General features: G+C 36.1%; 3 protein-coding genes across 8 annotated transcripts; 2 read left to right on the forward strand and 1 right to left on the reverse strand.

Moving 5' to 3' along the window:
* Window positions 1–26271: 26271 nt before the first annotated feature.
* Window positions 26272–30211, forward strand: LOC110735116. The gene is made up of 2 exons (XM_021915264.1): window positions 26272–26762; window positions 30012–30211. Exon 1 carries the CDS (start codon window positions 26376–26378, stop codon window positions 26760–26762), a length of 387 nt encoding a protein of 128 aa, XP_021770956.1. The 5' UTR covers window positions 26272–26375; the 3' UTR covers window positions 30012–30211.
* Window positions 30212–31146: 935 nt separating this feature from the next.
* LOC110735117 (AUGMIN subunit 4-like) lies at window positions 31147–40275 on the reverse strand. Its single transcript, XM_021915265.1, has 13 exons — window positions 40019–40275; window positions 39876–39923; window positions 39642–39767; window positions 38993–39334; window positions 38804–38903; window positions 33424–33469; window positions 33192–33285; window positions 32989–33060; window positions 32828–32886; window positions 31930–31998; window positions 31800–31851; window positions 31589–31666; window positions 31147–31481 (listed from the first exon to the last, which is right to left on the reverse strand). The coding sequence occupies exons 1-13, from the start codon at window positions 40145–40147 to the stop codon at window positions 31404–31406; spliced, it is 1293 nt and encodes a 430-aa protein (XP_021770957.1). The 5' UTR covers window positions 40148–40275; the 3' UTR covers window positions 31147–31403.
* Window positions 40276–41158: 883 nt separating this feature from the next.
* LOC110735118 lies at window positions 41159–47452 on the forward strand. Of its 6 annotated transcripts, none has more exons than XM_021915268.1 (6): window positions 41159–41525; window positions 42226–42355; window positions 42800–42940; window positions 43240–43294; window positions 43955–44089; window positions 46822–47452. In XM_021915268.1, the coding sequence occupies exons 3-6, from the start codon at window positions 42867–42869 to the stop codon at window positions 46948–46950; spliced, it is 393 nt and encodes a 130-aa protein (XP_021770960.1). In that variant the 5' UTR covers window positions 41159–41525; window positions 42226–42355; window positions 42800–42866; the 3' UTR covers window positions 46951–47452. The 6 variants fall into 6 exon arrangements, 5 of the variants coding, with proteins under 5 accessions (XP_021770960.1, XP_021770959.1, XP_021770958.1 ...); XM_021915267.1 differs by having other exon boundaries at window positions 41161–41507; window positions 42789–42940; XM_021915266.1 differs by having other exon boundaries at window positions 41163–41525; window positions 42789–42940.
* Window positions 47453–72089: the final 24637 nt, after the last annotated feature.

Genomic DNA, 72089 nt, shown 5'->3' on the forward strand with positions numbered 1-72089 from the left:
GTCTTCAATGATATAACGTATGAAGTTATAGTGCTTGATTTCGGTGGCTGAAAGTGAATGATATGCTTTCCATAATTATTGCTCAAAATACATAGGTAATATATATATATGTAATATATGGTGATTATGGTGGTCCGTGAGAAAAAGAAACAAAGAAGTTAATATTGTTTTCTCTTTCTCTAAATACTGTATTGCAAGTTCTCTATTTTTTTTGTCATCACAAATACAAATATTAGAATACATTGTGATTACAATTTGCCTACAGCAAATTGTAATTGTCCCGTTTTATCTCCTAAGTGAATTTTCGTGAAACCCGGTTGTAGTATTAGGGTCGAAATTACACTTTTGGAAAAGTGATTCTGTTCACGACTCGGTTAAATTTCTCTGTTTCATTTCCAACTTTCTTTGTAATTTCCTTAATTTTAATATAATCCCCAACAATCCAAAAGTGTAATTTGTTTACAAAGATGTCTTTGGTGAAGGAAATGATGACCAATTTTCAGAAATTGGAGAAATTTGAAGGTGTGGACTTTAGGAGATGGCAAAAGAAGATGCATTTCTTGTTGACTTCCCTTGGTGTGGCTTACGTTCTTTCAACTCCGAAACCGGTCGAGGAGGAAAATGAGACGATGGATGCCGTTTGTAAGAGGAACAAATGGGAAAATGATGATTACATATGCCGTGGTCATATACTTAACGGTATGTCTAATGTCTTGTTTGATGTTTATCAATTTAGTGAATCTGCTAAAATACTTTGGGATGATCTAGAGGCCAAGTATATGGCCGAAGATGCTTCAAGTAAAAAATTTCTTGTTAGCAAGTTTAATAATTTTAAAATTGTTGATGATAGATCAATTATGGAACAATACCATGAAATTCAACGTATTTTGGGTAGTTTTAGACAACACAACATTGATTTAGATGAGACTTTTATTGTCTCTTCTATCATTGAAAAACTACCGAACTCTTGGAAGACTTTTAGGAATGACCTAAAACATAAGAAGGAATCTATTAGTCTTGAGGATTTAGGAGCCCACATTCGAATTGAAGAGGGAATCCGAATCCAAGATGGTCAAAAGGATGGTAATCCTAATTCATCTACTATAAATATGGTTAGTGATGGTAAGACTAATAATAAGAAGAGGGGAAGTAATTTAAACACAAACAAGGGCAAGAAGCTCAAAGCAGATAGTGATGATAAAAAATCACGAGCTTGTTGGTGTTGCGGTAAACCTGGACACTTTAAGAAAGATTGTACCATATGGAAGAAAAAAGTGAGCAAGAAGCAAGCTCAAGATGGGAAAGGCGGGCCAAGCCAATCCCATGAGAAACAAGGTAATTCTTGTACACAAGTTTCACTTAATTCTTTTATAGATTATGTGTGTATGATTTCTGAAATCAATTGTGTGCAGGTTGATTGTTCGTGGTACATCGATTCGGGAGCGTTGAGGCATGTTTGCAAGGACAAATCATTGTTCAAGACCTTTACGGAGGTTGATGATGGAGAGATACTCTACATGGGCAATGACTCTACCGCCAAGGTGCTAGGCAAGGGACAAATTGAGCTAATATTTAATTCCAGAAAATCTCTTATTTTAAGAGATGTGTTGTATGCTCCCGAGCTTAAGAGAAATCTTGTCTCCGGTGCTATCTTGAATCGTTTAGGTTTTAAATTAGTGTTTGAATCAGACAAGTTTGTATTATCTAAAGGTGGTTTGTTTGTAGGACTTGGCTACTTGTGTGATGGAATGTTTAAACTTAGTAATTCTAATACTTTGAAAAATAAAGTGTATGTTGTTAATGATTGCTCTTCTCTATGGAATTTGAGACTTGGTCATGTTAATTATAAAAAAATTGCAATTTATGTCTAAACATGCTTTAATTCCAGCTTTTGATCCAAGTATAGAGAAGTGTAGAACATGCATGTTGACAAAAATCACAAGGAACCCTTTTCCTAATGTTGTTGAAAAGAACAATGCATTGCTTGAATTAGTGCATAGTGACTTATGTGATTTTCATAGCACTCCTTCTTTAGGGAATAAGAAATATGTGGTAACATTTATTGATGACTATTCAAGGTTTTGTTATGTTTATTTATTATTCTCTAAAGATGAAGCCCTTGACAAATTTAAAATCTACAAAAATGAAGTAGAATTGCAAACTAACGGTAAAATAAAAAGGCTAAGAACTGATAAAGGTGGAGAGTACTATAATCCAAGTTATTTCCAATCAATAGGATTAATACATGAAACAACCGCGGCATATACACCACAGCAAAATGGTGTAGCGGAAAGGAAGAATAGGAAATTGCAAGAAATGGTTAATTCCATGTTGTCCTATTCGGATTTAAGTGATGGATTTTGGGGGGAAGCCGTTTTAACGGCTTGTTACATTTTAAATCGAGTTCCTATGAAAGGGAATGAGGTAACCCCATATGAGCTATGGCACAAAAGGAAACCAAACTTGAGTTATCTCAAAGTTTGGGGTTGTAGAACAATAGTAAAAGTGCCGGAACCTAAACGTAAAAAGTTAGGTGAAAGAGGAGTGGAATGCATTTTTATAGGATATGCATAACATAGCAAATCCTATAGGTTCTATGTGATAGAACAAAATGATTATTGGTCGGTTCATACCACCATTGAATCTAGGGATGCATTGTTTGATGAAAAAAGATATTCATCAATTCCTAGACAAAAAGATGTCACTACAAGTACGGAAGCTCAAAATTTTGATCAAATTAATTTTGATCAAGAAGTAGATGACCAAACTCAGATGAGCCATCTACATCATCACAACCTAGGAGGAGTAAGAGGGCAAGGAAAGAAAAATCCTTTGGCCCGGATTTTCATGTGTATTTAGTTGTAGGATCAAGGCAATCGATTTCAACTAAATTTCCATACATTTTTAATGTAGAAGATGATCCTATGACATATAGTGAGTCTATGAGGTCTCGCGATGCTCCATTTTAAAAGGAGGCAATTAATGATGAGATGGACTTCATCATGGGAAACAACACTTGGGTATTAGCTACTTTACCTCCTAAATGCAAACCTATTGGGTGCAAATGGATCTTCAAAAATAAATTGAAGGTTGATGGAACTATAGATAAGTTCAAGGCACGGTTGGTTGCACAAGGCTATACTCAAAAACCGGGTATCGATTATTTTGATACATATGCACCGGTTGCAAGAATCTCATCAATTAGGTTTTTAATGGCTCTTGCGGCAATTAAAAATCTTGTGATCCATCAAATGGATGTCAAGACTGCATTCTTGAATGGAGATTTGGAAGAAGAGGTTTACATGCGACAACCGGAAGAGTTTGTTGTGGAAGGTCAAGAGGATAAAGTTTGCAAGTTGATTAAATCTTTGTATGGGTTTAAGCAAGAACCCAAGCAATGGCATCAAAAATTTGATGAGGTTGTGTTGTCTAATGGATTTAAATTGAACAATTAAGACAAGTGTATAAATAGCAAATTCGATGACAACGGTGAAGGTGTCATAATTTGTCTATATGTAGATGACATGTTGATCTTTGGAACTAGTTTGTCACAAGTTGAGTTGACAAAGGCTTTCTTTAGCTCAAAATTTTCCATGAAAGATATGGGAGAAGCGGATGTCATCTTGGGAATAAGAATAAAGAGAGAACAAGGCAAGTTAATTTTGACACAATCTCATTACATTGAGAAGGTGCTCAAAAAGTTTAATGTTGAGGACCATTCAACATCCCTTTATTCAACTCCTATGGATCCTAGTATTAAATTATTTCCTAATGAAGGTAATGCAATTTCACAATTGGAGTATGCTAGAGTTATAGGATGTTTGATGTATGACATGACAAGTACAAGACTGAATATTGCATTTGCGGTAGGTCAATTGAGTAGATATACTAGTAATCCTAGTATGCAACATTGGCAAGGAATTCGCCGATTGTTGAAGTACTTAATGAAAACTATAAATTATGGTTTGTGTTATAGCGGGTTTCCTTCGGTTGTAGAAGGATACTCGGATGCAAGTTGGATCTCTAGTAAATATCATTCATGCACAAGTGGATGGGTATTCCTATATGGGGGAGGTGCCATTTCATGGGAATCCAAGAAACAAACTTGCATAGCGGACTCCACAATAACATCGGAGTTCATTGCATTGCATTCAGCTGGTAAAGAAGCTGAATGGTTGAGGGATCTAATGCATGAGATACCCTTGTTGCCAAAACTGATATCACCAATAGTGATACATTGTGATAACAATGCAACTTTGGCTAAGGCATATAGCCAAGTTTACAATGGTAAGTCAAGGCACATTGGAGTTCGTCATAGCTTCATACAAGGACTTATCAAGGATAGTGTCATTACTATTGATTATGTTCGAACAAATATTAATCTCGTCGATTGCTTTACTAAGGCGTTGGCTAGAGATGTAAATAAAAGGATGGAAGTCGGTTTAGGATTAGAGCCTTAAATAATTAAAAATGGGGGAATCTCAACTTGACGCCCAATAAGACGTTGGGTCTCAAGTTCAACGAGATCAATTTCCTTATTTGATAATTGGGAACTTGTTTTTTTTTCATCCTAGGTAAGTTCCAGTTTTCAGTGATGTGTAAGAGGTTGCTTAGCTTAATAGATTTCCCGATATAGTGCTTTGTCACAGGAGCATGTTTTTGGAAGTCTACCTATGTAAGTACGAGGTGTAGCCGCTTCAAGAAACTAATTTGGGCATAGCTTTGATGTACTTATGAATAGATATGGACACACGGCTTAAAGTGTCAAGTATAAAATGTATTCAAGTAATAGACTTTGTGTGTGTAGTATCTTCAGGTCTCTAATAAGTGTTGAATTTGGTTCAATTGTTTACTTGGAATGTGTACTACACTAAGTGGGAGTTCAAGTCTGAGTACACTCTCATTTATGCATAAAGTTGTTTTGTGATTATGATGTTTTGCAATGAGACTTGTATAATACTCTAAATGGGGGAGGATTGTAGAATTATTTAGAGTATTAAGACTATTTTCATGTTAATACTCTCAATTTGCTTAGGTAATGGTGTTGCATTTTGGGTTTATTAAGTATTAGAGCAAGTGACACAATTTATACATTCTAAGGTTTTAATCTAAAAGCAAGAAATTAAAGTGACCGTTGTTTTCGTGATCGGTTACATTATCTGCTTTGGGTATAAGTGAGTAATCTTGAGTTTATGATTATGCCGAAAGTCATGGCTTCCGTTACCAATTTTATACTCCCTAATAATAGTAGTATCTTACGTTATATTATACTCCCTAATAATAGTAGTATCTTACGTTATCAATTCTTAATGTCGTTATGCAAGTTATAATATTGCACCATGCAATATTGTAAAGTCTTCAATGATATAACGTATGAAGTTATAGTGCTTGATTTCGGTGGCTGAAAGTGAATGATATGCTTTCCATAATTATTGCTCAAAATACATAGGTAATATATATATATATATATATATATATATATATATATATATATATATATATATATATATATATATATATATATATATATATATATGTAATATATGGTGATTATGGTGGTTCGTGAGAAAAAGAAACAAAGAAGTTAATATTGTTTTCTCTTTCTCTAAACACTGTATTGCAAGTTCTCTATTTTTTTTTTATCATCACAAATACAAATATTAGAATACATTGTGATTACAATTTGCCTACAACAAATTGTAATTGTCCCGTTTTATCTCCTAAGTGAATTTTCGTGAAACCCGGTTGTAGTATTAGGGTCGAAATTACACTTTTGGGAAAGTGATTCCTTTCACGACTCGGTTAATTTTCTCTGTTTCATTTCCAACTTTGTAATTTCCTAAATTTTAATATAATCCCCAACAAAATATACAAAAAAAAACTCCCAAAAACGGATTGAACAGTCTTGATTTTTTAACATGCAAAAAATTTTCATGCTTCAATTAACTCTTATACGAAAGAAAAATGTAACCCTCAATATTCAACTAAAATATAAAAATTCTAAAATAATATCCACAAATTGAAAATTTACCATTTACTACAAAATTGCGTATCTTTTACAATTGTTCAATAAAAAGGAAGAAATGTTCAAATGAGTTCAAGGAAACTAACCTTCGTTGTTTGATTGATTGGTTCACTTTGAGAGTAAAAATCCAAATTCAAATGGAGAATGAGATGAATTCACCTGACACTAATTCAATGGTAATTGAACTGAGATATATGATGACTTTGAATTGAAAGGGTAACGTTCATGTGTTTTGTGACTTTGATTGATATTGGAAGAATTTAGTGTTGGATTAAATGCTTTAAAATTTGTCGTGTTCATTACCCCTTCGTTTTTTAAGGTGTTTCGTAATAATTGCAACACTAATCTTTTTCATTTCATAATAATTGCAACAGTTTCTTCTATAATAAGGTTCCACTACTATTTTGTTATTTATCTCTCTTACCAATTTCACTTACACTACTCTTGATTTAGGTAAAAATACCCATGCCACGTAGCCCAATCAGAATAGGACACGTGTCATCTCAAGACAGGCCCAATAAAGGCCACTTATCAGTTGACACGTGTCACCCACATTCAGCAAAGGAAAATGACGGCTTTCAAAGCCCAATTCTCGAGACAGCCCATCAATCCTAGGTTTCCGTAACCTAGGATAATGGCACTAATTCCAAGACCCTATAAAATAGGGAGATATTCCCATCAAAGGGGACATTCAGAAATATTCACAGAAAAACTGAGCAATCGTTAATTATAGTTATTTAATTCTCCACTAAGAGACTACTCCTGATCTTGGAATCCGAGAAGATACTTTACTTTCCGCACTTTTTACATCATCCGAACACGTTCTAACTTTATCGTCAGAGGCGGAACTCCACCCAACCGGAGTCTCCGTTATTTTGCAGGTACAGGCGCCCGGAATCCAATCTTGGAAAAGTAACTCTACCGAGGGACACTTAAAACCCCAAAACATTTGGCGCCGTCTGTGGGGAGAGTACTTCTAAGATGGCTTCACACGAGTCTGTACCGCCTGCTAACTAGAAACGGTCTACGGTCGAGGTTGAGGTCTATTCAAACCAAGACAGTGGTGATGACTTTGATGTCGAAACCCATGTGGCCCCAGACGGGTCACTCGGAACCAAGCGCACCCGTCCCATGGAAACAAGGGAACAGTCCAAAGAGCAAGTTGGTCCAAGTGAGACAGCCGGACAGCCGTCTGGACAACCCCAAGCGGCAAAAGGCGCAGCCCTAGTTACTAGAGACGAACTCATGAAATTCATGACAAATTTCAAAGGGGAAATCAAGGACCTAATCAATAAGAAGACGACTGGCTCTAGCAGGGGTCAGTCGGCCAAAAAACCTTCTCCCTCAGGGAAGAAAAAGCCGGTTAAGGACCGTGTGCCTACTCCGCATCCTAAACCAAAGGAGGGGAACCGGCCCGTGATTGATCTGTCCAAGATTCGATTCCCTGAAATTGGGAAAAGGAAGGTCATCCGGCATGTTCAGCCGGATGGATCAAAGAAGACTTATTTTGATGCCCGAATGTTAATCCAGCAAAAGAAATGTCAACAACTATCTAAGTCGGCTTCAACGTCGACTTACCCAGACAGCTTTTAGAATACCTCAATGAGGTATTTGCAATAAAACCGAGAGTGTCAGTCAGGCGGCTTATCCGTTCACACTGGCCCTCAGATAATCCATTCCGCCCCGTATGTGCCTCTCCATCCATAAATGTCGTATGGGCAACCATATATGCAACCGGCTCTCTTTGGGGGTCGGGCAGAGCAGAATATCCAACCTTTGGACTAGCAGCTTCGTTTGTTCAAACTTGAGAAACAACCTTTTGCGTTCTCCAAGATGATAACCGAGGCGGCACCGCCGGCCAAGGTTAAGAATGTGTTGGTGGGTACTTATGATGGTACCACCAACCCTGAAGATCACCTGATGGCCTACACCAACCTCATGTACTTACAGGGGTTGGATGATGCCACCTGGTGCCGCTGCTTCCCGGCTACATTGAAGGGCATTGCCTAACGATGGTTTGGCAACCTGCCAGCTAGCTATATTATTTCTTCAAGACGCTTGCGTACTTGTTTTCTTCTAAATTCTCTATGAACATCCTTGCTAAGAAAAAAAGTCTTGACTTAGGTGCCATACAACAAGGAGATAGAGAAGGGCTTAGGTCCTATGTTAGGCGGTTCAATCTGATGAGAATTCAAATTCAAGGGCTATCTGACGAAATGGCTTACAAAGACTTCTGTAAAGGTCTGAAGGACGAGTCAGCCTTTAAGTTCGACCTCGTTAGAAAGAGGGTTGCTACCCTCCAAGAAGCTTTGATGAAGGCGGAAGCCTATATACAAGCGACTGAACTTTGCGCCATCAGTAAGCAGTCGGAACCTAAGAAGTTCGACAAAAAAGAGAGTCGGCTTGCTCAGCCGGCTAAAAAAGAAGAGAGCAAGAAGAGAAAAGAAGTGTGGGTGGCAGATGACTCTAAATAGCCATCCCAGAAAAAGAAGAAAGAAAAAGAGTTTAAACCGTATGTTCCCAAGTATCAGTTTAACAAGGACTGCTACTCCATCCTCATGGAGATCAAAGACCGGGTGACTATTGAGAAACCGGCTGCAATGAAAGGTTCCGTCAAAAAAATCGGAACAAGAACAAATACTGTCATTTTCACGAGGACATAGGCCATGACACCAACGATTGTTATAGCCTGAAACAGTTGTTGGACCGTCTGGCAGATAAAGGGGTGTTGAAGTCCCTTTGAAGTCCAAGGTGACCCTGAGGACAAATAATGGACAGCCGTCCAAAAAGGCAGCCTAACCTGCCAATAGTGCGGACACTGATGAAGAGATGATCTATACAATAACAGGCGATTTTGCTGGAGGGGGTCCAACCATCTAGGGCACCAAAGACTATATCAGGCGGTTGGATGTCAACTCAATTGATGAGGGTCAGGCGTCAAAAGACAACTTTCTTGAGGTTATCATCACTGAGAAGGACAGGGGCAAGGTCAGGCGGCCGTATGATGATCCCATAGTCATTGAATGCAAAGTGGCCAACCAGAAGGTAGGTCGGATCCTTATTGACACCGGGAGCTTGTCTAACCTGATCAGCCATATATGATTGGCATAGCTCAAGTACAAGCCCAGCAGTATACACAAAGTAACTCACCCCTTAGTTGGTTTTGGGGGTGGAGTAGTGCCTCCGATAGGGTGGATTGACCTACTCATCCGGTTAGGGAGAAGGGAAAAGGACACCACATGGTAGTCCAGTTCTTGGTTGTTGAGGAGTTGACCGCCTATAATCTGATATTGGGTCGTCCAACACTAAATGAATCCAAGGTCGTCATCATTCCATCCCTTATGCTCCTAAAATTTGAAAAGGATGACGGGTCTGTAGGTTCCTTGAATGGTCAAAAGACGGCAAGAGAGTGTTACCTCTCAGACGTCAAGCCTACTGTGGCCGCATCTGGCCAAGGTGAAGAGCCTATAGACCTTGATGATTTGAAGGAAGTCGCGCCTGCTCCAATAGAAGCCGGCAAAAAGAGAAAGGCTGACCAGTTGGTGGTCGTAAATAAAGAGAAGCAATAGCAATCACTGACTAGGGAACGGTCAGACAAACTCCGTCCCCACCCGACTAGTGAACAGATTGATATTGTTCTGGATAACACACGTCCGGATCGAACTGTTAAGGTCAGGACGGTTGCTTTTGCAAGGTTGGGTGCAGACTTGCACAACCTACTGAAAGAATTCAAAGACATCTTTGCCTTTGAAGTAAAAGAGATGTCAGGCGTCAGCCCGGATCTAGTTGTGCATAAACTTGCCGTGGATCCCAAGAAGAAGCCGGTTAGGCAAAAGAAAAGGAACCACGGTGAGGAAAGAAGTCAGGCAACAGCCGCCGAAGTAAAGAAGTTGTTAGATGTTGGGTTCATTCGGCAATGTTACTTCCCGGATTGGGTTTCAAATATTGTTCTTGTAAAAAAGCTGAATGGTACCTGGCGCATGTGTGTCGACTACACAGATCTAAACTGGGTATGTTTGAAGGATAGTTATCCCCTTCCAAAGATCGACAGTCTGGTCGACTCTACAACCGGTCATGCCTTGATGAACTTTGTGGACGCCTACTCGGGCTTTCAACAGATACCCTTGTGGAAAAAGGATCAAGAGAAGATGGTATTCGTCACTAATCAAGGGTTTTCTGTTATATTGTGATGCCGTTTGAGTTGAAAAATGCACATGCTACTTTTCTACGAACGATTAATACAGTCTTCATTAATCAAATTGGGAGAAATTTAGAGGCGTACATTTATGACATGATAGTCAAATCCAAGCTACAGACTGATCACCATGCTGACCTCCGAGAAACATTCACCACCCTCAGGCGGCACAAGGTCATGCTTAATCCCAAGAAGTGTATCTTTGGTGTTGAGTCTGGAATGTTTTCTTGGATTTCTGATTAATCAAAGGGGGATAGAGGCAAATCCAGAAAAAATACAGGCGGTAATTGACATGAAGACATCCTACACTGTCAAGGAAGTTCAAAAATTAACCGGTTGTCTGGCGGCATTAGGGAGATTCCTCAGCCGTTCGGGTGACAAGCGCCTCTATTTTTTCTAAGCAATAAAAAAGAAGACTAGATTTGAATGGGGGGAGGATGCTAAGGCCTTTCAAAAGTTGAAAGAACACTTGCACTCATTGCCAAGGCTTGTCAACCCTCTGTCACAAGAGATGCTTTACATGTACTTGACCGTCTCAGACCATGCCCTCAGTGTTGTTCTCCTTACTGAGAGAGACGACGTTCAGCTCCTGGTCTATTTCATTAGTTATGTTCTTCGAAATGCTGAACTACAGTACCCTATGGTTGAAAATTTTGGCCTTGCTCTTTTTATGGCAGTCAAGAAGTTGAAACCTTACTTCTTGGCACACCCGGTTGTGATCTACACAGATCAACCCCTCAAGCGGCCAATGACAACTTTGGAGTCATCCGGCAGAATGCTCAAATGGGCCATTGAAATGCAAAGTCTTGAAATCTCTTTCGAACCAAGGAAGGCAGTGAAGGGTCAGGCGTTTGCCGACTTCATTGTCGAAATGACAAGGCCGGCTGAGCTGGAGAATCTTGACCAGGTTTGGAAAGTATACGTAGACGGGACCTCTTCTATGAACGGTTGTGGTGCATGCGTTATTTGTCAGTCTCTTGAAGGGGACAAGTATGAATATGCACTACGGTTCAAGTTTCAAGCCTCAAATAATGAGCCGGAATATGAAACCCTACTAGCCAGTATGCGCATGTGTAAGGCGGCAGGGGCAAGAAAAGTTGACGCCTGCTCTGATTCACAACTGATCGTTAGCCAATACCATGGTGACTATGAGGCCACCCATCCGGCTATGATCAAATATTTGTAGGCGGTCAAAGACAAGGCTAGGTCACTTGATGAATTTCATCTAAGTCAAGTGCCCAGATCATAAAACAATCAGGCGGATGCTCTCTCTAAACTGGCATCACGTGCCTCCTGTGATACTCCTAGGTCAGTTTTTTGGGAAGTTATGGGAAAAAGGAGTATTGAACAAGATCCCATTGGAATCCTGGACCGAAGCTCAACCTGGATAGATGGCATCCGAGCTTATCTAGCAGACGACACTCTGTCGGATGTATCCTCAGAAGCGGCTGTAATGAAAAAAACGTGTCGCAAGCTTTGAGATTCATAAGGGAGAACTTTTTAAGAAGGGTTATTTGCAGCCGTTATTGAAATGTGTCACCCCAAAAAGGGGGAAAGAAGTTCTAGAGGATCTGCACTCGGGTTTTTGTGCATCACACATAGGTGGCAGGTCTATAGCAAAAAAGGCCAGGCGACAAGGTTATTTTTGGCCCACTCTTGAGGTAGACGCCATGTAAATGGTGAAGAAGTGGGACAAGTGTTAAAGATTTGGCAAGCTCATACACCGTCCGGCTACTGATCTGACGGCTATTCACAGCCTAGTGCCATTTGCCAAATGGGACATGGACATTTTAGGCTGGTATACGCCTGCTTCAGGCGGACAGCGATATGTTCTAGTTGTTGTTGACTACTTCATCAAATGGGTAAAAGCGGAGGCGGTCAAAGGCATAAAGATAAAGGATGTTATCTCCTTCATTTGGAGGAATATTATCACTCGGTTTGGGGTACCTTTGTCTATGGTCTTTGACAATGGCCCTCAGTTTGAGACGCCTACCCTTAAGAATTGGTTGGGAGATCAAGGGATCTCATATTGCTTTGCAAAAGTCAGCCGTCCCCAAGCAAACGGCCAGGTTGAAGCCTTCAACAAGCTTATCTCAAACGACATTAAGAAGAAAATTGAAAGGGCTGGCGATATATGGGCAGATGAGTTGCCTCATGTCCTTTGGGCCATCAGAACTACTGAAAAAGGGGCAACCGGTGAAACCTCGTTTCTTATGACATACGGCGCAGAAGCCGTCTTGCCTATTGAGCATGCTTTATGATGAAGAGGCTAACTAGGAGGCCATGCGGCTAGCATTGGACGCACTCTCGGAGCGCAAGGGCAATGCCGCCTTACGTCATGAGATTTACCGTTTGAGAATGGCAAGAGCCTACAACAAAAGAGTACACAAACGAACCTTGAAAGCAGGGGACTTTATGTTACAGAAAACATAGGCAACCGGTAAGGAAAATGAGCAAGAAAAGTTAACTCCCAATTGGGAAGGCCCCTACCAGATCTATGAAGAAGTACGAGGCGGCACTGACGGGCGTTAGAACGGTCGCACATTCCACACTCAATCAAATAAATTTATAAATCCTAAAACTAACCCCTAAACAAGTCTAGTGGTAAGTTCGGAGTCGAACCACAAGGAACGGTAATGCTAGATTGTTCTTAATCTAATGCCTAAGCTATGCCGAAGTCGATTTACGGATAAAGGACACTACAACTACACTAAAACACATATAAAGAACAAGGTATGATAAAGTCTACTAGGGGAAAAGATCCACTTTGAACAATTAACAAGTTAATGGGAATCGATTTGATAATCAATCATGCAAAGAAAGAATTAAAATGGGAATTAATTACCATCAAGAGCAATCTCTCAAATTCCTAGCCTAGATCCCTCATTGACTAGGTGCATAGAAGAAATTTACCCAAAATGCAATCAAATATATAAATTCTAATTCACAATCCCTTGTCAAACTAGAACTAACATGCAATTAAGTTTGCTATCTTGGGAGATCAATCCAATCTAAAACAAACAACATGCCATCATCAATTCAATCAATTTAATCACACAATTATCATCAAATTTATCTCAAATAACTCAATTAACCATAACAAAGCTTCACTCAACACCTAGTAGAAGGAAATCTACTCAAACATGATTAACAAAGCAATTAATAAAGCATAAAGAGAGAAGAGAGTAAGAAATGCTCATTGATATAAAATGGAGATCTTCAAATCATCAAATTCCTCCTTTGATTATCCAAAATCCATGAAAACCATTGTGCTCCTCACTTTCTCTCTCCGAAATTTGAGAGTTTCTCTCTCTAAAAACTTAAAACTAACCTAAAAACTATTCTAAACTGAAAAATCCTTTTTTTTAATGAGCAAAAAAAAAAACTATTTATACCCCTTACAAAATTGATTAGGAAGCTCCGCAAAAAGTCAGCTGAAACGGGAAAAGGTCCGAGCGAACTCTGGGTAGGTTCGGTCGGACTCAGGGTAGGTTCGGCCGAACTCAGGGTAGGTTCGGTCAAACCTCCTTGATCCTTGTTTGGTCGAACTTTCCTGGTTCGACCCCTCCTGTAAACATGCTGAAAACTTGGTTGAAACTGCCTTGGAGGTTCGGTCGAACTTTTCAAAAGTTTGACCACACCTTGGTTCGACCGAACCTCTTAAAGGTTCGGCCACACCTCCTCTTCAACTTCCTCTTCTTGCTTCCTCTTCTTCCCTTTTGCTCCTCTTGTCTTTGTCCATGCCTCCATACTTGGCCAAGGGGCCTCCTACCGTGCTTAGGACCGTCATGGAACCTGCAAAAGATAGCAAAGATCACGAGAGCATGGGGATGATAAAATTATGCATAAAGATTATCAAAACAAGCGCAAATAAGCATACTTTTCATCCATAAAAGAAAAGGAAGCCATAAGAGGAGAAAAGAGGTAGAAAACCTAAGAAAAACAGGAGAAAAGAGACCAATACACTACCCCTAAGGGTAACATAAATGTCACTCATCAAACACCCCCAAGCTTAACTTTTGCTCATCCTCGAGCAAAACAAAACAAACACAACGGAAAACGATGTATATTTTTTTTTTTTAAAAAAAAAACAATAAAATAAAATCAAACTAGAAGAGAAAGAATATACACTAACTCACTTTCGTAGGAATCACGAATGCATTTAGCGCATGCATCAAGCACTTTAAACCCCATAGATCGCCCTAGAGGACGAGTAAGCTCTCGTAAGGGTGTCCTAAGAGTTTAACCCATTACTCTTGACAAAAATCAAGGCAAGGCAATAAATAAATAAAATAAAATAAATCGAAGTAAGAGAAAAGTTACAAGCGTTCTAGAGTGGACTTTTATGATGGAACAAACACTAATGAATGTCAATCTTTCTAAAATAATAAAGGTATGCACGTTCTAAGATGTCCAAGGTTGATTGAAACATAACATATGCTAAGCATAGAGAACTAAAGGAAACACATTCCACCTTACCAATCAAACCATGTTCTCTCTACTAGTTTCAAATCCACTTTCAAGTTAGCTTCTCATGATTCCACGAAGAAACCGGAAAATAAATAAGAAATTAAAAACATTGAGAAGGTTACCCGACATCTTTGCTATGCAAACTCGCTCTATAGGCTTGATTCCTATTTCCCGCCATCATTGAATGACTTAACCCTCTAGGATCAAAAGGACTTTCAAGGTATTAACATATAAGCTAGGAGAGTAAAGGTGTGGAGAACTCTTGAAATTGGTGGTAAACCTATGTGAAGCACGGGTGGAACTTCTTCCACAAGATCCAAACGATTCCAAAACAAAAGTGCCAAGTATGCTTATTAAATAACTTTCCCCCAAGCTTATTTAACACAAAATAACAAAAACAGGGAGAACAACAATAACAAAACCCCTTTTTTTTGTGCTTTACATTCTTCTTTACTTTTTTTTTTTTTCAAAAATTCCTTTTTCCAAGCTTTTTTTTTTTTTTTTTTTTTTTTTTTGAAATGTCCTTGCCTCTTTTAACTTTGGACGGCTTTTTCTCAAAATGTATTTGGTTGTATGCAAAAAATTATATACAACACATACTTGCTTTGCAAATGAACTTATAATTCTAAACTTGCACCATAAACAATAAAACAAGCTCCAAAACAAAATTGCTTCACAAACTAAAGGTAGGATTTAAAGTGAAACTAAGGCTGGAAGGCTTGTATTAAGGTTAGAGAAAAGAATGTATATGGCTCAAATGGGCTAGTAATAGGGGCAATTGCAAACCAAATCCAAAATTGAAAATTAATCCTATAAAAAGAGAAATGTCTTTGTCATCCCCTAAAGTGGCTCAGTCGCGATCTTGGGAGCTAAAAGTCAAGTTCTAGATATGAGAATGCAATAGCCAAGGATCCAAATATGCCGCTCAACAAAGTATGATGAAGGCTAGAACAATTATACATCACTAGGGATAGCAATAACTAACTCTTGATTTCATATCCACTATAGAGAGCAACTCCATCTTACCACAAGCAAGTGAACTAGAGCTTCATGGTCCCAAAGTTCTTAGCCAACTACCTTAGCATACCATATCCTAGAGTCAACCTAACACATTCTCAAACCGTGCACACCTCTAAAATTTAGGAAGAAAGACATTCAAGAATACAAGTCCAAAAGTATTATGTCCAAAGCAAGAACAAAAGAAAATACATTGCAAATTTGCCTTGATAGAAACAAAAATCTTTTTGTGATTTTCAAGACGTAGAAAATGGAAAAGCATATACAAATGTGCATGGCATATATGAATCAAAATTCCACCAAACATGATAGAATACCCTCCCCCAAGCTTGAATGAGGCAACATGCTCAAACTTTAAACCAAAGAATCCATGGGAGGAGAAAAGAAAGAAAGTCATCCAACCAACCAACATATGTCCAACAAGTCACAAATCATTAGAGGAAGAGCAAGGAAAGATATTACCGGATATTAGGTGGGTATAGTACTCGCAAATGACCCAATTAAACCTTCTTGAAGCCGACTACCTCTAAAATTGAATCTTGTTTTCCATGTGCTAGCAAAAGTGGAGTCAAACTTCCTTGATTCTTGATCCAAACCAATGCATAAGAGTATATTAAGTTATGTACCTAGCACCAAGCACACAAACATTTCCATGAGGCCAAAAACTATTCTAAAAATAAAAGAAAATGAAAGCAATAAAACACGGGTTACTTCCCGAGAAAGGCTTGCTTAAGGTCCAAGCTTGACCGCTCTAGTAAATAATATTGCAACGATCGCAAGAGCTTGTCAAATGCACTACTACACATCTCATAAGATAACAAGTAAGCAAATGATATAAGAAGGGCATGCACCAAGATTAGTGCACGCAAAAGAAGGTGAAGAGGGAGTTTCCAAGAAGAAGAAGAATCAAAAGAAAATTCAAGAAAATCAGAAAAAGAATAGAAAGGCAAACTCTCTTCACAAAAATCTTTTTGGGTGGCAAAATCACCCTTTTCCTCAATTGAAGACGAATGAGGGACATAAAAATCTTCATAGGCAAGGGGGTCCCCAATAGGCTCATTAACAAAGGAAGGAAGGGATATAGGAGTGTAGGGGAAATGGTTGAAATTCCTTGAAAAAGGGACATGAGAGAAGGGGATAGGAGCAATGGTCTTACAAATGGTCTCTTCTTCACCACCATTCCTCAAATCACCAATTTGAGCATGAAAATCAATCATAGAATCCTCAAAAGAAGAACACTCATGATCATGATCTCCCTCAAACATCCAACTTCCAAGAGGAACTACATAATCCCCTTCACTACAATCATGAACAACAACTCCCTCAACTTCCTTAAAGCCTAAAATCTCAAAGCCATGCATGAATGGATGCAAATTCATTTCAAAATCATCTCTCTCCCATAAAGCATTCTTAATGAACTCACTCAAAAGGCTATGGGTTTTCATTTGACACTCAATAAACACATTAGACATAACCTTAAATGAATCCAAATACTCATGGATAAAAGGATCACAATCATGCACTTGAGACTCATCAAGATGGGAAAAAGGGTTAGGATTTTCAAAATCAACACTCTCTTCATTCTCAACTCCTTCACCATCACTCATATGCTCACCAAAGGGATCCTCACACTCTCTTGGTTGCTCAAAATCATCATCATCATCCTCAACACACACATTAAATTGGGATTTTTCACAAACAAGCATCAAGGGTGACAATTGGCTTTCTAACTCTTCTTTTCTTCTCCTTCCCTCCTCAAGACGCTCCTCATTCTTTTTCATTATCTCTAATTGACCTCTCATAGAATTAAGAATCATTTCCTTACTAGGCCAAAGCTCATTATCAAGCTCAATGCACCTAATTTGAGATTTCAAAAGTAGCAATAAGGGATTCAAAAGGTGTTGAAGGTTGAGGCTCAACAAGAGAAGAAGAAGTACAACCAAGATTGGAAAAATCAACATTAAGATCATGAGCATCTACATCACATTGGGGAGTGGGGGCACAATCAAACACATGAGATTCATCATTAAGGGAACGAAGCACATCACAAGAAGGCATGGTAAATAATGAAGAATATTGAAACACACCATTAGCATCAACTTGAGCATGTACCTCATCATCATGAACAAAAGAGGAAATAGAGTTGAAATCATGTGTTTTAGGTTCACTTAATGGATCATGTAACAAATCATGGGAATTCATGCTAATATTAGAAGTATCAACACATTGCATATCAATAATAGAATCATGATTACCCTTATTATAGACATCCCAAGCAAACCAAACATAAAAATCCCAAGCATCATCAATTGATAATGCTCTAAATTCACCATTATGCATGCATTCAACTTCATCCCTAGTTTGCTCATTCAAACCAAAATAACAAATCACACAAGCCTCCCAAAGACTACAACAATCAAAATCCAAATATCCCTCAAGTCTATTGAAATATTCACAAAAAGGCTCATCGTCATATTGAGGAAACGAGTTACTTGCCATTTTTTTTACAAAAACAAGCAAAAATTAAAAAAAAATAAAATAAAAAGAAAAGTATACACAAAGACCTAGACTCAAGCAATCAAAAACAATCAAGCATTGACACCGTTCCCCGGCAACGGCGCCATTTTGACGGGCGTTAGAACGGTCGCACATTCCACACTCAATCAAATAAATTTATAAATCCTAAAACTAACCCCTAAACAAGTCTAGTGGTAAGTTCGGAGTCGAACCACAAGGAACGGTAATGCTAGATTGTTCTTAATCTAATGCCTAAGCTATGCCGAAGTCGATTTACGGATAAAGGACACTACAACTACACTAAAACACATATAAAGAACAAGGTATGATAAAGTCTACTAGGGGAAAAGATCCACTTTGAACAATTAACAAGTTAATGGGAATCGATTTGATAATCAATCATGCAAAGAAAGAATTAAAATGGGAATTAATTACCATCAAGAGCAATCTCTCAAATTCCTAGCCTAGATCCCTCATTGACTAGGTGCATAGAAGAAATTTACCCAAAATGCAATCAAATATATAAATTCTAATTCACAATCCCTTGTCAAACTAGAACTAACATGCAATTAAGTTTGCTATCTTGGGAGATCAATCCAATCTAAAACAAACAACATGCCATCATCAATTCAATCAATTTAATCACACAATTATCATCAAATTTATCTCAAATAACTCAATTAACCATAACAAAGCTTCACTCAACACCTAGTAGAAGGAAATCTACTCAAACATGATTAACAAAGCAATTAATAAAGCATAAAGAGAGAAGAGAGTAAGAAATGCTCATTGATATAAAATGGAGATCTTCAAATCATCAAATTCCTCCTTTGATTATCCAAAATCCATGAAAACCATTGTGCTCCTCACTTTCTCTCTCCGAAATTTGAGAGTTTCTCTCTCTAAAAACTTAAAACTAACCTAAAAACTATTCTAAACTGAAAAATCCTTTTTTTTAATGAGCAAAAAAAAAAAAACTATTTATACCCCTTACAAAATTGATTAGGAAGCTCCGCAAAAAGTCAGCTGAAACGGGAAAAGGTCCGAGCGAACTCTGGGTAGGTTCGGTCGGACTCAGGGTAGGTTCGGCCGAACTCAGGGTAGGTTCGGTCAAACCTCCCTGATCCTTGTTTGGTCGAACTTTCCTGGTTCGACCCCTCCTGTAAACATGCTGAAAACTTGGTTGAAACTGCCTTGGAGGTTCGGTCGAACTTTTTCAAAAGTTTGACCACACCTTGGTTCGACCGAACCTCTTAAAGGTTCGGCCACACCTCCTCTTGAACTTCCACTTCTTGCTTCCTCTTCTTCCCTTTTGCTCCTCTTGTCTTTGTCCATGCCTCCATACTTGGCCAAGGGGCCTCCTACCGTGCTTAGGACCGTCATGGAACCTGCAAAAGATAGCAAAGATCACGAGAGAATGGGGATGATAAAATTATGCATAAAGATTATCAAAACAAGCGCAAATAAGCATACTTTTCATCCATAAAAGAAAAGGAAGCCATAAGAGGAGAAAAGAGGTAGAAAACCTAAGAAAAACAGGAGAAAAGAGACCAATACACTACCCCTAAGGGTAACATAAATGTCACTCATCAGGCACCTACTGTCTGGAAACCCTAGACGGTAGACGGCTAGCTAGAATTTGGAATGTAGACAACTTTAAAAAGTACTACTTCTAAGACTTGTAAATTTTTTATAAATGAAAAGTCTATCAACGAAAAGTTGCTTTATATTCTCAACACTATTTATTGCTTTCTATATGAATACAGTCTGTGCAAGGTACAAACGGACTTGTTAAAATTTTACGTCTACTCCAACATGAGTAGATATAAGCTAAGTCTAAAAACTTAGCAGTTATGTGTTGTTCCTTATAGAACACCCTGATGAGGCCAATGGCCAGATGATATTAGAAAATCGTCTGCTCCAACATGAGTAGGCAACCGGCGACGCCCATCCGGGTGAATTCGTTGCAGAGAGCATCTCCTATTCGGGTGGCACATTGCTCTATAAACTTAAAAACTAACGGCCCTACCGAATTTCTGGATAAGGATAATTCACAGCCGTTCGAATGATCAAGTGAGACCTAGTTACCATAGGTCACCGCCTGTAAGGTAACAAACGGTGACCAGTTACCATCTTGGTTGGATATAACCTGTTGTTGCTCAAAAGCACTACAAACGGGTAAATTGGAAGATCTAAGCTAAGTCAGAACCTTAGCAGCTAAAACAATGCTCGTTTAAGGCAACTACACACAGCCAATGGTTGTCTGCTACTAAACGTTAATTCGTCTGCTCTAAGAACAAGACCTCCGGCAAAGCCCATCCGGGTGAATTTGTCGTAGGAAACAACCAGGGAAGACTGATAAATCCCAGGACTAAATCACAGTCGGTTGACCTGAATAACCTAAGATGGAACCTAGACGCCATAGAAAAAATCGCCTGTCATTCCAACTTAGAATTAAATTCTGAAAATTGATTCAGATACGGTCAATGACCGTGTGACGTTCAGACCGGATGCTCAATGGACGACTGTCCGCTTGGGTTGGGGCAATCACCTTGGTGATTGATTAACCCGAAACATTAGTCATACCCTTTTTTAAACCAAGCGCACATTCGTCCATGGGCAACAACATCCGGTGCATCCGGTAAATCGCATGTATTAGACTACTTAGCAAAATATGTGCGTATTGAAAAAATTGCAGATTGAAAAATTAATGAAAATTGCAAAGATTGACAAAACCGACTCATTCGGCTAATTCATTAAAAGCCCCCGGTGTAAAAAAAACCGGGAGCTGAAGATTGTCACACCGGATCCACATCCGGAAAAATAATAGATTGTTGATTGAAGTTACATAGAAATACTCGGCATGCAGGCCGGAAACAAAGAAGTTTATTTTTGTTGTTGCTGAGGAGGAGGCACCGCCTGGTCCTGACCGAATAGGAGCGCACTTTCAGGTTGCCTTGGTTGATCAGTGTCAACCGGCACCTGCTCTTCTTACTCCTCATGCTCCTCATCATACGCCTCATTGCCGACCCATTCTTCAAAAGGAGCTGACTCTTCAAGACCAAGGGAGTGGGCATCATATACCTTAGAGACATACTTGTACCTCAAGTTGAAAAACTCCTGGTCATAGTCCGGGTGGACCAGATTCCATGCCATTTTCATGCGAGCTTCACAATCTCGCTCATTCTCATCCACTAGCCATTCTTGTTCAGCAGCCAGCTCCGCCTTGTGGTTAATTTGCACCTTGGGCCAGCTCGTCCTTCAACCGGGATTCGTCTACCCTAAGCTGGGTATTCTCCTTATCAGCATCCTCCAGTGCCTTTAGATCTGACTGAAGGTTTTTTATTTGAAGCTCAAGGTCAGACGTCTTATTATTGGCCGTCTCCACAGCATTTGTGAGCAACTTGATCAGCTCCTCCTGTTTCATCTCTCGGGCTTTAGTCCTTATTTCATTCATAATACATTTGTATTGAGCAACATCAAGGGTATCAGCCGCCCGTCTATTGGCGTTTCTTACCTCCTCTTGCTTCTTTTTAAAGGGACTTTGAGCCCTTCCACTCTCAGCAATACCTGCAAAACTCAGCCGGAAAATTGTTAATTTACCTCTATTAACTCATCCGGAAAAAAGTTAATCTACCTCAAATATCTCAGCTAGTATAGAGCTAATTTAGCTTAGTTAACACAGCCGGAAAATTACCTCAGCAAGCAAGGCATTGATGCGGTCCATGTTGACCTAATGCACCCCCAGACCGACTCCTTTTCAGACCGGGTGAGACACCTCAGCATCCATCTTGAGTATTGTTGGAAATCAAGCCATCTTAGAGAGGCATCTGCACCAATAGAGTGATATGGTGAGATGGCAGCATAGGCGGCACCTATACTTTGCCGGCTGCTAGAGGAATCCCTCGATTGGGTAGCTTGGGACTTGACTCGCAAAGGCCCAAGTGACCATGGTGTAAGCCATACCTTGAGGTTCAGATTGAGGGGTCACCCCACCCCCAGCCGCTGTAGAACCGGATGCAGCATTGAGTAGCAGCCACTCTTCGGCGTCTCAAGGACGCCCGACTCTTTGTCAGCCGGCTCAGAACTCAGACCAAGATCCTTCAGGCTTTTGCCTTCGGAAGTTGGTCTGCCTGTATAGGCGACCTTTATGATGCCGATTAGGCAGGCGGGGCTTTCCTGGCCTTAGCGGGAGCTTTGGAAGGTTCCTCAGCCTTCCGTTTGAGCAACATTTTGGAGATGGAGCGTGGAACGTTCTTACTTCCACCCTGAAAAGTCAAACACAAGGGTCACAGTCGGTTAAAAGTCGTCTGATGACAATAAAAGATAAGTTAAAACACACATCCAGAGCTTGCCCCATCATCCTTGGACTCCAGTTGGGCCCTTTTCTTTTCAATTTGAACCTTCCGGATCTGGGCTGCTGACCTGGCAAACGTCTTTGCAGCGTCAACCATTTCTAGACCGTTTTCTGCAAAAGGAAAATCGGTTGGTTAAATGCGAAACAAATCAGAATTATAGAGGCGGCACTAAAGCGTCGGATAAGTGTTCAATGTAAGTCTATCAAAAAAGGGTACTAAGACCGCAGGCGGAGAGGAAAGCCTCATTCTTGAGCCAGTCCGGATAGGGTACCCAATTCTTGGGTACAATTATTTCAGTGCCTTCATCTAGAGGCATAGTGGTCCTCTTGAAAAATTTCGGCTCTATTATTTGTGCTCAAGCCTCCTCAGGGACATGCGGAAGGGCACATTTTTTCCCCAGGACAGCCGGCTCCTTATTGTACTGGCGGAGCTGATAGTTTAGAAGTTTAGAGGGGGAGGAAACCAAGTAGAAATTGCTTTTCCAGTTACTCCACTTAGACGGCTTGTCTAGTGTCATCATGTACTCCGGATGCGTGGTTAAAAAGTACCACGCCTTCTAGCCGCCTAGGGCACGGCTCAAGTAATGCATATGTGCAAACGCCTCCCAGCTGGGCGTTATGTCTTGCATTTCGCGAGCGGCGATATAACTTATAATATTCACCCAAGAATTGGGTGTTAATTGCCAAATGGCAAGATCATAGCCCCTTAAAATGGCTTTGATCGCATTATGAAGGGGGAACCGGAGGCCGGCTTTGAATGCCGCCTCATAGTAGCCGAAATAATTGTCGGCATGTTCGATGTCGTCCTCCTAGACGATTGTTGCCTTAGCAGGCGGCACAATAATTTCCCACCTATCCCCCATTGGGCGTTTCTCTATAAAGGCGGGAAAGGTGGCTGTTAGGGTGGTTATATCCCTGGCGGACATGTGCGCTTCAGTCGGGTTGGATATAGACGGCCACTTGTATGCCTCATCCTCCTCACTGACGGCATCTGCCTGCAGTAAGGTTGACCCTTCTGAGTCAGATCGTTGGACGGTCTCAATGTCGTCTCTTTGATCAGAATCCTCCAAAATGCTGTCATTTGGAGTGCTGGGTGCACCCGGAGGATCATCATACTCTCTGTCAGCCGGCACTCCTGATCTATAATCTAGGTCAAGTGTCGTCCGCTTTGTCCGAGCCATATTGTCCTGCACATGCACAGAGACGGTCGGATTCGAGGAAAAGCAAGGGTGGTCCAAACACCCCCAGGCGGCACCCCCAGTCCTAGACTCAGCCGTACCAGGAGACCAGCTGACTACTATCTTAGAATGTGTCGTGTGTGTGGTGGGTGAATCCATTATTCAATGCAATACATACATACGGTAAAAAGCTCGAAAGAGTTGCGAATGGGAGAGACGGTACCTCAAAGATATTTTTGAAAGTGAGGTAAAGCGTTGACCGGCTGTACAGGCAGGTGGAAATCAATCAGTTGCTTGAAAGATACACATACGGTTTATCGAATGTACCCACTTGGAAAGCAAGAGAAATTGCTAGAAATATGCCCAGACGGTTCCCAGAGGCTTTGTTTGTTGAGTGCACAAGCGGATGACCGACTGTAGCTACTTTGAAAGCAAGTGAATTAGATGGAAGGTGCCTAGACAGTAGTCCGGCTGTACCTAGCTGAAAAAGGAGGTAGCTGTCTGGAAGGCACCCAAGCGGTTTTGATGTATCTTGTTTGAGAGCTACATAGACGGTATAACGGTTGTGTCAAGCGGAAGTAGCAGAAAAATTTTATGAAAACAAGCGCATGCGGTATTACAGCTTTTCCTAAGTTTTCTCCTTCCTTCTCTCTAAAATTTTTTCAGAATACAAAAATGAAGGAGGGGGGGGAGAAAGTCTTACTTATAGGGGGATGGAACTAGGGTTACCCCTATGACTTCCCTAGGAGACGAACCGTCATTCAAAAAAAAAAAAAACGTCAGCATGTGACACCAGTCACAGGCGTCACGTGGCACGCCACGTCACCCTTTGTGAGGGGGCAAATAATTTGGGTAAAAATACCCATGCCATGTGGCCCAATTAGAATGGGACACGTGTCATCTCAAGACAGGCCCAATAAAGGCCACTTATCAGTTGACACATGTCACCCACATTCAACAAGGGAAAATGACGGCCTTCAAAGCCTAATTCCCGAGATAGCCCATTAATCCTAGGTTTCCGTAACCTAGGATAGTGGCGTTGATTCCAAGACCCTATAAATAGGGAGATATTCCCATCAAGGGGGACATTCAAAAATATTCATAGAAAAACAGAGCAATCGTTAATTGCAGATATTTAATCCTCCACTGAGAGAATACTTTTGATCTTGGAATCCGAGAAAATACTTTACTTTTCGCACTTTTTACATCATTCGAACACGTTCTAACTTGATCGTCGGAGGCGAAACTCCACCTAACTGGAGTCTCCGTTGTTTTGCAGGTACAGGCGCTTAGAATCCAGTCTTGAAATTGTAACACTCCGGAGGGGAGGGACACAGAAAACCCCGAAACAACTCTTTTTTTTTTTTTTTTTGTGTGGATGTTATTTTAGAATTCAACAAAAATAATTCCAACTCAATAAAAATAATTTTTAATTCAACAAAATTAAGATTAAGTGAACAAAGTCTAACACTTTAAAAAAAATCGATCGCATTTAACAGGTATAACACTTAAAAAAAAAAAAAAAAAAAAGGCGAATCACAACTTTCGTAACCCCTAATTGATCAATGGTGCATTATGAAGGTTTGGCAATAAATGCTTTACTAGTAACTACTTTCATCACCTCGTCACTCTAACATCAAACACAACACCTTTTTTTTTTAAATAAATAAATAAATAAAGAAAAAAAAACTGAATTTAACAAGTGTAACACTTAAGAAAACCGCCGGATCACAACTTTTGTAACCTCCTAATTGAATGATGGTGCATTATATAGGTTTGGCAATAAATGCTTTACTAGTAACCACTTTCACCTTGATCATTCTACCGTCAAACACAACACTTAAAAAAATAAATAAATAAATAAATAAATAAAATAAAAAAACCTATTTAACAAGTGTAGCACTTAAAAAAACCACCGGATCATGACTTTTGTAACCTCCTAATTGATCGATGGTGCATTATGAAGGTTTGGAAATAAAGGTGTTAATTGGTATGTTCGGATCGGGTATGATGATATCAAATCGGGTCAATTTTTAAAGTTGAGTCATACCAATTTATTGTATCAATGCGGGTCAAAATCTAAATTGGATATTTTCAGATCGGTTTTGAATTGAAACAGGTCTAGTTTACTTTTAACACCTCCATTTGAAAATAAATGCTTTACAAGTAACTCCTTTCAACTTGGTCATTCTAATGTCAAACACAACACTTTTAAAAAAATAAAAATAAATAAATAAATAAATAAATTTAACAAGTGTAACACTTAAAAAAACCACCGAGTCACGACTTTTGTAACCTCCTAATTGATTGAAGGTGCATTATGAAGATTTGGAAATAAAGGTGTTAATTGGGATGTTCGGATCAGGTTTGATGAGATCGGATCGAGTCAATTTTTAAAGTTGAGTCATACCAATTTATTGTATCAACGCGAGTCAAAATCTAAATCGGATATTTTCAGATCGATTTTGAATTGAATCGGGTCGAGTTTGCTTTTAACATCTCTATTTGGAAATAAATGCTTTACCAGTAACTCCTTTCAACTTGGTCATTCTAACGTCAAACACAACCAAGTGCATCCACCACCACCACCACTAGTCCACCACCACCACCGCAAAAATGTCATCAACAAACGCCGCAAAATCATGGCTATCATCCCTTCGACGCTACATTAAGGCACCATGGCAGATCACAGGACCTTGCGCATCACCCGAGTATAAATCCGCCGTCCCAAAAGCGTCGGAGTATCGTCTCTTCTGCCCCGCCACCATCCCTCAACAAGCCATCGTTCCTTCCTCCAACCCCGAAACCGTCTTCGACATCAAGTACTTTCCTCGAGACCAGCGTCGCAATCGCCCCGCCATTCGTTGCACTGTCCTCAAGAAGGCTGATGTTCAGAAAACAATGGCGGAAAAGAGTTTCCAGCCTTCTGATTTTCCTATTCCTTATTTGACTAAAACTATTGAAGAAGATATGGATACTCATGGTGGTGGTTACCAGAAATAGGTTTTTTTTTTCTTTTTCTCTCTCTTTTTGCTGTTTTGTGAATTTTGGATTTAGGGTTTTTTGAATTGAATTTTTTGGTGTTGTGGGTTGATTGAAAGTTCAATCTTTGGTTTGTTTATGAATACGCAAGTAATTGATTGTTTGGTACTAAACTGCATTGTCATTCTGCATATACTTGTTCTGATAGCGCGATTTGAGGTTGACCACTAGAATCTAATCTTTTGCCTCTTTTGTGAATTTTGGATTAGGATTTTTTGAATTGATTTGTTTGGTGTTATGGGTTGATTGAAAGTTTAATCTTTGGTTTGTTTATGAATAAGCAAGTGATTGATTGTTTGGTACTATACTGCATTGTAATTCTGCATATACTTGTTCTGATAGCGTGATTTGAGGTTGACTACTAGAATCTAATCTTTGGTATATGAATGAGCAAGTAATTGATTGATAGTGGATAGGATTCTGCCTACACTTGTTCCAATAGCGCGATTTGAGGTTGATTGCTAAGTTTTTTAGTTTTTAGTCTTACAATTGTATTTTGAGTGGTTTCGATGAAGCAATTTGAGGTTCAATACTTGTTTTTTACCGTAAGATTCCTCGTATAATTGTTTGGGGAGAATCATTTGAGGTTCAATTTTATCATGAATTTTGCCTTTACTTCTTTAGATAGTGTGATTTGAGGTTTCATACTTGTTTTTTACTGTAGGGCTCCTCCTATACTTATATTTCGATAGGATTGACGTTCAAATTTTATCTTAAATTTTGCCAAGACTTGTTTAGATTGTGTGGTTTAAGGTTTAATACTTGTTTTTGCAATAGGTTTCCTCCTATACTTGTTCAAGTAGTGTCATTTGAGGTTCAATACTTAATTTTTGATAGGATTCTGCCTATATTTGTTCAGGTAGCATGATTTGAGGTTTGATGATTGTATTTACGGTGATAAATTTTGCAGTGTTCCCTAACTGAGAATAATTTCTTTAGTTGGTGATTTATGAACATAGATTGCCAGTGCTAGGCTCTATTAGAAGATTCTCTTTGAGCATTGCCTAACCAATCACTTAATTAACGGAAGCTTAAGGATGTGCTGATTCTTTTAGTTGTTGGTCATACCTATCAAGTTTTTATTAGCCATGAGGATATTTGTGAAGGCTTAATCTTGGGGTTTTACTTTAGCTTGAATGGGGAGATTGATAATATCTCTTCAAAGGATCTTTTTTTTTTTTTTTTTTTTTTTTTTTTAAAGTGTTGTGTTTGACGTTAGAATGATAATATCTCTACAACTTTGGCAATCCTCCTTTGTCTCTAAAGTTTTTGACGTTTAGCTTTCATCATTTGAGCTTTGCTTCCCCTCTTTCCCCTCCCAAAGTTATAGGCGGTTTGTTGTGAAATTGTTTCACCATTCTTTTCCTTAGCATACCATGTCAAGATTGCTGTGTAGTATACTCTATATGCTGTCATGGGCAATGATGTTGACATTTTCTATAACTATAACAAAGCCAAGGAAATGCAACGACTTGCTTTAAAATCCCAAAGTAGCTTGCATTTTGCATTGCTGCTATAGTTACGTGGAGGGGTGTGTGTTTATGCCATGTTGTGCAAATTTTTTTGTGAGTCTTAAACTCTTAATACCCAATATCAGCTAATCAGCTGAGTAAATTGTTCTGATTGGGTTTAGGACTTTAGGATCCATGTACTTAAGCTTCCCCTTCAGTTTGTTCGTTCTTTGGATAATTTTTATTTGTATTAGTGAAGCATTTTGAGTTTTCAATTGGGAAATAGAATCTGTCTTTGGACTAATCTTGGATTATTGAAACTGGAGGATTAAATTGGACGAGGAGATTTTTTTTTTTTTTCTTTCAATTAGAATCATCTAATAGCCAACGGATTATTCCTCCAAGAGTGGGTGTGAGACTCTCCACTCTCCAACTGATTAAACCCTATTCTGTTATTGAATAATAGTGGGTGTGAGACTCTCCACTTTTCAACTTTTAGTAATGGGAAGATAAAGGTAATACGTAGTAAAAATTATGGGCCATTGGCATTTTCAGAAATGGGCAAACTAATATGGGATGATGAATAAAGATAATGAGCCTACTACTTTGTGATGAACGGAGTAGTTTTTAACATGTCTGAAATTGAAAATAGTTGAACTATTTCGGCCCATTCTGATGCAGAGGCTAGAAATTGTTTCCAATTGTGCCTTATGCTAATATACATCAAAGTTGAAACTGATTCAAAATCTAATTCCCATAAAATATCAAAGAAAACAGTATCCTAAACACACAAGCATTCCTTACTTGGAGAGCAATCCCGAATTTATTGAAGCATGAGGGGCTACCTTGTTTAAAATAGTTTATTTACCTTCTACTTTGTTGCTACTCTAGGTTCTCTTTGGCCTTGTTTGGATCGGGATTAGTGAATATAGAGAGGGGGAGGGTTATGGGGGGGAATTATTACTAGGGGACTAGTATAGGAAGTAAAATCCTTAAAACTAGGTTTGGCTTAGCGCCCTGTGTGAAAGATAGTATAAGCTTTATTGTGCAACTCTCAAGGCAAATCTGGATAACTAATAGCGGAGTCAATATGTAGCCATTGAGTCTTTTTTTTCCCTTGTGTTTGGACAAGGTAATAATCTTTTTGTTTTTTTTTTTTTTAAAAAGATTATTCATTTATAATTTTTAAAATGAATATTTTCTATGATAATAATAATTATCCGACATCAAAGAAAATAACCCAAGCAAGAACTGGAATATTTGGAAAATCAAACAAAAAATCTAATGCCCATAAAAAATTGAAAATAAAAATCTAAAGCACAAACCATATCTGATTACATCAGTGTGTACATGAAGGATTGTAGTTTCATACATTCATGGAAGGAAGAGGGAGAAAGATAAAGTAAAGACGAGGAGAGAACAATGGAGGTTCCAATTGATAACAGAGATTTCGTGAAAGAAACAGAGAGAAGAGGAGAGTGAAATTGAACAGTTAACCTGACTGTTACTCTAGAAAGGGGCCTTGATAATGTAAAATTGGCAAAGATTAAAAGCCCACAACTGTCAAAAGGATCTACATTCATTCTCCCCAATGCATTAATTTTTTTATTTTCTTGACAACTTCAGACAAATAACCTTTTTTGATGTGAGGGTTGAGGGAGAACAAGAAGCAGGATATATTTAAGTTCTTTTACAAATTTCTGAAATGGCTTCTTGTTTATTTGCTTTTTCTTACATATTTTGTGCTGCTTTTTTTCAGGACTCTCTGAATTAGGCGGACAGCTCTATCCTTCTTTTCGTGGCAATTTGAGCTTGCTGAGAAGCAGCTAAGCTTCTGGACAATTTTCTGTAATAATTTTGTTAAACTGGCAATGATTATCGTTGTACTCTATTTTGTAGCGGAGAGATTGTGAATCCGTTACTGTTTGGTGATTATATTATGCCTAAATAATCCTGTTATCTGGCTTTTTTAGTTAAACAACACTCCCCCTCTCCCCCAACCTTACACAAGGAAATAAAAAAGGAATACGTATTATCCTCTACACTCTGACCTCATGTCTTTACCTTCACACAGGAATAGTCAGTCCAGAGGTTTAGTTAAAGGAATTGTAGACGTTTTCAGGGAGGCTTTTAGTCTCTCTCTCTCTCTCTCTCTCTCTCTCTCACACACACACACACACACACACACACACACACACACAACGAAACTTCCAAGCTCTTGTAAAATTGAGGATATCTCGTTTACATCTCATGATTCCTGCTGTAATCCTGGATGATTTCTTGGCAGTCTATATTTCCTATAATTTAAACATCCCTTTTGGTTCATTAGCTTCTGCTTGTGTTGGTGAATTAGCTATGATCCTTTTGCTGCCTTGCTTAATTGTACCATTTAGTCCAACAATGTCCAACCTGTTATTGCTTTCTGGCTTTGACCATTTCTGCGCGTCATTCTCATCCAGGTATCATCAACCTATAATAATGGTGTCTTGTTTTAACATCAAGATCTTAAGATTAATATACATAGGTGCGTCACACAAAACCTATAACTAGATTATTACTATATTCATCCTTTAACCACGACAGTATAGCATACAAGATTAATATACTTGGATGCAAAAACCTATAACTAGATGATTACTTTGTAAGATGAACGATTATCTTACATATTGTTCTTAGTAGTTTATGATGAGGTGCAACGTACTCTATTTTACTCTCTTTTGCTCATTCTAGGTCCAGTTTAGGTCTGATTTCAGGTCCGGGCCAATTTGTGTACACCCCTAATTCCACCAATTTACATTTGTTAGGGATTTTAGAGTGCAGGTTGTGATCTTTATATAAATAGTGGTCACAGATTTCCTGCATTCAACATTCAGCTTTCTCGATATTCTTGCTTGTTTCATCCATCAATCATCAGTTATCTCTTCAGCATAAATTTGACATGAAGAATAAAAATCGCTACATTCTTTGCTTTGTCAGGTACTTGCATGATGTGAATGAATGAATTTATCTGCTGGGTTTCTTTACAATCGTACTGGTTTACAATCTACAAAAAAAAGATGAAATACCAGATTTTCACTACAGCATAGTACATACTGACATATACATAGTACATATGTGATATGTTCACACTAAATTCATTTAAACAACTGTACTATGTGCTCGAGTGATCAGGCAAATACTTCAAATCCATTTCAACCTGGTGAATTGTCCATTGCATATTTTCCAGTTTCTGCACAAAGGTTTGGTCTTAGAAATCAAGTTATCAAAGAGATAGCACAAGAAATTCCACGAAAATAAATATAAATAAATAACAAATTATTTTAAAAAAAAAATAACCTTAACAATGTCATGGTACTGCCTTGCTATGGTGTCAAAGTGTGGATCAACTCCTTGGTACTCACGAAGCCGTGTCACCTGATACAATTTACTCGTCATTAAAAACATTAGTCTAGAAAATCCTTGTGCTCTCAATTTTATACAAAGATTTGCAACTGTAGAGCACAGAAAAATAGATAAATCAACAGGGAATGTAAAACTGAAAACATACTGCTTTGTTGTATGCAGTTGAAGCCTCTTCTGTTGCCTCAACAAGGTAATTCCTGAGTAAAGGAGATCAATTTTATTATTTCAAGTCCAAATAGCGAATTTCATATGGACATTTGTTACTGACATATCACCTGATCTTGTGGAGAGCTGGTATTGTTTCTTGAGTATAGGTCGCAACAAGAAGAATGTGCTCCAATACCCTAGCAAATGTGAGTCATTAGTTAGCAATTATATGGATATTACTCCTTGTAACAGCTCTAGTATAGTTCCCATTCTTTCTTCAGATACATTAGGAATCCCCCTCGCAAGGAGGGTTTCTTAATGTCTTCTCCTTTACCTCTACAATAATAGTATTAAAAAAGAGGCACATTAAGCAAACGAGAACTTATCTCATTAACCTCGTACAATTCTTTCCTACCATGTGTTTACATAGCAACAAAGTCTAAGGCTTCGTTGATGACAAAAAAATAGAGCTCATAGTTGAAAATGACACCCTTTTTATGAGTCACAAGCCCTATTTGCATTGTAGGGCCAGCACTCGTATTTTGGAATTCAAATCCGTGTATGTAAACAAATTCACTTGTAAAACTCATGAAGGAGTTCCAGAAATATCATCCATAATAAGATTGATAAATGATTCAATGATAAAAAGAACAAAAAAAAATTAAATTTTTTTTTAAAAACTTTGAACTTCCAAATACAATTAAAACAAACATATGCAATGGTTGCAATCTGCAATACACTGCTGATTTATGTATTGTATTTTATAGAATTAATCCTTACACAAATGTATACATTCCACTCCAAGAATCAAGAGCCTTAATTGTCAGAAAGAGCTTGGCTTCTTCAAATTCAACTCTATAACATAAAGTCATTCAAGTTATAAAAAAACTAACGCATGCCACAAGATACATTTCGGTCATATATGTGATTTTATTCACTTTCATCATTTGAGTCAGTCAAAGCTGTACCAAGTTACGTAAAGAAAGAAGTATGCAACAATGGTTGCACTCTTGACAGTTGGCTTACCTCAGTTTAGCACCCATTGCCTCATGCCTCTTGATTTGCCAAGTTTTCTGCAGTTCATCCTACATAAAAATCAGCATCATTAACTGCCTCACTGTCTATATAAAATATAGGGCTTAGTCACATGAAAAGTACCCATCAGCCATAGCAACATGGAAACTCACGTATTTATGTTGATTTAGCAACTTCAAATCTTTGACAAGCTTAATAAGCACTCCAAGTATTTGCTCTAAAACCTGAGAGGAGTAGAATATATTTAATTACGTATCTAATTTTATGTCAGGGAATTTGAAAAAGATTTTTAAAAAAAGTATAATGATATTTGGTTAGATAATTAATACCAATGTACACATTACTGCTTACACACATTGTAGTATTCTGCAAATTTTCTATCAGCAGAGTAGAGATCCTCTTTCAAAGCTTCTTCGTCTTTTTCTATCTCTTCAATAATAATCTTTACCCTGATAAAAAGTAAATAGTCTAAGACTCTGGGTGCAGTAAAAAATTTAGATAGGGAACAGGGGGGGTAGTATAAATGGTGCACTTTAACGGTTTAACCTCTTTTGACGTAGGTGAGAGAGAGAGAGAGAGAGAGAGACCTTTCTGGAAGTCGTGAACTCAGATTCTGATGTCCTGATGAACCATCTGCAAAAATGACATACAAGGAGTATACTATAAAATGTATGCTTTTTTCATGCTTACATTGATCTTTATAAATTTCTGCTGTAGTTTACTCGCTGCACATCTAGTCCACTTTAGTGATGTTAACATTGTAAGATCATTGAGCATCAATAATTATGGTAATAATTTCTAATTTAGTTGTAGTTTTTTAAGTGTCAAGACTTAAAAGATTGAGAAAGGAGAATTTCACAAGATTGCCTTGAATGACTACTAGTACCAAATTTTCTAAACTGTCTAAAGCATGTGAAATTCTCAGAAAATTTTGTTCCTTAAATAAAAAAAAAAAAAAAAAAAAAAAAAAAAAAAAAAAACATCCAAGGAGATATATACGGTACCCAGTGATTTGGAAAATTAAAAAAATAATAATAACAAAATAAATACACTGTTCAACAAACTAGCGATGCAACTTTAAATACTCCATTAAAGGTTGATAGGCTACAGGATCTTCATATTAGACAACGCACCATCAACTGGTTACACAGGTTGACCGAACATAAGTTCACATAATCAAATAAAGCCGGTCTTATTCAGCATAAAATAGCAGCACTACCCTAATCCATTTTATAAAATGGACCAAATGCGGGAGCCCATTAATTAAGGGCTCAAATGTCAGATATTTCAATTTAAGTAGATGGTTGCCTCTAAAAGTGTCAATTCAGATGTCCAAATCGGGTTCGATGAGGTTGGCCAGGTCGGGTCTTATTTCAAACTTGAGTCAGGTTAAATTATTGTGTCCATGCGAGTCGAAATCTAAATCGGATAATTTTTGGGTCGGTTTCAGATTAGGTCGATCGGGTCAGGTTTTGACAACTCTAGTTGCCTCTACATGTTCAGCTTTTATCAAATCTACATGTATGAAGAAGAAAATAATCCCTTGTTCTTTTTTGTATCTTTCTAACTAGGTTAGAACCCGTGCGATCAGTTTTAATAAAATCTATTTTTATAATTTGTACTTTTTTAAAAAAATGGACAAATATAAATAAGAATTACGCACTTTGTACAAAAATATTTGTAATTTTATAGTTTTAGATTTTCATCAAAATTAGGATATTTTAGATTTTAACACCTGACACAAACCCGAAAATGGTTTTTAACACCCCCAAAAAAAACCTTTTATTTTAACACCTGACAAAAAATATAAAAATGGTTTTTACCACCATTTAACTGATTCCGTTTAGGAATCCGTTAAGTGGGTTAATGAGCCACGTGTCGCTATATTATTGGCCAAAAAATAAAAACAAAAATTAAAAAAAAAAAACCAAAAACTACCCGGCCACCCTAGCCCCACCACCGCCCCACCACTGCCACCTTCTTCTTCAGCTTGACCCACAGCCGGCGACGCAATAACCGGCGCACCACCTCCCCCTCCCTCACCGGCCGACCTTAACCCATCCCCACCCTTTTCCCGCAGCCCTAAACCACCCTAGCCCGACCACCGCCATCACCAGCCACGAATTTTTGGCCGTTGATTCAGCCACGAATTCGGCCATTGATGACCGAAATCGGTCGGTTAAGGCCACTCAGCCCCAAAACCGGTCAATTTCAGCCATTAATGGCCAAATTCGCCGGCGTTTTTGGGGAAGGAAGATTGCTCAACCGCAAAACCACCACCCCTGAAATTCGTCGCCGTTTTTTGGGCACGATTTTCGGTGGGGGTTCTCGAATTTTGGCTACGGGAAGCGAGGGTACGACGATTTCAGGTGATAAGGAAGGTTCGGTGGCGAAACTCGGTGACAGGGGGCTAGGAGAGGGTGGTTTGGGAGTTGGCAGGGGAGAAGGGCCACCGTTGGTGGCTACCTTGTGGTTGTTTGAGTTTTTAAAAAAAAAAAAAATTTTTTTCTTGTTTTTTACTTATTTATTTTTTTATTTTTTGAAAACAAGTAAAATGGTGACACGTGTCACTGTGGGCCCCACTTAACGGAATTTTTGGACGAAAACCGTTAAGTGGTGGTAAAAACTATTTTTATAGTTTTTGTCTGGTGTTAAAATAAAAGTTTTTTTTTTTGGGGTGTTAAAAACCATTTTCGGGTTTTTGTCAGGTGTTAAAATCTAAAATATCCTCAAAATTATGATATAATACCTGTTCAATGTCGCCTAAAACATATTTCAATATAGGAGTCCATTTATTAGTGTGTTAATTACAATTGTTTCATTTTTTAAAGATAAATTGAGAGGTTTTAGTTGTAATGTAGAAGTTTCTAATATTCAAATTTCAAACTTGTTAAATATGGTGGCTCTACAAAAAAAAAAAAAAAACAGATGACATCATTCTTGCATTTAGGCGGGAAAAAATTTATTATGTGAGTGACATTATTAATAGTTAATAGATTACAGTAGCAAGAAAAAGAGGGGGTTAGTGGAAAGTGGGTAAATTTTTTTACTTTTTGGGTAGAGAAAGTTATAGTAATTGAATATTATAATTATAAAATATTACAAAGTGGACCATGTGGTGGGGTAAGGAGAGATAAAGTGAGAGTTTTCTTATCCATAAAAGGAAATAAGCAAAAGTAAGATGATAAAAAAAGACCATATCTAAATGGAAAGTGGGAATACAAAAAAGAACCGGGGGAATACAATAAATTCAATTTTAAAAGCCTGGCAAAATAAGAACCATTCATTGCTAATAGGATACAAGAGTCATTTTGCACACTTATACCAAATGAATAAATGATGGTGCAAACATGCAGTAGCCAGTAGGTAAAATCCAGTTTTAGAGCATGGAGATGTAAATTGATGATGCCAACTAGGGATGGCAATTCTATCCAATCTGAATAGAGTCTAACCCTATTCAAGGAAGAAAGTCCAATTTGATTCCAAAAAAAAACAAGTCAAAGTCAAATTTTATCAAAATAAGAGTCAGATCAGACACTCAGAACTTGTGTAACATTTAATTAGTGCATTCTTCCAGGTATGTTTTCTCCAATTTTGTTTATGATACATAGAAATTCACCCCAATATCTCTCTTTCCTCCACCACTTTTCTCACACTATTTTTCCATCTTTCTACTTCCTCTCTTTTTTCCATCCTATGCCAAAATCTTTTTTCCAATTCTATGGAATTACATAATTTTTTTGACAACTTAATACCTTCAGCCATTTTTCCTCTTAAATCTCTCTTGGGCATATTACATAAATTCAAATAACATTTTATGTATTACCTTTATTGTTTTTTTTTTTTTGGTTATTATATTCGAACAGTAGATATGTAGTTTAAGAAAACTTTGAAAAAGATGAGCGTAGTAGAAACGTAAGAGAGTGTGTAAACAAGTGGATGGGCGTAAGACAACGTCGAAAAGGGTAAGACAGTGAGTGGAAAGTGTAAATATTGTGGGGGTAAGAAGAGGGGTATAATGGTATAGGGAGTATGCAGAAATGGAATAGGGGAGAAAAAAAAAAAAAAAAAGTGAGTTATTAAAAAAAAAAATCAAAGCCAATATAGGGTTGGTTACATGAGCCAAGATTACTTGTCAATGTAATATGTGCTTGCAAACCCAAATTATTCATGTCCTTTATTCTTTCCATCCAAATCATCTTTGCTCTTCCCCCACCTCTTTTGAAACCACCTTAACCCAACTCTCTACTTTCCTTAGTGTGTCTTTCGAGCTCCATAAGATATGCACAAACTATCACAATTGGTCCTCCTTTATCTTATCCTCAATGTCCACACTCCAATTTTCCTCCTAATATCTCTATATCTAATTCTTTACGGTATTCCCACTCATCAATCTCTACACACACACTCCATCTTTGCTACTCTCATCTTCCTAATATGATCGTTCTTGAATGGTAACTGACCAATGCAACAACACTAGTGTGATAGCCGCCAAAAAAAAAAAGTTCCCTTTAACTTTAAAGGTATGCTACGATCACACAATACTCTAGTTGTTGCTCTCCATTTGAACCGATTGGATTTAATCCTAAATTTTTTATCAATTTCTCCATTCTTCCGCAAAATTGATACAAGGCACTTAAAACAATCGCTCATGGGCACCTCATTGCCATTTAATATTAGTAATGAACATTTTTACACCCAAGTCCGCTGTTTTTGACCAATGTGACATGAAGAGAATACTTAGACAATCAAATAATATCCCAAAATCAAAAACAGGGGATATAATACAATAAGGGGGTGTTAAGTACATGGGACTTGAGGATAAGATTGGGAGTTTTAATCCCAATTGAATTAAATCCCTTGTTTGTTTGATGAGATTGGGAATTAAAAAAAAAAGGGACAGGAATTGGGAATAGAAGGGTTCAATTTCCACCATTTTATTACCTAAGGAGGGCATGTAATAGATGGATAGGAAATGGAATAGACATAAAATGACATTTTTGCAATTAATGAAAAGAAAGGAGGAGGAATGTTAGTAAGGGTATTTTTGTAAATATGCTACTTATTCCCTACAAATTCCCATCTACTACTTAAACAAGGTATTGGTACCTTTTTTTAAAAAAAAAAAGAAGGTATTGGCATAGTTTTCATATCTTCACAACCATCATTTTTCAATCTTTATCCCAACCTTTAATCCCTAAACTCCCAATCCCAACTTCCCAAATGCCAAATTTAGCTCAAATAAATCATCACGATCTTGATAAGAAATCAAGAAATTGAGCCGTGATATTTCACAAAATCGGATACTAAATTTCTAAATACATTAGAGAAGGGATAATTAAAGTAGAGGGGACAAGGCCTCCCAAATTCCATACTACAACAATGGTGGTGTTAGTGAGAGTGACAGGTGGCCCCGAAGGTAGTAGACCTATTAGTAGGGCATAACCACGTGGTGGCTAGGGAGATAATAGCAATCCCAACACCCTCCTCCCCCTCATTTACCACAGCCCCCTCCTCATACTTTCTTTTGATTTTTTCCTAGTTTAGGGTATTTAGACCAAATGCTTCAACAGCTAGGGCACATATGGAGTAATTTGGAAGCAATTTGATAGAGCTTGAGTATAGGGTTTGATTGTTAAGTGGGTTTAAAGTTGAGAAAATTATTGGTAATGCTGGAAACTTGAATTTTAGGACTTAGGAAATGAAGTCATAAAGGTTAAATGGAGCTTTGTAGCTGCCATGGGAGGAGAGAGGGAGAAGGTATTGAACCCCCCCCCCCTCCCTTACTGTTTTTTAAATTACTTAAACAGATGTTTGATTATCAGTCACCAAAGTATGTTCAATAATATAACTAAGGGTCACTGCAGAAAATTTTCCATCATATAGAATTTACAAAATAGAGAAACATGTGAAATATGAATATCCCCAAAGTAAATCTCAAGTAGACTCAAGTAATCAGAAACTCACCAACATTTTCCATTACAATAGCATCAGCAACTTGATCGCATTTGACTGTCAAACGAGCCTCGATCTCACGAAAGAGTGACATCTGATACTCTGCCATACCCTACAATTGCAACAAGAGTAGAAGACAACAATAAAACACACGTATATAAGCATTTGAGAAGTCAATCAAAGAAATAATGTCCAACATACCACGGATAAAGGAACCTGATGTAACTGAGTCTGCCATAAATAATTCGAAGTGATTCCCAAATAACGATTTGGAACTCCACCAATACCAGGATCACTCGTATCAGTCGCATTAGAAGGTGCAACAATTGCAATTGTACTGGGGGTACTAGTAGCATAATTAGTTGAAGTAGTGCTTGAGCTCATTGTCAAATTTGTGCTATTACTATCAAGAGAGCTTCTCGACATGATACTCCATTTCTCAATATCCTCTTCATGAATCTCACCATCTTTGGAGATATGTGGAAGTCTCAACTTTTGAGCTGCCTCAGCAACAACAAGCCGATGCTCCAGAGTCTCATAAACCTGTCATTTAACCAAACATCTCAATATCTATACATTTTAAGTACTTAACAGAACAAAAACTATACATAATTCTCAATTAACCACAAACACGACACAAATTGCCCTCACACTCGCTGAATACTCCGTAAAATTTAAAAGAGAGTACCCAATGTACCCTTCTCAGTTCTCACATTATCATCCTCATGGCAAATAACTAAAATAAGCCCCTCATAAGAAAAATTGCACAGAACATAAAATTGGCATGACAAAATGAAAATGCAATCATATATGTGATCACATATTAAAACCGAAAAAATTGAAAATTGACCTGAGGAGAGTTTTTCAGACCAAGCTGCGGGTAAAGACCCTGCACATCACGAATCCCACCTGGATTTGCAACAGATAAAGCTTGCTGATATTCTTCAACCATAGTAATTGCTTCACAATAAATTGCCTATAAAATTAACAAAAACCCATCAAAATAAACATCAAGTTCAACCACATTCTTCGTTCAAAAACCCTAATTTATTAGAAATCAACAAATAAAAAAAAAAAATTGTACCATCGCTTCCAAATACCGCAATCTTTCCCTACACATCTCCTCTCTAGCCTGCAAAAATTACAATAAATCAACAATCCCACAAAACATTTAGCGAAATCAACTGAAATTAATTGAAATGATGAATTTAAATGGGGAAAATTTACGAGTTGAAGATCGTAATAAGCAGATTTAGACACAAGGGAGCCATCAGAAGCTAAGCAATGTCTCTCCAATTGATCGACGAGTTGGGTTACATCAGCAGGTAGATTTTGTTGTTGTAAACCCTTCACCATTTTTGTTTAACTGTTGAATTCAAGCAGCAATTAGTGGGTCACTTTTTTGGGTTTGGTTTTGATTTCAAAAACTGGTCTGTTTTTCTGCATTTTGAATTTAGAAGGTAATTCATAGGTTAGCAGAAGTGCTTTCACTAAACTTAGCTGTTTTTTTTTTTTTATAAAAAAGCTTTAGTTTGGGTGGTGGGTCGGTTTGGATCGGTTCTAAGAATTAGTCGGGTTCAATTTTGAAAAGTGGTCAATTGGTTCGGTTCGATTATTTCCTATATCATTTGTATGGCTTTAAATCGGGTCGAGTCATAATTTGATTGGGTTAAAATCGGTCAGGTTGAAAGCGAGTTTAGCCAGACCAAAAGTAAGTTCAAGTTCATGTTGGTCATATCATATCTGTACTAGGTCTTTATCGGTTAGGTTAATAGGATAACAGATTAAGATGGCCAGGTTTAAACAAGTTCACATGGTTTGCGAGTCAATTTAAGCCGAGTTAGGTAATTGGTGGCTCTGTACAATTCAATCGAATTTTAGTCATGTTGTAAGCGAGTCATATTCGGGATATAATTGGGTTGATAACGCGAATTAATCGAATTATAGTAGATTTAATTTCATATCAAGTCGGGTCGTTTTAAGTTTAATTATTTCACATATTGACTTATACACGAATAATCATTGACTTATTATTAGTTTATGTTCCAAATTTTATTAAATTCATCTTAATCTAGTAGACTATATAGATTTATAAGTCATTACTCAATATTACTTCATTATCAAGTAATTAACAGCTTCTTTAGGGCTTGTTTGGCATTATTTTTTGTTTTCAATTTTCTTTTTTTAAAACAAAAAATAGGAAATAAGAAAAAGGTATTTTTACTTTTATGTTGTCAGTTTTCAAAATTATACTAATTTTTGTTTCATTATATCGCATATCATATCCCACAATCCTAAAACACTGTTGAAAATTGAAATGCTTCTACTGTAGCTTATGAATAGTATTTTCCCGGCATTACCCTCCCTTAGCTTTGTTTGTTAATAGTATTTTCTCGGTTTTACCCTTACTCAACTTTGTTCCTTGAGCTGTTTGTGTGGTGCCAGCTGTATGGTGTTCTCGCCTCCTTTTATTTTCTTTTCTCTTTTCTACATCCTGGTTTTCCTCCTTCCCTTTCATTTTGCTTTTCAGAGATTCCTCTTCTTTTGTCTTCTTAGCTCATGGAGAGGAAGAAAGGAGAGAGGGAAAGGTTTAGACTGGATTCTACAGTCGGAGGCTTAGATTTGGAGAGAGACTTGGCTGCCACCAACGCCGACGTCGACAGGTCCACCACCGACGACGATGACGCGATATCTAAACCAGAGGAGATAGGATGCGGTGAGTGAGAGATTCGAGGTCTGTATTGGGTGTCCTTTTTTGTTGTTTTCTTTGATGATATGAGCTTTGTCGGTGCTAAATTATGGTTTTGATTTCTGGGTTGGATTTTAGTGTTGAGTTTAGGAATTAGGGCTTTGATTTTGTTTCAAAAAGAGAAATGGGGATTTCTGGGTTTTAGTTTTATGTGATTGTTTGACCGTTTGTGGGTGCTAAATTATGATTCTTGATGTGATTTCTGGGATGAGATTTTGGTTTATGGGCTTATTTTTCTATGTTTCTTTAATGCTTTATTCTCTGGGTTTTGTTTAATTTTTACTGGTTATTACTCTGAAAAATTTCAGTTTTCATTAATTGATTTCCTTATGTTATATATGTGGGGTATATACTTGGCTTTACCCAGGATTCTTAATGCATCAAGTAGACTCAACCCCCTCACATATTAACTTAATTCTGTATTTGTGGTTTCTTTTCTCATATGGATATTTATGAAGAGCTCAACCTCTATAGGCTGCACTTAAAGATGAAAACAATCAAAAGATTTTTTTTTTTTTTTTCAATAAAGTTTTGTTAATGGAGCATAGAACAATTTCTTCGTTCTTTATTGATTGTAAGTATTTTCGGTTTTTTGAGTTGAATTTGTGACTTTTACCGTAATTACAATTGTGGTTTATTCGTCGGTAATTTTGTGGATTTTAATTGATTCTTGTTCAATTTTCAGGTTTCAATTCAATTTTACAATATCAATTATTCGGGATTTTCTCTGTTAGATTTATTGATGATGATGGAACCTCCACCTGCTATTATTGCTCATCTTCCTCTTGCAATTTCCCCCTTTCGAGGTCTTCAAGGTATACATATATTTCTCATTTCCCATATTTTGGGTTTTTCATTTCTAATTCTTGTTGTTGCTTTTAATCCAGACTTGATCTACGTAATAATAACCAAGAAAATTTTGTGTCAAGTAATAATGAACTCATTAGAAAATTGATCTAAGCAAGGAGGAAGAATAAAATTATCTATTCGTTAATTATCAGAAGTTGATTTTGTAGCTTAAAGAGAATGTTATATTGTTAGACATTATTGATCTCTTCTAGGCAGAAGCCATTGGGTTTTATTCAATTGACTTAACATGAAAATGCACATATGCTCATTCCTAATCATTCATTTATTCTCTTTTTTTTTATTATATTTAATAATTATGCAAATAATAACTATATTCAGTACTTGGGATGGAAATTGTTGCAGCATAAAAATCAATGCTGACCTCCTTACTAATTTCAGTGTTTGATTAGCTGTGATCGAGAGGGGCTTCCAAAGATATGTTAACAAAACAAGTGACATAAAGATTATGCTCGGGAGATGCAAAGTTTTTATCAGCATTACTACAAGAAATATATTCAAGCATTGCAAAATGTTGCCGATAAGGCTGATCGGTGAGTTGCATATGTCGGGGTAAAATAATTTCAAATTGTTTTGTCAGCTATGTTGCTGCTTTATTACCACCTTATCAAACAATTGTGTGTTCAGTGCTCAGCTCACCTAATTTAACATTTGAATTTTAAAATGATGTGAATTACGAATTAGGCTTTAGTTTTAAGCGTCAATTAGGACTAGAAACTCTAATAGTATCTAGAGATTAGAGTAACAGATGGAGAATTTGGTCTCTTCTTCTCATGGTTTTGTGTCATTCGACTTGCTTTCCCATTTGTTTTCAATTTTACGCGATTTTCAGTCAGAGATTAGAGATTAGAGTAACAGATGGAGAATTTGGTCTCTTCTTCTATGAGGTATGATCATCTTTGATTTAATTTTTGAATTTTAATGTTTTTATCTTGATTTAGCGTTTTTTGATGAATTATGTTGGATCTTGACGATCTGAGTTGATCTGATGATTTTTTTTGGAATCTGATTTTTGTTGAATTTGGGATATTGGGTGTTATTTTTTGTTTTTTTTCTTTGATGATATGCGCTTTGTCGGTGCTAAATTATGGTTTTAAATGTGATTTCTAGGTTGGATTTTTGTGTTGAGTTTTGGACTTAGGGTTTTATTTTATTTTATTTTTAAATCAAAAATGGGGATTTTTGGGTGTTAGTTTTTGGTGATTGTTTGAGCGTTGTTGGTGCTAATTTATGATTGTTGTGATTTCTAGGATGAGATTTTGGTTTATGTGCAGATTTTTGGATATTTGTATTCAATCCGACCACCTTTAACACGGCCCTGCCCTTGCATGATTCATTTTACATGCTTGCCATCTGAGCTCTTTCCCCATTTGTCTTCCTTGTCACTTCCTCCTATTCTTGCTTTCCTGAATTTGCTCGCTATCACTCATTTTCTCTTGCTTTCTCATTTCCCATGGTTATGGCTGCATGTCCTTAATCTTTTTTATGCATTGAACAAGTACAAGCTGTGTGAATTTAATCCACATAATTGTGATCATTACTTGTAGGTTGATCGAGTTCTTTACTCATCAGTTGTTTACCCACATAATTCTGACTTGGGGAGAGAGAAAATTAGGAGGTTATTGCTCAATTTTGGAAGCAATGGTTGCTCTGCTCAGGAAGGGCTGCTCTTCTTTGAGGAGGTAAACTTAGTGTAATTGGTTATATTTTTTGTTGATTAGGATTTTAATTTTAATTTTAAATTAGTTTGATTTGATTTTTGGGGTTTTTAATTAGGTGTTGTGAATTTGTGATGATTGATCTTTTATGGATGAATTTCATTTGGGTTGAAATCGGGTCGTTTATCGCTCTAGCGTAGGTGATGCTCAATAATTACCCATCTTTGCTTATAAAGAGTAGTGTTCCAATTGACGAGCGATTGTATGAAAGACGAAGTTCCATGAGGTTCTTGAAGAAGTGTACATAATCATCCAGTTGAAGCATTGCCATTAAGAGCACTACCAATGGTGAGCTAAAAATTTGCTCATGGGCATTTTAGGTGGGCATAAAATTTACTCATGCATTACAATGGTGAGCAAATGAGAAAAAGCCAAAAAATGCTCATGAGCATTTCTGAAAATGCCCAATACTCATGAGCATTTTTTAAGACGAATAGTGCTCTGGTGGCCCCACAATTTGCAATGGTTATATTTTTTGTAATGCAAATTCTGAAATAAATATTTATTAAAAAAAAATTAAAATTACCAACGGCCGTAAAATTTAATTCTCTATAAATAGACATGCATTTTGGTATATTTTGGTATAATTTCAGAATTATCATAAATTCTCCATTTTTTTATTTTAACGATAAAAACGACACAAATAAAAAAAAAATAAGTTACACAAATTTAGACTAGTTTTTATTTATTTGGAGTAATATTGTTAAAATATAAATGAAATTAATAAATAAAAAAGTGTTGTGTAGGAGAGAGAAAGTAATGGTGGAGTATTGAAAAAGTAAGAGAGAGAGGACAAGCATTTTTTTTGCTCACCATTGGGAGAGAAATTGTGAAAAATATTTGCCCATGGGCAAAACAGATTTGTTGAGAGAGAAAGTGGGTGGGCATTTTTTTTGCTCACCATGAGAGTGGTCTAAGCTTGTTTGACGACAAATCCAGAAATTAAAGCTTTCTTAAGTGGGAAAAAAACTAGGATTGGTGACAGTTAAAGTTGTATCACCTAATCAAAAGTAATTTCTAAAACCACTAGTTAAAAGTCTAAAATACATAGGGAAGTAGAGTCGAATTTACAGGGAAACAATGTTCATTTATTTCAAATAAATTATTATAATCTAAATTATCAAGTAACTAAGTATGATTTTTTATAAATTAATCTAAGGGGACTAATTAAACTAAGTAAATAAGATTAAGATATTATCAAATAAATAAGAGCCTAGGGCATAAGTTCACCAATAAATAATACTTTGGGAAGAAGGCTAACAATCAATTATCAATGCATAAATTAACCAGATTATAAATAACTTTTGCTACGTATTACAATCACATAATTAACATAGTGGTATTAAATCGCATTTCTCGAATCTTGACTTAACCATTTATAATTTAACCTGCCTATTAAAATTAAGCCTAAATATCAATTCTCGTCTCTCAAATCAATATTGCATAACTCATACAATTAAAATAGGGTTAATTTAATTGCATAGCATTATAACAATCAATAGGAAATTAACCCAAAACATTAATAATCAATAATAATAAATCATCTCTTCATATTATTTATGAATCTCCACAAACCCTAGAAATAAAACTACTTACACATGATTAAAATTAAATTAATCAAAGTAATTACAGTAAACATAATAAAAATAATAATAAACTAAATATTAAAATAAAATTATTAAACTAAAGTTAAAACAAAGAAAGAATAATAAAATTAAATAAACAAAAGCTGTCAAAACAAAACTAAAGAAAAGTTCATGAAAAGTTCCGCCAAACTAAAATTAAACGACCAAAACTAATAAAACATGAAAACTCACTTAATCTAAAACTAATGAAAAGCTTAAAGGATCAAAGTTAAAATCCTAACAAAAGAGTGACGGAAATTTAAACTAAGTCTAAAGGAAAACAATAAAGCTGACCTCCTTATAACATCTTACTAATAGGATTTATATACTAATCAACCCACAAAAACAAATCAGCCGACATTCAATCTCTCGCCCGGGTATTGGGCCGACTGACCGGGCTCGCTTCCTTCACGCCGAGCTTCTCTTGGTTATGCGCTTCTTTTTGCTTTGGGCCCAAGCTTGAGCCTTATCTTTGATTATTCTATTTGGACTAGCCCTTTAATTGTAGCTTGTAGAGTTAATCCTTTGCCAAATCAAGTCCTTAATCACCGAACCAAATTCCTTTAACTCGGTCTTTGGCTTTAAATATTTGATTATAAAATACGATCCGACTCTAATATCTTCTTAGTGGTTTAATAAGCTCGGGATATCATAATTCTGCAAATTGTTATAAAATAATACCAATTTTACAAAAACACTAGAAAACGTATATTAGTAATAAAAATAGCTCTGCGGAGCTCAAATAAGCATAAATATGACCGCGGGACGGGGAATAAAAATACATATAAAATACACTCATCAATTGGCCCTTCCAAGCATATAATGCTCAATTTGGATTGTAATTGGTTATATGGGTTGCAATGTAGTGAAATATCAATTTTCATTATTGAGTCTTTTCTTCTCTTTTTCTTTCATCTTGTTGTTTCTCTCTAAAATAGGGGTTTTAGAAGATTTAAATGTAATCTCATTATTACCCATCTCAATCCCTAATTTCATCCCCATTTTCTACGGTTCTGCTCTGATCCTCTTATTTCAATTTCTCTTTCTTTTAATCTTCTTGTTGTTTTACATGTTGATGAGCTTCGGAAAGCAAAAGGTGTTTCGGGGTTTTTGGAGTCCCTCGGGAGAGTTACAACACCGAGAATGCAAAACCACGGAAACTCCATTTTGGTGGAATTCTGCCTCCGACGATCAAGTTAGAACGTTTTCGGATGTGATAAAGTGCAGAATGTAAAGGTTTTTTCTCTTTGATTCAAAGAGAATTCTGCAATTAATATTGCTCAATTTTTGTGTGTATTTATGAAAATGTAATAAATGAAGATTTTCCTCTGTTTATAGTGGAAGGGAATCAGTTCCCTTATCAGGGATAAGGTGTCACGTGTCAGCAGAGGATTAGATCTCGTTGGGCTTTTCTGAGGCTGACACATATCAGAATGCCACTGGGCAACGTGGCATAGGGTAATTTTACCCTAAACATTTGCCCTTCACAAGTATGCCACCTCTAGGAAGGTGATAGTTCATCTCCTTCTTTATTTTATTTTTATTTTTTTTAATTTGAATTTGAAATTAAAGGGGAGGCGACGGTTCGCCTTCTGGGGTTCTCTATAAGTAGAGACCCCCCTCTTCACATTTCAACACTTTGTAAATTTTTCGCAAAAACTTCCTGAGAAAAAGCTTTGATACCGGCCGCTTTTGCATTTAACCACTTCCTCTTTCTACACTCATCCGGGCACCGGAGTGTTCTTTGCTCAAAACTCTCAGATATCGCCTGACTTTAGTTAGAGTTTCTTATCTTTTGCTCTCAATATACCCACAGCCGGTCACTACTGTGTGAGGCATTTTCAAGCCATTTTCATCAAAACCGGCTGTGCACTCGTTCATGTTCCTTAGCTTTCAATACACTCACAGCCGATCTCTACCGTGTGGGGTATCTTAAAGCCACATTTCAGAGAAACGGTTGGGTTACTTCAACAATTCAGTTGCTCTTTGAAGAGGGTACATCCGGGCTACCGTCTGGGGTATCACCGAGCAACAAATCAGATTTCCGGCTGCTGACTTCAAAGAGTCAACCGTCTTCAGATTTTTACAACTTTAAGATACCTTCTCTACCCCTTGCAACTTTTTTGCGCTTTTTCCGGATGTATAGGTTGTTAGAGAATAATGGACTCATCCAACACACACACTGCACGGCTTAGGGAAGTTATTAATCGGTCACCAGACATGGCTGAATCTTGGACTGGGGATGTCGTCTGGGGTGTTTGGACCACCCTTATTCTTCTGCGAATCCCACCGTCTCTGTTCATGTGCAGGACAGAATGACTCGTACTAGACGGACGATTGTAGACCCCGAATATCAGTCAGACGGCTCAGCCAAAGCTCCAGCTGATGATGTATCTTATGACCAGTCTGGCGTTCCTAGCGAGCCCGGAGATAAAATCTTGGAGGAATCTGAGAGTTCAAGCGGCGAAGAAACCGTCCAGCAATCAGATTCCACTTAGTCAACCATGGAGCCGGATGCCCCTCAAGAGGATAAGGAAGCATATAAGTGGCCCTCTAATAAACAATTCAACAGAGGCACATATGAGCGCACGGGATGTGGTCACCCTAAACGCAACCCTTCCGTCATTTTTAGAAAAACGTCCAGTAGGGGCCGGATAGGAAATTGTTGTGCCGCCAGATGAGGCAACCGTCATCTAGGAGGACGACCTTGACCACGCCGACAATTACTTTGGCTGCTATGAGCCGGCTTTTAAATCCAGACTTCGGTTCCTCCTCCACAACACAATAAAAGTCATTCTAAGGGGTTACGACCTTGGTGTCTGGCATCTAACACCCAACTAATGGGTGAACTTACTTGGATACATCGCCGCCTGCGAGATGTAGGACATAACGTCTAGATGGAAGGCGTTTGCACATATACACTATCTCAACCGTGCCCCAAGCGGCTGGAATGCGTAATATACATTGACCACGCATCGGGAATATATGATGACGCTGGATAAGCCGTCTTATTGGATCAGCTAGAAGGGCAAATTTTATATGATTTTTTCCCCTTCTCCGGAACTTAACCACCGGCTGCGTCACTACAACACACACTCGGCTCACCTGGACAATAAGTGTGCCCTTCCTAAAGTACTGGAGAGGGCTTGGACCAAATAATGGAGGCGGGTATTTTCAAAAATACCACCCTGCCTCTGGATGATGGGACAAAAGTCATTTTTTCCTAACACTGGGTCCTTCATCCAGACTGGCTTAAGGACGAGGCGTTCCTTTCCGCCTGTGGCCTTAACACATTTTAGAGCAGAATTATGTTAATTGTTAACCGGCACTTTATACCGTCTGTATCATGCTTGAATGGTTTCTGATTTTTTATTTTCCTTACAGAGAAAAGATTAGAAATGGTGCCGCCTGAAAAAACACCGGCTAAATCTGCTGTTGAGATCCGAAAGGATCAATTAGAGAAAAACAGGACCCAACTAGCGTCCAAATATGATGAGGTAAGCACCGGCTGAGCTTATTACCATCTGCATTATTTGTAGCTTTCTTGATACTAACCGGTTGTGTTGTTTTCTTCTGCAGACGGGGAGCAAGAATGTTCCTCGCTCCATTAGGCAGATGCTGAAAAGGTCGGCTGATGAGCCTTCCCTGCCTGCTTCAAAAAGCCGGAGGGTAACGGCTTCCCCAACCTCAACCAGAAGGCCGCCTGCGCCCTAGAGGCCTACATCCGCAGGCAAAAGCCAGAAAGATCTTGACTTGGGCTTAGGGTTGAGGTCAGAACTAAGGAGTCCGAGGTTCCCTCAAGCTGGGTGCTTGTTGTAGCATCCGGTTCCAATGCGGCTGGGGGTGGTGTGACCCTTAGCCTGAAAATCAAGGTACTGCTCTCACCTTTGATCCCCCCTCGCTGCTTGGGCCTCTGCGAGTCAAGTCCTAAGCTACTCAATCAGGGGATTCTATAGGCATCCGGCAGAATATAGGCGCCGCATATGCTCAGTACTTAATCGATAAATCTTTTGATGCAGATGCATCTTCTCGTTGGCCAGATATTCAAAACTACGCCAAGAGAATGTTGATGACCCTTACCCGGTTCGAGAAGGAGGGGATGTCGGCTGTGCACCAAGTTAACCTTGACTGTCTTACTGCCCTTCTTTCTGAGGTAATTTTGCCGGTTGGGGTATAAAGAGTCAATCTGGCTTGCCACCGGCTGATCTATACAATGTATTTTCATCTCTTAGTCGGTTGTACATTATTTGAATAACTTAACCCTTTTTCGGCTGTTCTTGCAGACAATGATTAGAATAGAAAGCCTTAATTTTCCCTTGAGAAAGAAGCAGGAGGAGGTAAGGGATGCCCAGAGAATAGAAAGCCAAACTCATTGATGTTACGCAATATAACTCCTTAATGTATGAAATCCAAACTCATTTTAGAGCAAATGGTTACCCGGTTGTGCATTGCACATAGGGACTTTTACAAAATACAATGGAAATAAAACACTTTTATTAATATACTTTATTTACAAAAGTTTACAAGTCCTTAGAAATAATATTTTTTCAAGTTATCTACATTCCAAGTTATGGCCAGCTGCCTGCCGTCTAGAGTTTCCAGGCGGTAGATGCCGCCTCTAACTTCTTCAACAATCCATTAGGGGCTCTCCTTATTACAGGTTAGTTTGCCATGATCATTTGCCTTACCGGTCGCCTCCATTTTTCGTAACACAAATTCCCCCACTTTGACGGGCCGTTTGTGTGCTTTTTTATTGTAAGCCTTCGTCATTCTCATACGATATATCTCACGACGCAAGGCAGCATTGCTCCTGCACTCCAGGAGTGAATCCAATGCTAGACGCATGGCCTCCCAATTTGCCTATTTATCATAGAGCATGATTCGGAGTGTAGGCTCATAAAGTTCAATTATAAGGACAGTTTCAGTGTCGTATGTCATGAGAAACGGGGTTTCACTGGTTGCCCCTGATGCTTGGGGACGACCGACTGATGCAAAACAATGTGAGATCCCTTGATCTCTCAACCAGCTCTTGAGGGTAAGCGTTTCAAACTAAGGGTCATTGTCAAACACCATAGTTATAGGTACCAAAATCGGGTGATGATGTTCCTCCATATGAAGGAGATGACATCCTTTATCTTAATACCCTTGACCGCCTATGCCTCAACCCATTTGGTGAATTAATTTACAGCCAAAAAGATATACTTCCGCCCGCCTGTGGCAGGTGTATATGGACCTAGGATGTCTATGCCCCATTTTGCAAATATAACCGGGTTGTAGATAGCCGTTAAGTCAGTTGCCGGACGGTATATGAGCCGGCCAAATCTTTGGTACTTATAATACTTCTTCACCATTTCTATGGCGTCTGCCTTAAGAGTTGGGCAAAATTAGCCTTGTCGCCTACCCTATTTGCTAGAGTTCTGCCGCCTATATATAATGCACAAAACCCCAAGTACAGATCCTCTGTAACCTCTTTCCCCCTTTCATGGGTATCATATTTCAATAGCGGCTGGAGGTAGTCCTTCATGAAGAGTTCCCCCTTGTAGATCTTAAAACTTGAGCCTCGCTTTTTCAACGCAACCGCTTCTGAAGGTGCATCCGGAAAAGTAAACAATAAAAGGGCACAAGCAACAACATAGTAGCAAAAAGGGAACAGATGTATCTAAAATCGTCTGAAGGCCACCTAAAATAACAAATGTCTTTGTCCTCCTCAATGTGCATAATAATGAGTCATAAAAACATTACTCAAAGTTACAAACCAATACTCAACTTCATTGACATATCAGGAACTAACACACACTCCTAACCAAATTAACTAGTCAAGCACCAAATCCACAAGTAGTTGGACAAAATTGACTCATGTTAGGGCATCCAAGCAATCAAACATCAAATTATGACTAACCTATCCACAATACTCATCATCATATACCAAAAATCAAAACAATTTTCATGAATGGGGAACAGGGAAGCATGATTTATCATTTATTGAATTGTATTTTTTTATTTTTATTTTTTATTTTTTGAAAGCAATAAAAACCTATACTGAGCACACCAAAGAAAATAAAAGGAAAAGGGAAAGAAAGAGTACCTATATATATATAAGAAATTCCCCCAGACAATGTCCTTATTGGATCAAAGGGAAGTTAGTAACCCAAGCGACTACCCCTCGTCATCAAGCTCGTTGCCACCACTATCCCCAACATCACAATTCAGCACTTTGGAATTATGGACAAAAAAGAAACAAAGTGATAGTAAGAAAAGAGGCAAAAACGAGTCAGGCTCATTTTTTGCTCATAAGTTTTTTTTTATATATAAATGATAATGCAGTGAATTCTAGTTTCATTTGAAATTAGACTTAAAGAGCTTTCCAATGATAGGTCACACGCAAAATTTCGTTAAGAAACGCAAAAGATATGACATCTTGAAGTTTCATTTGAAATTAGACTTAAAGAGCTTTCCAATCTTTTAGTCTCCACCTCACTAATAGATCTTTTTCTGGTCAAGATTTCTTTCATGAATTTAGAATATGCAGGAACTTGAGTAATTAATTTCGTGAAAGGAACTGTGACCTGCAAATTCTTGACAACCTCCAGAAACTTACCAAACTGCTTATCTAGCTTACTCTTAAGATATCTATTAGAAAATGGTAGTTTGATAACTGGTTTCTGTACATCCACTCTTGTCTTGATTTTTATCCTTCTTTGGAGTTATACCCTGCAATGTATCATCATAAATGTTAGTTTTACCCTAGAGCCCTACAGGGCTAGTAACAACAATATTTGGTATAATAGAATCAGGATTAGCAATATTTGTAATGATAGGTTCATCATCTTTGGGCATAGAAGGCCCATCGTATTTTGAACCACTTCTTAGGATAATTAAATTCACGTGATTTGTAGGTTGTATTGGCTGCGATGGTAAGGCTAGGCTCCCTGCTGGCGAGTTTGTAGAGTAGAGGAAAGTTGCGCAATTTGATTGTCCATGATTTTATCATGAGCTAGAATCGAATCAATATGCGCATCCCTACTCTACATTTGTTTATGCATATCAACTAACATTATTCTGATTTCTAATAAGCTAGAATCAGAAGGAGGAGTAACAGTCTGTTGTGGTCTCTGATGTGGAGGTTGATAGTACCTCTGCTGCGGTTGTTGTATCTGTGGTGGGGGGTTAGGCGCATTCATACTATTATACGACATATTTTGGTTATTTATCAACCCTGCATTGTAGGTGTTAGAGTATGTACTAGTTTGTTTATAGGCTTGAAAAGAATTAATCTTCTCAAGCGAACTGGTACATTCCTGAGCCCAATGACCTACAAGACCACACTTTTCACAAATTATTGCAGAGTTAGTACCAATAGCAGACACATTAGCAACGAGAGATGAATTAGAATTATTAATATTGTCTAGTTTCTGGCTAATAGCAGTCAATTGTGCTTGCAAAAAGGATATAGAGTCGACTTGGTGCTTTCCCTTATTTGCAAATCCTCTGGGATTCCCATATTGGGAATTATGAATAGCCATCTCTTCAACAACATTACTCTCTATATTCACATCTAAATTCATAAATCTTCCTTTAGCTGTAGAGTCCAAAATCATTCTTGAATTATATTCAATTCCGTTGTAGAATGCTTGCATTATCTGCCACAATGCTAGCCCATGATGGGGGCATTCTCTTTGCAAATCCTTGAATTTTTCCCAAGCTTCATATAATGATTCATCCGCTGTTGAGTAGTATTTGTTATAGAAATTCAAAACAAAGCTTCATATAGGATCTTACTCCTTAACAAAGGTGTTCTCTCTGCAGGGTAGTATTTGTTATAGAAATTCAAAAACAAGAGTTTCCCAATCAGTAATACTAAGTGCAGTTCTATTCAAACCATTGTACCATAATTTAGCTTTTACCACATAAAGAAAAGGGAAAAAGAATCTCCCTGATTTGGTCCTGCGTGACCCCAGCTTGTCTAATGGTGTTGCAATATTGGCAAAAATCCAAGATGTGAAGATTTAGATCTTCACCCTTACCTCCGCTAAATTGCTTCCTTTTGATCATAGTAATAAGCTGGAGTTTAATCTCGAATTGTACTCCTTCGAGATTCGATGCGGGGGCAAGGTGTGGAAAATCTTTCAGGGACGACTACGAATAATCGCCGAGCTTACGAGATAGTTGAGCCGTCATCTCTGATTCTAGTTCTAAAGAAACTTTTGTATCACTAGAATCAGATGGGGGTTCCAAAGGTGTAATACCCTTGAAAGTAGCTCGTACCTGTCTAAAAAGATTCTTCTGCTTATGAAAATAACATTTGATTTCGGGATCGAATGGGATGTAACCTGATCTAGAACTCCTGGGCATAAACACATAACTAACAAACAAATATGAGAAATTGTCCCAAAGAACTTGCGTTCTCTGAGACTAAAGAAAATAATCTAGACTACAAAAATAATCAGAAATAAAAATAAAACTGTTTCCCCGGCAACGGCGCCAAATTTTGATAGGCTAAAGTCGTATCACCTAATTAAAAGAATTACCTAAGTCCTCTAGCTAAAGTAGATAGGGAAGTAAGGTCGAATCCACAGGGAAACAAGTCTTTCTATTCCTAATTAATTAAAATAAGCTAAATTATCGAGTAACCAAATTGTTTTTAATGAGAATTAAACTAATAATTAAACTAAAGCAAATTGATTAAGGGAGGAAAACAATAATAAAAGGCCTAGGATATAGGTTCACCAATAATTAATATTACAGGGTAAAACACAACAATCAATTATCAATGCACAATTAACTAGATCATAAAGGGCTTTCGTTACGTATTACAATCACAAAATTAATCTACCGGTATTAAATCGGATCTCTCGAATCTTGACTTAACCATTTATAAATTAACATGCCTATTGAAACTAAGCCTAAACATCAATTCTCATCTCTCTAATCTCGAATCAATATTGCATAACTCATACAATTAAACCAGGCTTAATCTAATTGCATAGCAGTAAATCAATCAATAGGAAATGAACCAAAGCATTAACAATCAACAATAATAAACTACCCTTTCATATTATTTATGGATCCCTAAAAACCCTAGAATTAAACTACTCAAACATAATTAAATCTAAACTAATCAAAGCAATTAAACAAAGCATATTAAATCGAAGCAATTAAATTACTGAAAAGAAAAGGGAAGAAATCGTTACCAAAATAAACGGAAATGATGAATTGTATAAATCAAAAGTGTAGAGAGAAAACAAGAATATTCACTAAAACGTCCCAAAGAGTCTAAACCTCCTTAACAAAAGCGTATTTATACTTAACTAGAAAGCCTAAGCTAAAATGAAGATTAAAAGTCGCTAAACGATCTCAGAAACACGCTCCCGGTCGGGCGCCATCTCGCCTTGCCGGGCGCGCCTTCGGGTGAGCAGCAACTCTCTTCCTTCTTCCTCGCCCTGCCGGGCGCGCCTTTGGGCTAGGGCTTGCCCGACCAGGCGAGTTCCCGGGCAAACTTGGACTTCTTCAGTTGGGTCGTTTCTTAGCCCAATTCCGGATTTTCCACTTTGGGTCTTGAATACTTGGTCCATTGCCTCGGTCTCTTCTTTGTCGAGCCCTTAATTACCGATTCGACGACTCCAATCGGTCTTGGGCTATGAAATATGGTAATAATTCTCCAATGCTCGTAGTGGCTTATCATAAGTCCGGGAAAATGCTCCAAATATGCAATTTCCTATAAAATAGTACCAAAACTACGAAAACACTAGAAAACGCATATTAGTAATAAAAGTGGCTCTGAAGAGCCAATAATACTCCTAAAAATATGACCAAGGGACCGGGGTAAATATCTATATAAAATGAACATATCAGTAATTTATAACTGAACTAATGCAATTACCTTTGAGTGCAAATGTGGAATTTTTCCCTTTTATCCCTTGTATGATGTAATGGGGAATTCGTTAGGCGTAATTATTAATTAGCATTCTTTATTAAGAATGTATATAAGCAATTCAGTTTACATATATATGTAATTCTAACTACATATCCTACACCTATAGCTTATTTCTAAAACTATATAGCTACATGACAACACTTTTAAGACAAAATTAATTATCCAAATGCATAAGGCATAACCTCTCATTTATAAGCAAGTTACCAAATACTCCGTTAAACTAATGACTTACTTACGTCATTAATAATGGTTATCCCACCTCATACTATCCAATTTATGTAATTATAACACATTAAATTTCACCAAATTGTTTTTTTTTGGTAAAACCATAGTAATATATAGCTTTAGAAAAGGAAGACAGATAATAGGGAAGGAAAGCATAGTGAGTAGGATAGAGTAATAAAGGGGGAATGAAGACAAAAAGGAAGAGGGAGGGAGAGATAGATACAAAAAGAAATAAGATGGGAGATAGAGAGGGGCCAGGAGAAGAGGTGAAATCAAATCAGGAAAGAAAATGCCCAAAAGAAAAAGAAAGAGGATCCTTGAAAAATATTGATGGCAGACTAATAGAGAGGGGGAGAGAGCATGCCAGGAGAGGAGAGGTAATGCCGGGAAAGGAAAAGGGTTGAGAGAGGGGGGGCAGGAAACAAACTGAGAAAAAAAGAAGGGTTAGGAAGGAGTTGGGAGAAGAGAGAAGGGTTGAGAGGAGGGGCAGGAAACAAACTGAGAAAAAAAGAAGGGTTAGGAAGGAGTTGGGAGAAGAGAGAAGGATATATATATATATATATATATATATATATATATATATATATACATATACATATATATATATATATATAGAGAGAGAGAGAGAGAGAGAGATAAAGAAAAAGGGAGGGGCTGAGAAGGAAACAGAGTAAGATAGAGAGAGAAAAAGGGCCACAAGAGAGAGAACAAGGTCGAAAGAAAAAGAAAAAGAGAGAAAGGGGCCAAGAGAGATTGAGTGATAAAGAAGGAGACAAAGAGAAAAAAGGGCCAGAAGAGAAGGAAAGCGAGAAAGAGAGGTCAGAAGAAAGATGGAGATAGCGAGATAGAGGGACCGAGGGGGAATAAGAGGAAGAAGGGCTAGGGAAAAAGGAGCAAGTGCAACCTATAATTTTCAAAGTTTGTTTACTAGAGGATGGAATAGGGACACGAAGGAATAGGAAAGAAAAAAGAAAGAAAGAAAGTGAAGAAAGTGAGAGAAAGATTTCGGGCCAATAAAGGAAGGATTAAGTGACAGGGGAGCAAATGCGATCTATAGTTTTTAAATCCATTAAAAAAATAAGAGAGAGCAAGGGGACAAGGCCAGAGGGAAGATAAAGGGAAAGAGAGGGAATAAGTGAGAGGGAGGGAGGAGCTGAAAGAGGAATGTTTTAGGAAAATAGATGAAGGAAGAGGTGAGAAGCACTTTAAAAGACCATTCTTAGTGTTTAATTGTGGAAGAGAGTTAGAGGCTATATATTAAGGAGGCAAATGGAGAGAACTTAACTAGGAATGTGAAATGAAGAAATAAAAATTGTGTGGGGCTTCTAACTTATTAGGAAAGAGAAAGAGATAGATGAAGAAATCTTTATAGGACCATCTTTAGTATGTAATAAAGGATTAGGTTAATGGTACTTTTCGAAAAGGTTCCAAATATTGTAAAACAATATAAGTCAACTACTAAAATGTATTGAAAAATGGAAAAGGGTGAGGAGGGGAACTGAAAAGAGGGGAGTGGCAGTAATGGATTAACTTTGTAATTTTTCTATATCATTAAATAAGGAAGGAGGAAGGGAGCAAAGGATGATCATCATTTTCAATTATGGATTAACTTTGTAAATTTTGCTATATTAGCTTTTACATACCAGCTTATGATGATCATCTTTTTCATAACGAATAGTAAACGTTCTTTCATGGCTATCCATAATGACAAGCTTAGAAAAACCGACCTTATTCAATCTATACCTTTAGCATACAACAAACTGCTCTCTCTCTCTCTATATATATATATGTGTGTGTTTGTGTGTGTGTGTGTGTGTGTGTGTATGTGTATGTATATGTATATGTATATGTATATGTATATATATGTAAATATATATGTATATATATGTATATGTATATATATATATATATACGGGGAGATTCCGCTAAAAACAGAGCTTATGGTGAAAACTAAAAACAAGCAATCTTAGCCATTCATTACTAGCACAAAAGATCAGACGGTTCTAAAGCCCTAAGATCATTCCAACCTTACATATAATCAATTCAACCGTTTTAAAGGTCTCTCTCTTTTTTTTTTTTTTTTTTGACAAACGCAACGTTTTAAAGGTCACTACATGCTAAAATAAAGTAACTTATCTAAATTAATGATATTTACATAGAGTCACTATATATAAAAATAACGTAACTATATACAAAAATAGGGTAGCTATATCAATTTTTACAATATTTACATTAAGGTCACTATATATAAAAATAGGGTAACTATTTCAATTTTGACCATATTTACACAGAGGTCACTATACACTAAAATAGGGTAACTATAACAATTTTTACAACATTTACATTAAGGTCACTATATACAAAAATAAAGTAACTGTATCGACTGAGTTTTTGACACCATTTACATAAAGGTCACTATATACAAAAATAAAGGACACTATATATAAAAATAAGGTGACTGAAACAAAATTTACAACATTTCCATAATTCTAAGGTCATTGTATCGAAAATAAGGTAACTATATATTAACTTCAGGTAATTATATCAATTTGACACCGTTTACCCAGAGGTCACTATAACAATATCAATTCAACATTTACACAGAGGTCAGGGTAATATATTAATTTTGACTACATTTTAAAAAGATCACTACATGTAAGCCTATGTAGGATTCGAACCCACATCATGTGCACAATGCAAGTACACAATGCTCGACCAATTGAGCTAATAGACTTTCGGCACACAAAAACAATAAAGCTAATAACTCATATTATTGCACAAAATTAAGAGTCACTATAACAAAATTAATAAATTCTAAGCTTTGGTTTGTGTCAAAAAAAAAAAAAAAAAAAAAAAAAAAACCCAAGTATTACGAGGATATACATCCAACATAGTAAATCACTAACATACTTAATTATCATATGATAACATCACTATATCCATGAATAATCCATGTGTCAATGCTATTATATGCCGAAAAACCAAGGTTCCCCGCTATGTAAGAGAGGGAAAGAAGATCAACAAGCCAACAATGCAGCAAAAACCACATTCAACCTCGCAAACTCAATATGCTATCAATCATCATATGATAATATGTCTAATCCTAAGATTAATCCATTTTTCATCATTACACCAACAACTTCCTCGGTTTCAAAAGCAAGATGGGATCAACAAATTAATAATACATTGCAGAACAACAACCAATCAGACCAGTAGACCACATCCTGCACTTCAACACACTCAAATGCTAAAAATCATCAGATGATAACACATTAGCCCATGATTAATCCATTTCCTAGACCGTAAACCAAACTTCCTTGGCCTCAAAAGCGAAATGAGATCGACAAACCAGCAATGTCGTGCATTAATACAACAAACACAATGCCACAAATATCACAAATCAATCAATTTGAATCCTAATGCGACACCAAGCTCTCAACATAAGTACAAATAGAATCTAAACGGCGAATACTAGTTTTCTCACACTGTTTTAATTGCTGATTCCTGATGTTATAATAAAATGCGTTTCCAGAGTGTACTACAAAAATCATATCAGTGTTCTTAACATGAAGAATCACTACATTATTCTTGTTAATGCAATCTTTGATAAAATCAGAAGCCTTTAAATTCGAGTCCCCTGAAAACCATATCCTCCACGTTTCCTTTCCTTTACCATCCTTTTCCATAACCCATACACAACTTTTTTTAGAAGAGACACTCAAAATAGCTAATGACTCATCAAGGAGAAACACAATCCTACCAGTCACTTCTCCCCCAGCATCTGGCAACTCAACAAAACTGAACTCCTCAACATCAAAATCAAAATCCGCAAAAATCAGCTAAAATCAAACCCTAAATTCGAACACTAAATCTCTGAAAATTCGAAATCTAAAATCGAACTATATATCCGCAAAAATAAGCAAAAATCAAAATCAACAAAAACAAAATTATGCTCAATTCAAATCAAATCAAGTTTCTTACCATCTAAAATTGAAACGCGATTATCTTAATTTGAGCTATTCTCGTCATAATCAAACATGCATGTTACTAAAATTACCCAAACTTAATTTACTAAAATCAGAAACACAAAAATCGTGTTATTAAGAAGGTGAAGAACAACAACAAAAGTAGAATTTCGAGCAAAAATACACATAAAAACCTAGTTTACTTAAATTAAGCAAAATTAAACAAAATACATTTAAAAAATACTCCTACTAAAACGAAACTTAAGTTGAAATTCATAAATCAAATTAAATTGAAAAAATAAATAAAAAAACTTGCAAAATTACAAAATTAAACAAAAATCATACACGAAAAACACAATAGACATTAAATTTCCGGTTGAATCTACAAAAAAATACTCATGAAATTCCAGCAAACAAAATTTCAGAAACCTAATAACCTCAAATCATGCAAAAATAGCGAAATTACCACAAAGAACTCACCTGATAATAGATTGTAGAGCTGAGAAATTGCTAAGAATCAAAGTAATTGAAGCGGTGTTTGAAAAAGTAGCGTGAAAATTGGGGAAAAATGTTGAGAAATTAGGAGAGAGAAAGTGAAGAGAGAAGGAAGAGGAGGAAGAAAATAACAGAGGAGAGAGAAAGTGTTTTCACGGGAGGAGAGAGAAAATTAGGATATATACATTAGATGTCATCCGCTAGATTACAATCTACGGCTAGGATCAATCGTTTTCAGTTTTCACCCTAAGACTTGTTTTTACATGATCCTATATATATATATATATATATATATATATATATATATATATATATATATATATATATATATATATATATATATATATATATATATATATATATATATATATATATATATATATATATATATATATATATATATATACATATACATATATATATATATATACATATACATATACATATAGGGGAGGGATCCGATAAGAACCCCTCCTTATATAAGAACCCTAGTTATATAAGAACCAATCTCAGCCGTAGGATTAAGTTACTTTGGACGGTTAAGATTAAAACACATATCCTCACTCTAACCCTTTACCAACCGTCCAAAATTTTCTCTCTCCTCTAACTTTCTCTCTCCTCAAACCCCCAAAAATCTCCATAGAAATTGCAATTTGAAGGATTTTCAAATCAAGTATGTTTTTTTTTTCGATTTTGTTCAAACTTTCATGAAATTAGCATGATGTTCAAGTAGATTTTGCGATTTTTCGATACGATTTTTGTGATTTAATGTTTGTGATTTTTGCATTTTTTAATTTGATTTTCATGAATTTCGCATGGCTAAAGTTGATTGTTCATGTTTGTGATTTGATTTTCATTAATTTTCAATGATTTTAGGGTTCAAACTTCAACGATTTTAATGTTCGAATTTCGGCGATTTTAGTGTTTGAATTTCAGCAATATGAGGTAATTTCACCGCTACTCTTGATTATTAGATAATTTCAGTCCATTTTTTTCGATTTTTTTGGTTTTTTTTGGCGTCATTTTTGGTGAGTGATGGTGGAGGTCGAGGGTCAGTAATGGTGGTGCGGTGGTTAGGAGCAACGTGGGGTGTTGTTGAATTAACTCAAATTCCATGTGCATAATATTTGTTTTCCTGAATATCATGTATATACCATATCATTTTTAATCTAATGCAATCCAATGTCTAACAAATATACTAGTCTAGCGATCCAATGTATAACAAATATACTAGTCTTACAATGATAGGTTAATATTTTTCCGATTATGTGCATATTTTCATGGCCGAATTTGCATTTATTTTTTAACTTTGAATATGCATAATTTTTAAATCAAATGTGCATAATGTTTATATAATGTTCATATATTTCGAATGGCTAAAAAAAAAGCTTAATAAACGATTTAAGTAGCACCTACAAATTAGATCAGAAATTAAGCATAAGCTCAATAAAAATGTCTGCAGACATCTAATTCACTCAGGCCCACTAATGTCTTCATAATCCACTAAAATTGTGCAAACCAATTAAAAATGTCGTAATAATCAATTTTAACTCATTATACTGCCATTAATTGATATATAAAAACAGAGATTTCATAATTCTTAGAGAGAGAAAGCTTGTGAAAGGAAGAGAGAGAAAAGCACAAAGCTTGTGGGGTGCTGCTGAATGGTGATTTTGTGGTGCGCGGCTGCTTGCGGTGTTGGGTGGCAATGAGTTGTAGTTGTTGTAGTGGACAATGGTTGGAGGAGGTTGGAGATGGTGGGTGACGATGGTAATTGGTATTGATCCTAATCCAAGTAGGATAATATTTTTTAGATTTCTTCGTATTTTTATTTTCGATTTGTTCGGTTTTTATGGTTTGATTTTTGTGCGATTTATGTGTGTGTGTGTTTTTTTTTGTTGTTGTGGTGTCGTTGTTGTGTGGGTATTGCTGTTGTTTTTGCGGCTGCTATGGTGGTGTGAAGTTGGTGGTGGTTGTTGGCTATGATTGGTGGCAGGGGAATGAGAAGGTTAAGGTTGGTGATGTTGGCAGAGGTGGAGGGTTTTGCATGAGGGAGCAGCAGGGGGTAGACCGAATTGCGGTGGCTGTGAATGAGGGGTGTGGATTGGAGATGCGGTGTAGGATTAGAGAGGGAGTGGTGAAGGTTAAGTGGTTGAGGAGCAGGGGAGAACATAGAAAAAATTTAAAGCACAGGTTTAGAACATAAGATAAATTTAGATCATAGGAAAAAATTTAAAGCACATATTTAGAACATAGGAAAAAATTTAGAACATAGGCAAAAGAAAAAAAAAATTAGAACATAGGAAAAAAAAACTTTAGAACATAGGGAAAAAAAAACTTAGAACATAAGTAGACTAAATATAGAACATAGAAAAAAAAAATTAGAACATAGGTAAAAGAATATTTAGAACATAGGTAAAAAAAACTTTAGAACATAGGTAGAAAAAATTTAGAACATAGGAAAAAATTAGAACATAGGTTGAAAAAATTTAGAACATAGGAAAAAAAAAACTTTAGAACATTAGTAGACTAAATTTAGAATATAGGAAAAAGAAATTTAGAACATAGGTAAAAAAATATTTAGAACATAGGAAAAAAAAACTTTAGAACATAGGTAAAAAAAAATTAGAACATAGGAAAAAAAAATTAGAACATAGGTAGAAAAAATTTAGAACATAGGAAAAAAAAACTTTAAAATATAGGTAGAAAAACTTTAGAATATAGATGTAGAATATACGAACAACTTTGGAACATAGGAAAAATTTGGAACATAGAAAATTAGATCATGAAAAAAAAAATTGGAACACATGAAAAAAATTTAGAACATAAATAGAAAAATTTAGAACATAGGGTTAAAAAGTTTAGAACGTAGGAAAACTATCTAGAACATTAGAAGAAGAAAAATTAGAACACGGGTTTTTAGAACATAGGAAAAAAAAATTTAGAATATAGATTAGAAATGTAATTTAGAACATAGATAGAAAAAATTTAGAATATTGGGAAAAAAAAATAAGAGCATAGAAAATAAGTTTAGAACATATACTAAAAATTTAGAACACAAGAAAGTAATTTAAACACAGGGTGAAAAAATTTAGAACATAGGATAGAGTTTAAAACATAGATATAAAAAATTTAGAACGCACGGAAAAAAAATTTATAAAATAGGTAGAAAAAATTTAGAGCATAGGATAAAATTTAGAGTATACGGAAAAAATTTAGAACATAGGAAATAAATTTAGAAAATACACAAAAAATTTGAACATAGGATATATATTTAGAACATGGACAGAAAAATTTAGAACATAAACAATAAAATGTAGAACATAGGAAAATATTTTAGAACATACATATATTTAGAGCTTAGATTGAAAAATTTAGAGCTTAAACAATAAATTTTAGAACATATGCAAATAATATTTAGAGCATATGATAAAACCTATTAGCTCAATTGGAAGAGCACTATGCAAATGCATAGAGGATGTAGGTTCAATTCCTACATAGGTTTTCTTTATAAATAACTAAAAAAAACTTCAAATGTTTTTTTTTTTAAAAAAAAAAAATCCAGTAAAACAAATTAAATTAGCACTAAGTTATATGAGCAGAAAATTGGCTTGAAATGATTAATAACTATAGAAATTTTTTTACAAGTGAACTCTCACCATACAATGCTCGTCTCCACATTACACAAATAAACCTACGTGGGATTTGAACCCACATCTTTTGTGCATTTGCACAATGCTCTACCTATTGAGCTAGTAGGTTAATGTATGTATAAAATATTTAAACTAAAAAAAAATTACTAAAGAGTAAATTAAGGTTAAAATAAAGTCATGATGACTATATCAAGATATTTTCACTTGTCTTTACTTCCCCAATGTTCTGTCCTTTCTAACCAAAGAACGATGCATCTCAATAAAATTACTAAGGTGCACACATCTGTGAAGAAGACAACACCTCTAGCAAAGGTATGATGTATAATAATAAAAATAAAAAAAATAAAAATAAATAAAAAAATAAAAAAAAAACTCATAATAAATGAACACAAAAACAAAGCATGTATTGAAATATCATACGATTAGAACAATTAGACTATAATTCAACAATTAGAACTATTCTACATCAGACATAACATCAGTGAGATGCATAGGAAAATAATTATCTGTCTAAACATGAAAACTGAGGGGAATCATTATTATTTGCTGAATTGATGGCAAATAAGGACATATAGAGTAAACCTTTGAATATATAAGGTAAACTTTATAACATAGTAAGATAACTTTAGAGTATAGATTGAAAAACTTTAGAACATATAAAGAAACTTTAGAACATAAGTATTAAAGCCACCATTGCTTTGTTCTAAATAATTTTTCTCTTCTCATCACACATACATCCAGCTTAGCTATCTCCAAATTTTTGTAAACCTTAAAGGCCCCTAGCAAATAAACCATATAACAAAATTTTCATTCGTGGGTATCAAGTTTACTAAATTAAGAAGACCAAATCAAATGACCATACATCAACCAGACAACCATAATGCTCAATCTAAAAAAGGTGATCAGAGTTATGCTAATAATACTAGGAGATAAAGAGGAGGAAGCATGATGATAAAGAAAATGTTTACCTGAGTAAGAACAAGAATATAACACTTTGCAATGATGAAGTTTTTGAACAAATTGAGCGATATTGTGATGTAATACTCTGCCTTCAAGGAAGAATTTAGCTAGGTGCACTGTCTAATAGCAGTAGCAAGACACAATTTGAGTTGTGATGTAATACTCTGCCTTCTATGGGCTTTCATTTCTAGAGTCGACTAGTCTGCCAACGCTCGTTCATTTAAATAACTCAAAGTCTCTAATATTATCATTGGGTTGAAATCAACATGCTAATTAGCATAACTACACCCAATCACACACCTATATACAAACAAGCAACCAAACAGAACAAACTAGACATAAACACACACACACACACACAAACACACACACCCACACAAACAAGCACAAGCAACCTCTCATATGCAATCCAACACAATTAACATTTAGAGATAAAACTGATTTATAGTGAATAAATTTCATATCTCACTTAGTCTAAGATAAGAAGTAGATGACTAGCTTTCTACACTTTTATTGGTTAGTCTATTATATCAACTAGCTTGAAGTAAAGAGTAAAAAATTAATTAAAACGTCTAAATATTAAGTGTAAACAAAAAGTGATTAACTTTAGAACATTAATAATAAACTTTAGAACATAAAGATTAAACTTTAGAACATGGAGGGAAACTTTAGAACATATAGAATAAACTTTTGAACATAGAGACAAAACAACTTTAGAACATATATAGAGTAAACTTTAGAACATAAAGGGAAATTTTATAATATATAGAGTAAATTTTAGAACATAAAGAGTAAACTTTAGAACATAGAAGTTTAACTTTAGAACCTTTATAATATAGAGAGAGTAAACTTCAGAACATAAAAGAATAACTTTAGAACATAGTGGATTTGATCCCATGTGATATTAGAAACCCAATTTTTTGTTTATGAACTAGTTGTCCTTGTCCTTGGTCTTGAAACCCGAGCCATCATTTGGCTTTCCCACTTATGATCTATCATGAGTGCTATCAGTTTAACATTTGTAAGTATTTGAGTTGGAAGGGATGACAAGCTATCTAGGCCATCTCATTATCTAGTAGGGGGTTAGTGCACAGGTAGTTGATTTTCACAGCAACGTTAAAACTCAAAAGTTGGTTACTTATAGGTGTTCTAAGGTCTTACAGAGAAGCTAGCTCATTGATGAAACCAGGTTAAACATGTACACAAGGAATCCATCCATTTTGAAAGATTATGACACAGTATTTTAGAATATATGTACTTGTATGATCTAATAATATCTCCTTATGTTCTCATTATTTTTGAATATTTTTAAAATATTTATGCTTATGTTCAAATTATTTCTTCTAAATCCACCATATTTTCTGCTTTGCTCTAAATAATTCTTCTCTCCTCATCAAACACATACGGAGTACGAAGCAAGTAAAATTGAACAATTTAATTAGAAATTTTGGTAAAAAAAAAAGTATTAAATTCTGAGGAATTTTCCTACATTTCTTACCAGTCATACAGCTAACACAAAAATCTTTAAAAATAATGCTTATCAGTAATTAGAATCCTGAGCTATCGATAGGTGAGCAATAGCCTCAAAATGTAATCACTAAAATGCACAAAATTCACACAATATCATCCGAATGACCAAATATATGATTAAACCAAACAAAATCATCAAATTTTTGATAAAACATCACATAATCACACTTAAAACACTTTAAAGTACTATGAGAATCATTAATGGTTCAAGCAAAGCAAGAAAGTACATTATTCAATCGGAAATTCACCAAAATTTAAAAAACCTTGACCAAAATGAACGAAATTTGATTAGAATATAAGAAAAATGCTCCATAACTACCAAAAGTCACATCAAAATCAAAGTAAAATGCACAAAATCATATCAGCAACCATCACAAAAGCTAGAAAATTCATGAATCACCCAGATTAACCAAAAGAGAAAAATCATAATCGCAGATTTTGATAAAAATCAGAATTACAATCTGAATTCGCAATAAAACCGGAATTATATATATATATAAAATTGATACTTACAATAATTGATCTAAAAGCTGAGAAAATATCTGATTAATTTTCCGCCACATTGATGTGCTAAGGAGAGAGAGATAGGGGGAAGCTAAGAGTTGTACAGAGAGAAAGAATGAAATTAAGAAAAAAAAAAGGAAAAGGGGTTGTATAATTTAATCCAAATTACAAAAGTGCCATTATTAGGGAATTGTTTTGAACGGTTAGATCACAACTGATAAAAGGCTGAGATTAGTTCTTACATAAGAATGAGTTCTTATATAGAGGAGAGTTCTTATATGAGCCTTCCAATACATACATATATATATATATATATATATATATATATAAATAGGGGAGGGATCATGTGAGAACCCACCCCTTAGGTGAGAACCCTCTTAAAATAAGAACCAATCTTACACCATCAATTTTGAGATTATGGATGGCTGAGATTAATTATCACTTTCCCATGCATTTTCTTGGGAACACGCATTTCAGTCATTAGTACATGCTTTTTATTTTTTTTCCTTATTTTCTGCATTGAAACACCGATTTATGTACTATAAAACCAAGGGATTCAGCCATTGAAGAGAGAGAAAATGGAAAATCTGGTTTCATTTTAATTTAGCCATTGAAGAGAGAGAAATGAAGGCAGATTTCAAATGAAGATTTCTCTCTCATAAAGAAAGCTTTTGAAGCGATTTTTTTTAATTTGATTATTTTTTTGTGCAAAATAAGCATACAAAATTTCATAATTTTTGGAGTTCGTTTGATATTTGTTTGGGTAGAATTTTCGAAGTAGTGCAAAAAAGGAGCAAATCTGGAAAGACGGATTTCAAATGAAGATTTTTCTCTCATAAAAAACCCTTTTGAAGCGATTCTTTTTTTGAATCTGCTTATGTTTTTGTGCAGAATAAGCATACAAAATTTCAGAATTTTTGGAGTTCGTTTGATATTTGTTTGGTAGAATTTTCGAAGTAGTGCAAAAAAAGAGCAAATTTGTATGTGGTACAATAGTTGAAAATTCTGGAACGACATATTTAAAATTCGAAAACTAGGGGCATATCATGTAATTGGAACACTAGTTCTTATATATGGAACAATATATAATATTTGTGGGACAATAATTCATATTTCTGGAACAATATAAATTGTATTGACAATAACGGGCATATCATCCAATTGGAACAGTATTAATTACTTATTTTATTGTATTAAAGGAATAATTTTGAGATGTTTCAAAAGATGTTATTATTGTTTCAAAAAGACTTGTCGCTGTTTCAATTAAAAAATGTAATGTTACATTGAATTGTGTTGTCAACATTAAGTTAAAATGTAGTTGAAGTGTACGTTAATGATGTTTCATAAAATATATTAAGTATTTCAATTTATAATATTAATGTTTCATATATATTATTGCTTGTTTCATATAGTTGGGTTATATATGAACTAGGTTTACTCTGATTTCTTGTACCTTATTGATGTTTAAAAAAACATACCTTATGTTTCATTTTATACTACTTATGTTCCATAAAATATATGTATTGTTTCATATACTAATGATATTGTTTTATACATAATATAATATTTCATTCGGATATTATTTATATTGTTCCAGAAATATGAACTATTGTCCCATAAAACAATATCATTAGTATATGAAATAATACATATATTTTATGGAACATTAGTAGTATAAAATGAAACATAAGGTATGTTTTTTGAAACATCAATAAGGTATAAGAAATCACAGTAAACCTAGTTCATATAGAGCCCAACTATATGAAACAAGCAATAATATATATGAAACATTAATATTATAAATTGAAACACTTGATATATTTTACGAAACATCATTAACGTACACCAACTACACATAATGGATGACTGAGATTAATTATCACTTTCCCATGCATTTTCTTGGGAACACGCATTTCAGTCATTGGTACATGCTTTTTAATTTTCTTGGGAACACGCATTTCAGTCATTGGTACATTTCACACATATGGTATGGAACAATGTATAATATTTATGGGACAATAATTCATATTTCTGGAACAATATAAATAATATTCGAATGAAATATTATATGAAACATCAATGATTTTTATGTATAAAACAATATCATTAGTATATGAAACAATAAATATATTTTATGGAACATAAGTAGTATAAAATGAAACATAAGATATGTTTTTTGAAACATCAATAAGGTATAAGAAATCACAGTAAACCTAGTTCATATAGAGCCCAACTATATGAAACAAGCAATAATATATATGAAACATTAATATTATAAATTGAAACACTTGATATATTTTACGAAACATCATTAACGTACACCAACTACACTTAATGGATGGCTGAGATTAATTATCAATTTCCCATGCATTTTCTTGGGAACACGCATTTCAGTCATTGGTACATGCTTTTTAATTTTCTTGGGAACATGCATTTCAGTCATTGGTACATTTCACACATATGGTATGGAACAATGTATAATATTTATGAGACAATAGTTCAAATTTCTGGAACAATATAAATAATATTCGAATGAAATATTATATGAAACATCAATGATTTTTATGTATAAAACAATATCATTAATATATGAAACAACACATATATTTTATGGAACATAAGCACTATAAAATGAAACATAAGGTATATTTTTTGAAACATCAGATAAGGTATAAGAAATCACAGTACACCTAGTTCATATAGAGCCCAACTGTATGAAACAAGCAATAATATATATGAAACATTAATATTATAAATTGAAACACTTGATATATTTTACAAAACATCATTAACGACGTACACTTCAACTACATTTTAACGTAACGTGTTTCAATGCAATAAATAATAAAAAGCATGTAATAATGACAGCTTTTGGCAGATTTTGTGTCCCAATGCACAAAATTAAAAAAAAATACAAACAATCATTACAATTAATGAAGGTGGCCCACGTGAATTCCCACTAATGAAACAATAAATCTGAACCATTCATCTAATAAAAATGAATGGTGTTAGATGAGTTCTCATTTTAAAATGGTTCTCACCTAAGCCATGGGTTCTCACATGATCCCATTTCTATATATATATATATATATATATATATATATATATATATATATATATATATATATATATATATATATATATATCAATAACCTTTAGCATTTACTAAACAATTTAAAACAGATAAAAAAATTCAAAAATTTAGTCAAACTCACCATTAATATTTGTAACATCTTTTCCATTAAATTTTACCAAGTAACTAATATATGCTAACTCATAGCACAAATGAAATAACATTCTATAACACTGACCACAATAGATAACTCCCACTATCACCTAATAACTTGATATATACCATTGATTTGCTTCTTAATAAACTAAATGTATGTAAGTCCTAACCTTCAACAATAACTAATTGATAAATTCAGTCTCCATTATGCACAAAATCATCAAATCTTTATACCTATACACTTAATGCCACAAAATTGAAAATAAAAAGAAGTCAAATCTTTGAATCACCAATCACTAAATGAAAACCATTTTAGATTATACCATTGACCATCTACTTATTACAATTAATCCGGCAACAAGTCTATGCTATTTTATTCTCTGTTTTGCATTTAATTACACAAAATTGGGGGGGGGGGGGGGGGGGCACCCGCGTTGCTGGTGCACCCACAACTAGTGAGTTAGAAAAACAAAAAAACCAAAAAACAAAAAACATCAGCGATGCCAAACAAACCTTTATATGTCAGTTTAGAGAGTGCGTTATAATTGAGATTTTCATTAACAAATAGATGACTAAATTATAAATTATAAAAGTATTAAGAATTTTGGATCAAATAATAAGTTTATACCACAATTTAAAGTATAAAGAATATGAATTCATATAACTTATACATAACTTCATAACGATTAAAGGTGATAACTTTAGCTGACAAACTTGGCGTTGATTATCCTCAACTTCAACCAAATTGAGAGTGGGAATGATAAAATTGGAGGATCCAATTTTATTAGAGGTAGTGATGTTTTCCTTGACTGGAGACTAAGGAGTGATGTCACTGAAGTTCCGTTTTCAGGGCCGAGATTTACATGGAGTAATAAAAGAATGGGTTAAGAGCTTATTCTCGAAAGACTTGACCGAGCCTACATTACCGAAGAGTGGTTTAATCACACCCCAGATGGAAGAGTGGTTCATGAGCCAATCGTATGTTCTGATCATGCAGCGATCACTTACTACTCCAATCCATCTTCCAAAATATCTAATAGGCCGTACCAAATTGACAACTGGTGCCTCAAATTCCCTGAGGTTAAAGAAATTGTCATGGATTGTTGGAATTTAGAAGTGCACGGGTCTTATATGTTTCAGTTGGCAAAGAAATTGGGTATTTTGAGGTGTTCTCTTCAAAATTGGTGTTTAAAGAACAAAAAGATTTGGGGAATTGACTGGAAGGGTGTGTCCTCGGATTTGGGTACGGTGGGGGAGAGCATTACCTCTCTACAGGATGGGGAACACTACATTAATCAGATAAATTCCCTTATCCCAGATTGCAAGCTAAGTTTCGAATATTGGAAACAGAGAATAAAATCCAATTGGATCAAGTTTAGGGATTGCCCAACCCATCTAATGTATAGAAGGGTGAAACAAAAACAGCAATTCAAGGACATCCTAATTTTACAGAATGCAGAAGGTTTATGGGTTGAGGGATAAGCTGAAGTTGAGGAGGTGATTCTGCAATCGGTTAAGAGTGTCTTTAATCCTGAAATGGGGGTAACCCTTGAGGAAGATATTGATCTTCTGCTTCGACAATTGCATATTTAAGCTATGAGTATGGAGGATAGGGCGAGGCTGGATAAACCTTTCTCTACTCAGGAAATTAGGAAAGCTATGTTTGATATGAATGGTTCTAAATCTCCGGGTCCGGATGGTTTTACTGCGGATTTCTTCCAACTTTTTTGGAAGGATGTAGGACAACTGGTTATTGATAGTGTCCAACAATTTATGAGGACTGGTAATATGCTAAAGGAGTGGAACCAAACGCTGCTTGTCCTCATCCCGAAAGTCAAAGTTCC

Source organism: Chenopodium quinoa, unplaced genomic scaffold, assembly GCF_001683475.1.
Source record: "Chenopodium quinoa cultivar QQ74 unplaced genomic scaffold, ASM168347v1, whole genome shotgun sequence".
In the NCBI taxonomy this organism is placed as follows: Eukaryota; Viridiplantae; Streptophyta; class Magnoliopsida; order Caryophyllales; family Amaranthaceae; genus Chenopodium; species Chenopodium quinoa.

What these genes read in the sequence shown, in the direction of transcription:
- LOC110735118 (XM_021915268.1), top strand. Translation starts at nt 42,867, where the DNA reads ATGCAAAGTTTTTATCAGCATTACTACAAGAAATATATTCAAGCATTG. An exon ending in GTTGCCGATAAGGCTGATCG is followed by an intron (nt 42,941 to 43,239) that starts GTGAGTTGCATA and finishes CGCGATTTTCAG; the next exon opens with TCAGAGATTAGAGATTAGAG. An exon ending in TTGGTCTCTTCTTCTATGAG is followed by an intron (nt 43,295 to 43,954) that starts GTATGATCATCT and finishes CATTACTTGTAG; the next exon opens with GTTGATCGAGTTCTTTACTC.
- LOC110735116 (XM_021915264.1), top strand. Translation starts at nt 26,376, where the DNA reads ATGTCATCAACAAACGCCGCAAAATCATGGCTATCATCCCTTCGACGC.
- LOC110735117 (XM_021915265.1), bottom strand. Translation starts at nt 40,147, where the DNA reads ATGGTGAAGGGTTTACAACAACAAAATCTACCTGCTGATGTAACCCAA. An exon ending in AATTTGCAGAATACTACAAT is followed by an intron (nt 33,061 to 33,191) that starts GTGTGTAAGCAG and finishes TACTCCTCTCAG; the next exon opens with GTTTTAGAGCAAATACTTGG. An exon ending in CAACTGCATACAACAAAGCA is followed by an intron (nt 31,667 to 31,799) that starts GTATGTTTTCAG and finishes AAATTGTATCAG; the next exon opens with GTGACACGGCTTCGTGAGTA.